The sequence below is a fragment of the Sarcophilus harrisii genome, chromosome 4, assembly GCF_902635505.1.
Source record: "Sarcophilus harrisii chromosome 4, mSarHar1.11, whole genome shotgun sequence".
In the NCBI taxonomy this organism is placed as follows: domain Eukaryota; kingdom Metazoa; phylum Chordata; class Mammalia; order Dasyuromorphia; family Dasyuridae; genus Sarcophilus; species Sarcophilus harrisii.
In genome coordinates, this window is record NC_045429.1 from 395,063,711 (window position 1) to 395,135,799 (window position 72,089).

Below are 72,089 nucleotides of genomic sequence, written 5' to 3' on the forward strand. Positions count from 1 at the left end.
ATTCTGATATCTGGAGGTCACTGAAACAAAACAACACATTCTGTGAATTCTCTATATTAATCTTCAGAAATATCAATTGTTTCTAAAATAAGCAACCAGCAAGTATTTATTAAATGCTTGTTTCGTGCCAGACTTTGGGTTAGCTTCTGGGATTACAAAAATAGCTTGCATTTCTATCCCACTTTAAAATTTGTAAAGCCCTTTGCAAATCTTTTATTTTAAAAATAATTACAAAAATATCTCAGTTCCTTTCTTCAAGGAGCTATGGTCTAATGGAGGAGACAGTGGTATATAAGTAACTATATATAGGATATAAACATTAGATAGAAAGCAATCTTAAGAGGAGAAGCACTAGTAGCTGGGAAAGATGTCCATGTGAACCACATTATGTGACAATCCTGAGCACATGAATCAAAAACTCCATTTCTGGGAAGAAATAGTTTGTTTGTTTTTTTTAAATCTCTATTGATAAAAACAAAATGATGTATCAGAACTTTTATAACAGAAATTTAAGTTTTCATATTAACGATTCCATTGATATTTTTTATTGTAATATTCTTCATTTTCTCATCTTCGTCCACTTTGTTTTTCTTTTGTGAATTGCTTTGCAGATCTCTTTTGAATAGCTAGGGATCCCATGGAGGAGATTACGTTATTCTAGATCTTGAGAAAATTAATATAGTGATATCTACAAGGAGAGCATTTGGAGAACCTTCCCAGTGAAATGGAAAATTTTCCATTTGTATAGGACCTTCTCCATGAAACAGATGAATTATGTAAGTGAATTGCTTTTTTTTTTTTTTTTAAGCCTCAATTGATGTTGATTCTTGGTGTATCACGTAACAAAACAATCTCTATGGTTACCATATCAATCTTGTTATCTTGTATGATAAGATATACATAGGAGACATTCTGTTTAAAGAGAGACTTTAAGACTGTATTTTGTTCTAAGAGCTGAATACTTTTTTTGTAATTATGAATTAGTAGATATAGAGGGAACATATATTTTCTATGCTTCTTAATCAATTTAATTGTGAAGATATAGTCTGTAAAACCCTACCTGTTTCCTTCTATTCTCTTCAGTGATATCCCCAACATATGCATTGATAATTTTCATAAAGGCTTTATAGAAATGAGAGAAAGCATGCACATGGCTTTGTAATTAGTGGTGGTTTTTTTCATTCACTTTTTTTTTTTGTTGTTATTTAAAGTTTAATTTATACCTGTTCTCCCTCCCTCCCCCTCTTTTTCTCTGTCTCTCTGTCTCTGTCTCTGTCTCTGTCTCTGTCTCTCTGTCTCTCTCTCCTCTCTCTCTCTCTCTCTCTCTCTCTCTCTCTCTCTCTCTCTCTCTCTCTTTGGAAAAGCATGACATGACAGTGGAAAGAACATTGCATCTAGAGTCAGAGACTTCTAATTTTAAATCTAGTCTCTGTCACCTATTATCTACATTACTTATTACCAAATCATGTAATCCCTCTGGTTCTCAGGTCCTTATTTGTAAAATGAAGTAATTGGAAATAGAGCCTTTCCAGTTCTAAATGAAAGTTCTAAGCATCAGGAAAAACTCCAAATATTGTTCAATTCATTTTTCTTTAAGCGACTTGTTTCTTCCATACTGTGTGATCTTTTCCCAAAAGATAGATATATATTCGTTATAGTTTGAGTATATTTCCCACCAGAAATAGAAAAATAATAAACCAATATTGATACTCAAATGGCTGCTGGTCTTGGGCCAGGCAGAAGACATCTCCTTGATAGCTGTTTTGCTTTGAGGTAATGTGGGCTAAGTTTAAGCCTACCATGTCTTCAACATCTGGAATCCAGAAACCCTCAGTACAGTGAAAGGATCACGAAGAAAAGAGAATAGTCTAACTGACATTCTCTTCCCTTCTCATTTCTCCTGGACACCCACTAGCTTCTGTTATGAACAAATAGGTGGATGGAGATAGTGGTACAGTGAATAAAGTGGATAAAGTGATGCTCGGGTCAGGAAGACCCAAGTTTAAATAAATTCTGCATCAGACTGGGTGGTCTGGGTGAGCATGTAACTTTTGTCTGCCTCAGTTTCTTCATCTGCTGTTTATTCTTCGATTTCAAAGAAAACTATTAACATCACAGGGTGATGTCTTAACTTGCTCCTTAATTGGTTTTAAATGAGACAGAACTGAGCAAAGTTGTCAGCTGCACTCTCTCTTCTTGAGTCATCCAAGTCCAATGTAGCACAAAAGTCAAGACTACTGACTATGGCCCAGGATGCATACAGGCCTCAAACCTGTCTGTGAGTTGGGGACTGAGTACTCCAAGAATGTGAACTTTTCTCTGTGGAAAACAATTTACTCCAACAGCCATGAAGGCAGCTGAAGCAGACATTGTGGAGCTCTTGGAGCTTCCTCACCAGGAAAATACAGATGGGAACATTTTTCTGCCATGATTTTTGTCAGGTAGAAAAAGATAATATTTGTTAAAAAAAACTTCAAGTATTATATCAATGCTAGTTATTATTATTATTATTATGCTTTCTGATTGAACAAAGACAGATGGTAAAGTATGCTTAAAAGAGATATGCTGGAATCTATTATGAGAGAATCTGCTGGTTATCTTCTAAGGTGACCTTTTCCCATAGTGTGACAGTCCAGTGTAACTGGCTTCTGATGGAGATTCCTCTTCTCCATAGATTTAGAACTGCTTTAGTCGTCCTTGGAGAGCAGATTGAGATATCTTTTTCAGGCTTCATCCTGAATTTGGCAATTCACAACAATAGAATGATAATTAGAGGTAGCCAAGTAACTCACTGGGCCTAAATTAAAATCTATCTTCACATAGTTATTAGCTGTTCAATGTTGGACAAGTCCTTTAATCTGTCAGCTTCAGTTTCCTCAAATGTAAAATGGGCTAATAACAGTACCTATCTTGCAATATTATTTTGAGGATCAAATGTGTTGATATTTGTAAAGCACCTATCACTTTGTCTGGCATGCAATAGGTGCTATATAAATGCTTTCCCCCTACCCTTCCTTCTTCAATGATTTATATACATATAATATGTAAACATGCATGTATATATAATGTATATGCACACATACAAACATATATTTACTAAGTTTTCTTATATATACTCTTTCATCTGATTCTCACAATAACCCTTCGAGGCTTTATCCCATTGAGGATATTGAAGCTGGGGAAACTGAGTGTGACAGAGATTAAGTGACTTGCCTAGGATTACACAGCTAGTAAATGATGGAAGTAGGAGTTGATCTGACTCTAAATCCATCATTCTACCTTGTATCCATTGTCTCATCGAACAACCTCTACATTTTAAATTCTGAGCATTTTCTTTCAGATCCCTGATTCACTCTTTGAATTCTCAGCTCCAAGCAGAAACTAGAGAATGTGAAACAAAGTTTCACATATTTTGATGTTACATATAGAAAGGCAAAAAATATATTGGTAAGTGAACTGTCCTTGCAGTCAAGAAGATCTTTTATCAAATTCTTTCTCTGATACTTGCTCTTGGGAAGCTTGTTAACCTCTTTGATCCTCAGTTCCCTTATTTATAAAATGAGCTAATAATACTATCTACCTTAAGAGTTTACTGTGAGAATGAACTTTAATGTTCTTAAAGATTAGCTATTATTACTAAACATTTCCTTTTAAGTTCCCTTGCAATTTCCTCCCACTTATATTATGAAATAAGATCATGGAATTCTAAGAAATCTCCTTTTGTTGCTGCTGAGAAGTTACCTATTGGGCACCTCATATTAAAAGTTATTTGTTGGCTTCACACCCTAGAATTTGAAGGACTGGAGGCAGTTTCAGCCTTTTCTTCTCTACAAAGCTTGGTGCACAGCAGTGTCCTTAATTAAGCAAGTTCAGGATATCTCTGAACTCCAGTTTCTCTATCTTAAAAGCAAGGGAGCTGGATTAGATAACAATAAAGCTTCTCCTAGCTGTAAAATTCTATGATCTACTTCATGATTTCTAATTGGTAGAGCCAGACCAGCAACAAATGTGGTACTCATGACAGGAAAAGCATCCCTTTCCTCTGGGAGGTTAGTTCCATTAGCCAAAATCAAGAGAATTGTAGTGAAAAAAATCTTAAATTTGGAGTTAGACAATAAACATTTTAGTAAGCCTCTACTATGTACTTAATAAGTGCACATAAACATATATTTACTATTGGGGATATAAAGAAAGACAAAAACAGTTCCTGTTCTTAAGGAGTTACATGCAAAGAACTACATACAGACAAGTTTATTTACGGGGTAAGTCGGAAATAATCAATACATTGGTTCCTAGGCTCTGACATTTACCACTTGCACAAATGGGTATCAATTTCCTATCTCCTGATCTGTTTCCTACTCAGAAAAGCAAGGGGAATTCCCGAGGCTTTATTAGTTTCTTTCCAGGCTCGACCTATAATTTCATCTGTGTGTAAGTATCCTGCAGATCAGCAGTTCAGGAATGTATCTACTTTAAGAGAAAGGTACCAGAGGCATTTGGCAAACTGATTTATCCTGGGTCCCACAGCATCTCTACATGTCACTAGAAGTTGGATAGGAGATTTGGTAGTGGTGCAGCAGATAGAGTCAGGAAGATTCATATTCCTGAGTTCAAATCTAGCCTCAGATACTTACTCCTTGTATAACCCTGCTTGTTTCAGTTTTCTCATCTGTAAAATGGGCTGAAGGAAGAAATGGCAAATCCCTTTAGTATTTTGGTCAAGAAAACCTCAAATAGGGTCACAGAGAGTTGCATAGGATGAAAGTATTTATATGGTCCTCCCGATAACCCTTCAAGGTATATGCTGTTATTATCACCTCCATTTTACAGAAGAGGAAACTGAGGCAAACAGATTAAATTATTTGTCACCCAGTGTCTGAGGCTGGTTAATAATAACGAGATTAAGAATAGCTAACACTTACGTAGTATCTAACGCGTTACAACTGTTACCTCCTTTGATTTTCACAACAACTCTGTAGGCAGGTGCGATGGCTCCTCCCTCCCTCACCTTCTTTGTAGAATTAAGGAAACTGAGACAGTTAATTGGCTTGCCCAGGGCTGGCGTCAGAGGCTGAATTTGCATTTAAGTCTAGTGCTCAGTGGCGCCCCCACAGGCAAACGTAGAACGAGGTACTCTAGGAGGCCAGGGGAGCCGAGGAACTGCTCTCGCTCTGGATGCCTTGGCACGTGGGCTGTGTGGTCCTGGGAACCGAGGGAGGGGCTAGCGCGCCCCCTGGCGGCCGCGCAGGCGCCGCGCAGACGGCGCGCGCAAGGCGAAGGGCGGAAGGGGCGGGGCATCTTCGCCGACATGAGCGAGCTGGTACGGGAGGAGCTCGCGGCTCTCGCGGCTATTTTCTGTGGGCCGGACGAATGGGAGGTGGTGCGCTGCTCAGGTGACCGACGCCCCGCTCCCCTCCGCGCCGGCGGGAGCCCGGCCCCCCGTTAGGGTTCCCCCCCCCCACCCCCGCGCGGTTCCGCGAGCGACCCTAGAAAGTCTGGAGCGGGAAGGTGAGGCCCGAGGGACGGCGTCCCCGGCCTCCGGGCCTCCGGGCCTCCGGGCCTCCGGGCCTCCGGGCCTCCGGGCCTCCGGGAGGGGGGGATGACCGACTGTTAATAACCGCTGCGGGACTTTTCCTTGGAGCTAGTGAATAAATATCCCGTAGGTTGAGCGCAGGCCTAGGGTTAGGTCGCTTTACTTCGGATGCAGCCTTCGGGGAGGTCCCTCCTCGCTGCGGAGTTTGGGGGCTTGGAGAGGAACGGAGGCACCTTTGCTCTAACTAATCTTTGCAATTCATTTACAAATTATAATCCACTTAATATTATAATTACATTTGCATTTTGTTCTGAGCAAAACAAACAAACAAACAAACAAACGCACGCTTTTGGCGCCGGCTGTCCCGGATTTTTTTTTTTTTAAATTTTTTTTATTTCGGTCACTCGATCATCCTGACGTCATCTGAAAAATGGTAACGATAATTTCTGTAGAGCCCACCGTAGGAAGGGCTGGCCTTGGAGTTCCAACAACTAGCGGCCGTGTGACCCCGGTTCCAAAGCCGTCATTGACAGAAAAGCTTCCTTCATCAGTGCGCTGCCTTGGTGCCCAGGGAGTCAGTTAGACAAAGTTACAAGTTGGCATCCTTCTCTCACCAACTCTTACCTCGCAGGGTTATTAGGAAAATCAAATAAGATAATTATATGCAAAATGCTTTGCAAATCTTAAAGAAATATAAACGCCACCTGTTAATATTTGGAATAAGAACTGAAGGGTGTTTGAGTTAAGGCATTTGTCTATTTGCATATGTATGGGATTCCTATATTCCAGTGGGATTGTTTATATATTCTTCTAGAAAACTTGGTAGGAGTTGTGTCATCAAAATAGGGGTACCTCACCATCCTGCCACTATTACTATTTATTCTCTTCACTTGTTTACTTTTTATTTCCAATACTGGTTGCTTATTCACAAATTCTCATTTGAGCGTAAGCATGACTGACATGAAATTAGTTGCAGTTTATTTGATATCATCTACTAGGGAGGATTAAAAGGTAGGGAGATTATAAATCCTCTAAAAAAAAAAAAAGAAAAAAACATCCTCCAAACCAAGTCAGCATAGGCTCTGGTTCTTTATGATTTCAGTGTGAAGATGAGTACTGAGAAGAATGTTGAAAAATATCTTGATAAATATGGCCCCAAAGTGCCACATATGTAAGCCTCTCAGAACTTCATGTCTATATATTATGGATATTTTCTTCTAGAAGCTCATTAGAAAGGCATTAGACATGGTGAACACTGAATAACATTTTAAAAAATGAAATTGACTATATCTAAACAGAAAGGAAATGGCTAGTTACCATGTAAAATTGTGAAAAGAAACAACTGGCTTTGAATAATCATACCACTGACTAGTTAAAGGGTTACAATTGGCATAAAATTAGAAGAGAAGCTTCAGATGAGAAGGCAGCATTTATGGGTGCGATAGCTTCAATCTGACCTGTTCATATGAAATGAGCTGCAATTTGGGAAATGGAAAAAAAATAAAGATACTGACTTCCATTTATCACTGTTTCTTGCAAAAGCATAACATATAAAAGCAGTGACTTCATGAGGAGGCTCAAATTGCATCATTCAACATGGATTTATTACTAAATTTTAAGCACTCTGAAAGGAAAAACTAATATAATTCTTTGCCCATAAGCACTATGTTTTATTGAGGGAGATATATACAAATATTTAAAATATATAATTAATGGGGAAAGAAATGATTCAGAAGTTTGAGGAGTAGGTTGGAGGAAAAGAGGTATTTTTAAAAGTGAGGTAGAAATACATTTCAGTAATGGGTGACATAGGGAAACCAGTTTGGATTAGAAGGAAAATAAATGATGACAAGGTTAGGAAAGTAGTCTAAATTTTAAATGCTTTGAAAGTCTAGAAGCAAGAAACTGTTAAAGAGTTTTTACATCAATGGTATCACACAAGGGTGTGAGTGGGGCAGGAAAAAGTGATGATACTATCGAGGGAATGAAACCCAAGACTACTCTTCTCTGAATGAATATATCTTATTCAAAAGAAGCAAAATAGATGAAAGGAGGTATGATAGGAAGCAGTATGCAATTACATGACGGAAAATACTTGGTGAAAGTCAATTAAAAAGCAGAAAATGCCATAGGAGTAAATTATAGACCACCAGGACAGAAAGAAGAAAGATGAGTTTGGTAAACATCACAAACACAGAGTTATGATATACAAGTGATATAGGACTTAATTTTTCTGGCATCTGTTGAAGCTCTTTCAGTCAGAAGCAGAACATCTAATAACTTATTGACTGGCTTTACCAATACTTGTATTTTCAATAGATAGAGAAGACCAACAAGGTGAAATTCTTTTCTAGATTTGATTCTCACTAGTAAGGAGGAATTAATTGCTGAGTGGGAAATAATGGGAAGCTTGAGGAGAAGAGATCATTCCTTTTTACAGTTTGTTATGGAGGAGAGAAAATCTATATAAATTAAAATGAACCCTACATTTTAAGAAAATAAATTTTCAAAGAATTCAGAGGAAAGATAGGATTCTCCCAAGTAAAATATTTCATGGAAAGTCACCCCAGGAATGATAGGAGAGATACAAGAATAAAATTCTGAAGATATAAAAGAAACAGTTATAATGAAAAGAAATGAGATATGTTTGAAGAGACCTATGTAGATACACATATACATATTTTTCAAAAGGTGAACAGAAGAGGGAAGCAAGACTGAGTATGGCAGGTGAATATGGGAGTGTGGTATGATCAGGAATGTCAAGTTTATTTCAAGCATCCTAAAGCTCAAAGTGAACAGAGGGTAATGATAGAAGCCAAGGATAACGAAGTGATTTTTAAAAATTATATTGAGAGAAAAAAGTAGATTAGAGGGAAAAAATAGGCAGTAGACTTGGAATATATAACTGTCAACAGATATGGATACTCAATGGAAATGACAAAAATGACCTACAAGGAGTTGATACCTTTTTGAGGAGAAGATGGAGAGATGAATTGGAACAATCAGATGGATTTAGACTGTATAACCAAGTTCAAAAGAATAAATAAATAATTTGGTCTTAATATATAATGGAATATTGCTACTCTGGAGACTTGTGCTTGACCTTGTCATATTTAATATTTTTATCAATGACTTGGATAAAGGCAAAGGCATAGATGGCATATGCATCAGTTTTGCAGATGACACAAAGCTAAGGGAGAGCTAATCCAGTGGATGAGACGAGGTCCAAAAGGATCATGATAGGCTACAGGAAGGGTTCTTAATATGAGGTCTATGAGTTCTTTTAAAAATATTTTGATAACTATTTCATTGTAATTGGTTTCTATTTTAATCCTATTTTTAAAATAATGTATTTGAAAACATTTTGAGAAAGAGCCCATAGGTTTCACCAGATTTCCTTATATTAGAAATATATGTATGTTTATGTATGTATATGTATGTGTACATATACATTTATATACATATACATTTATATACATGCATATGTACATCCTGTGTATGGAGATGATTAAACCCATAGGACTTGATGAGTATGTAGGGAGAGAAGAAAAGATAGCATGGGACAGAGATTTCATAATTAGGAGATGGGATGTGAATTATAGATGTGTCAGTAAAGGAGAATGAGATACAGTGGTCAGACAAGTATGAAGAAAACCAAATCAGCAAATACTTGATCTTTTCCAGGGGAGAAAAATCACAGCCTAGGGTAACATTGTTTTAGAATATAAATTCACTTGTAAACCATGGAGGAAAATAGAATGTTGTTAAAACGTAGCATTGCTTCTTAAAACAATGAAAACCAGTGCATTTGAAAAGTCTACAGAAAGCTTGGCTAAAATAATTTCCTAGTCATGTATTTGAATAGTCCACTGATAACCCATATTACTAAGACAACCTCCCTGCTCACCCCAAACTATAAGGCAATCAACTTTCTATAACTATAGTTTTATGTTATTTTCATTTTGCTTAACGCAAAGCAGGCATGTGACATGGGAATACGAGTATGCTTGCTCATATGAAGGGACACACTCACGCGCGCGCAGACAGACAGACAAGACAGACACACACACACCCCAATCTCCTGAACCAAATACTGTCTCTTCATTGGTGTCTTTCATATTGTGTCTTTTTACTTCTTCATGGGCTTCTAAAATGTTAATTAGTGGTAGTTCCCTACTGTCATAAATGATTAACTTAAATTCATAAACATTTCCATTTCATATATATTTGTTTTCTTTCAGTTTCATCTGTAAATATACTTGGGATTATCTGGTTCAATTGGCTTTCATTCCTAGCTTTTCTAAGTGTACTCATTTTCCTCTCTGATTGTTGCTCAGTAGTTTGTATAGAAATAATTATTGTAATCATTTATTAAACTCCTTCAAAATGTGTTTTTAAAAAATTTTCCCCAGTTACATGTAAATGCTTTTTAAAATTTTACATTGTACATTCATCTTTTACATATTTCCATATGAATCGTGTTGGGAGAGAAAAATGAGAACAAAATGAAAGACCCTGAGAAGGGAAAAATGGTGAAAATAGTTTATGTTGATCTACATTCAGTCTTCATAGTTTTCTCTGCATGCAGATGGCATTTTCCAGCCAAAGTTTATTGGGATTGCCCTGGATTACTGAATTGCTGAGACGAACCAAATCTATCATAATTGATCATTGCACAATCTTGCTGTTGCTGTGTAGTTTTCCTGGTTCTGCTTGCTTTACTCAGCATCAATTAATGTAAATATTTCCAGGCTTTTCTAAAATTAGCCTATTCATCATTTTTTATAGAACAATAATGTTCCATTATGTTCATATACCATAACTTATTCAGCCATTCCCCAATTGATGGGCTATTCATTTTCCAATTTATCATCACAAAAAAAGCTGCTACAAACATTTTTGTTCACGTGGGTCCTTTTCCCACTTTTGTGATTTCTTTGGGATACAGACCTAGTAGCGACACTGCTGGATCAAAGGATATGCACACTTTTATAGCTGTTTGGACATATTTCAAATTGCTCTCCAGAATGGAGAGGTGTGTACCTCAGAGTTGTTCTAATTTGCATTTCTCTAATCCATAGTGATTTAGAACATTTTTAAAATAAGATTATAGATGGTTTTAATTTCTTGATTTGAAAATTATCCATATCCTTTGACCATTTATCAATTGGGGAATGACTTATAAATTTGAATCAATTCTCTCAATATTTTAGAAATGAGGCCTTTATCAGAAACACTGGTTGTAAAAATTTTTTCCCTAGCTTTCTGCTTCTCTTCTAATATTGGCTGCATTAGTTTTGTTGTGCAAAACCTTTTAAAATCTCCTAAATTTAATTAATTAAATTTAATTATCCATTTTGCATTTCATAATATTATCTAGTTCTTTGGCTATAAATTCCTCCCTTCTCCATAAATCTGATAAACTATCTTTTGCACTTCTAATTTGTTTATAGTAATCTTCATAATATATTTCAAATGAGTTTCTGTACTAAATTAGTGTTGTCCTTGTGAGTTGTCTCTTGGTTGTAGTTGTTTCTAAGCTAGTTTGCCCTCCTTGTTTCTTTGAGGAGGGTTCAGGGAGTGATAAGATTGCTTTTTCCTCTTGCTGTAAGAGGGAGGTAGAGCAAGAGGGAGTATTCATTCAAATGCTTAACAGATTGATAGGCAGTTGTGGACTTTTAGACAAAGAAAAACTTCTTAGCCCTGGGGGGGAGGGCCTAAAAGTTAAGGCTTTTTATGGCTGCAGTCAGAAAAGTCTCTCTGTGGGTCTGCTAAACATATTATCTACATACTGGATAGTCCAAATATGTGGGGGCTTTCACAGAAGCCCTGAGCTACCTCCATGTAATTAGTGGGGTTTATATTCTTCTGGATTTGTCCCTTCAAAGCAAAAAGACGTGAGTCTTTTTGCAATGGTATACAAAAGAAAGCATCTTTAACATATAAGGTAGATTTTTGTACAAACAAAACTAATGCAGGCAAGATTAGAAGGGAAACAATAAACTGGGAAAACATTTTTACAGTCAGAGGTTCTGATAAAGGACTCATTTCCAAAATATATAGAGAATTGACTCTAATTTATAAGAAATCAAGCCATTCTCCGATTGATAAATGGTCAAAGGATATGAACAGACCATTTTCAGATGATGAAATTGAAACTATTACCACTCATATGGAAGTGTTCCAAATCACTATTGATCAGAGAAATGTAAATTAAGACAACTCTGAGATACCACTACACACCTGTCAGATTGGCTAGAATGACAAGGAAAGACAACACGGAATGTTGGAGGGGATGTGGGAAAACAGGGACACTAATACATTGTTGGTGGAATTATGAATACATCCAACCATTCTGGAGAGCGATTTGGAACTATGTTCAAAAAGTTATCAAACTGTGCACACCCTTTGATCCAACAGTGTTTCTACTGGGCTTATACCTCAAAGAGATACTAAAGAAGGGAAAGGGACCTGTATGTGCCAAAATGTTTGTGGCAGCCCTGTTTATAGTGGCTAGAAGCTGAAAAATGAATGGATGCCCATCAATTGGAGAATGGTTGAGTAAATTGTGGTATATGAATGTTATGGAATATTATTGTTCTGTAAGAAATGACCAGCAGGATGAATACAGAGAGTATTGGCGAGATTTACATGAACTGATGCTGAGTGAAATGAGCAGAACCAGGAGATGTACCTCAACGACGATACTGGATGAGCATGTATTCTGATGGAAGTGGATTTCTTTGACAAAGAGAAGATCTAGCTCAGTTTCAATTGATCAAGGATGGACAGAAGCAGCTACACCCAAAGAAAGAACACTAGGAAATGAATGTAAACTGCTTGCATTTTTGTTCTTCTTCCCGGGTTATTTATACCTTCTAAATCCAATTCTCCCTGAGCAACAAGAGAACTGTTTGGTTCTGCACCACATATATTGTATCTAAGATCTACTGTGACCTATTTAATATGTATAGGACTGCTTGCCATCTGGGGGAGGGGGCGGATGGAGGGAGGGGAAAAGTTGGAACAGAAGTGAATGCGAGGGATAATGTAAAAAATTACCCTGGCATGGGTTCTGTCAATAAAAAGTTATTAAAAAAAAAAAAAAAGATACAAGGTAGAAAACCATTGTGTCCCCTGGGATACTTGTACTGAGTTCATGGCTTCTACTGACCATTTATTCTGATTATGGAAATTTTCTATAAGAGGAAAAAAACAGGGACATAATTATAATAGAGTCAAAATAGGTCTTTCAGGCTTCAGCCTGAGAGCACATACATGACAAGATAAATCATCCTTAGCTCTGTTTGACAACATGCAGTAACAATTCCATCTCATAGCCAGACTCAGGAATAATCATGCGGGAAACGAAGAAACAACTGGGAAACTGAGTCAGAAGGATCATACTTTAAGCAGAAGTTAAGGTTGTTCTTCCAGCTCTTGGCCAGATGAGATTTTAACTATGATAGTTCAGGAAGGCATTCCTCTGAGTAACTTATGGCATTTCTGTTGAATGATGGGTTACTGACAATGATCAGACAATCAAATTAAAAACTCAAAGTATCAGTGACAGTCCCAAGAGATTTTATCTCTAATAGCAAATTCTACTAATCACACCTTAGGGCTAGATATCTTATTTTTAAAAGTTTATCACAACTTATATACATGGGAGATTTTGTTTAACATGTTTTATATGTTTAAACATCCTGGTACAAAGGATCAATCATTAAACAAGCTTATAAATTTTTAGTAAACATATCCCTTATTTAGAAACTATAAATCCTAAAGAGGCTCATTTCTTAGGGCTGATGACCTTCCTTACCGTGATAGTTTCAAAAAAACTGGCAAGCTTATAAATTAAGGGGAAGGATTGGCAGAGAACCCAGAGAAAGGGCTGAGCTTACTATTGCCCATCCCAACTATTCTTAATGTTTTCATGAGCTGTGCTGTTTGATACCTCCTCTCACTCTGTGGAGGTGAACTGATGAGACTTTCACCTTATCCCTCTTGTTTCACACGCAGTAATTACCGATTTTAGGTTTAACCTGATGACAATAATTTCAAATAACTTAGTTAACAATTTTAGAATTTTCTTAGTAGCCAAATAGTTGTAGCTGAAATTTCTATTCCCTTAAATGTTTCCCTTTTGTTTTAGGGAGAAAATAAGACAATTCTTAAAATTGAGATAGATTTTAAAATTTTAAATTTTCCCTAAATTCTGATTAAACGTTCTAGACAAACTGAATTGCCATTTGGCTATTTTCCAATTCACACAAACCATTTTTGTTTTATGCGTCAGGAAAAGGGTTAAGGTGCCAGTTTTTGCTGACAGGGCCCTTAGAAGTCTGACTCAAGATAACTTAAAAGCAGGCAGTTTGTTCCTAGAGTCTAAAGTAGTAGTAAACTGCTTTTCTGTTTTCCTAAAGTTCCCAAACAATGTTAACACTATCAATGCAAATAGATTACAATTTACATATTAGTGGCCTTTGATTAGAGCTACTTTTAAAAAACTACTTATCCCCATAGCTATCCCCATAAATCCCCATGGCTATTGCTGCTTCCCCTATTTCTATAGGTGAGGTAGTATTTGAGTTTCCCTACAGTTCTTTAGCTTTTTTTTTTTTTTTTTTTTTTTTTTTGAAATCTGATCTGAGATGAGAAAAGTTAGCAAACAGGGACTTTGCTATATTGATCTTCTTAGCGATCCCCACAACCGCGATATACTCTGGTCTCTTGGGGAATGGAGTGGAGAAAGAGAGAAGGTTCCTTAATACTTTCTGGGCTGCTTTCCCAAAGGAGCAGAAGGGGACTCCGGACAAGTTAGGAGTCAAGAAAAAATTAGCAAAAAGTTGCTATTTACTTAGCTTTTTTTTCTTTTTCTTTTTTGTCAGAATGGGGTAAATTCTTGGAATTATCTCAAATGTTTCAGGGATTTTTTTTCTTGCAATCTTAAAGTGACTAATTGCCAAACTTCTTAATCACAGCTCTCAAAACTTTGAGAATCTGTTAAGATATTATTTTAATTTTAATTAGATAACTTTATTTTGGTGAGTTGAGGTCCACAGGAAAAAGTTAGGCTTTTTCTCTTTTTAAAAAGGTGTGGGAATCAAGGATATTAAGAAATCTTTCCCAGCATTCTACTGGGATACCAGCATCCCAGCATAGAAGTTTTTTTCTTTCTGGTTGTAAAGAGAGGACCCCGAAACTCTGAAAATCCTTAAAGGAAAAAATCTCCTTCAACTCTGCCTCAGTGAGGGACCCCACCCCAAGGATAAACAGTTTTATCTTTGTTATCTGGGTGGGGTGGGCTCAGTTAATTAATTCAAATTCTAGCCCTAGCTAAGACCAGGGAAGAGCCAATTTGGGACTCCATCGACTGCCCCCTTTATCTAAATCTCTCATTATAAAAAGAGCCAAACTAAAATCCTCTCTTTGCAGAGGTTCCAAACATGCCATGCTATGGTATGCTTGGCAAGCCAAGGGCCTCTACCCACTGGAATACTCTTTCCAGTGTCATTCTCTCTTTACCCTCACCTATTTCCCTAACCATACTTTAACCTTACTTCCAATTCCCATAATAAACTTCTTTTATCAATCTAGGTTTTTGGGTCTGTAAATTCCTTTACAGGGAACTTCTGTGCCACCAGAAGGGAGTCCCCAAAACTCCCTTCCCTTGTGCCGAAACCTACCCTGAACCCCGAACCTGTCACTAGACCTCATTTAACTCCCTGACCACCAGAAACCCTACTTTCATTTGGGTTCCCCAAATCTAAACCTTATCAGTTGCATTTTAAATCTTTTCAGGTAACAAAATCTAGCTCACAGAACAAACATGATACAGACATTCTACACAGAGACAAAGACCAAATGACACAAGAGGACTGTCCCATCTTTGCTAAAAGCCATAAAATTTCTTTGCCAAAAGCCATCCTATAGCACTTCTCCTCTTTTGTCCCAGAGAAGTTGAAAAGATAGCAAAGGTTCCCTAGGAGCTTTGCTGAAAATTGCAAGAATTTCCAAATTTGGGCATCCTCAATCAAGGAAAACTTGCTAAACATGGAGCTCATGATGACCCAGAGAAGCTTTCTCCCAGCTATAGGATTGAGGGAGAAAAAGAATGGGGGGCTTACCTTGACAAGGAAGGGGAAGCCAGGCTCTCCCTGTACTGGGCTACCAAATGTTAAGGTTGGGAAGGAATCCAGAAGGTTGGGGATTGAAGACCAGTGTTGTGTGTGAGGTGTCTCAAATTGCAGGCTTGAACTCATATCCAAGTCTATGACAAAGTTTATTGTAATTGTAACACCAATTGAAGCAGAGCTAAGTTCCAAAAGAATTTAGCAAAGGACCAAGAGAAAGGAGACACACTTCTCCATTTCTCCATATCATTGATATGCTAATTTTATGGTTTAGAGGTAGAACTGAGAAGTAATCTCAGGAATTTGGTTATCACTGAGCAGCAGATCTAGGATTATACTAAGGGCAGAATTTAGAATCATTGACAGATTGTCAGAACAATGGCACTCTAAAATCAGAGGGTCATAGGATCCATAATATATCTTCCTTAAAATCAGAGGGAAGAAATATTGTTCTATTCCTAGGCCAGAAGACTTTTACAATCATTGACAGGCAGATTGCTAGAACAGAAGCACTCTAAGGTTGGTAGGACCTCCTTACTTCTCTATCCCCTAGAAGCTATATTCCTTTACAGGATCACACAATTAGGATCTGAAGGCCAGTTTGAACTCAAGGCTTTCTCACTATAGGCCTAATATGTTGTCCAACTTCACCACATTGCTGCCTAAGAAACGGTGAAAAATGAAAATTAGAGAGACAAATTAGCAGTGAAATGCTTTATAATACTTGGGAAAAGCACTAATGTTAGGTGAAATGGTTAGCATAGATAACAATTATCTAGGTTAGTCATTTGGAAAATATACATACCAGGATAGTTATCCACATGATTGCAAAAAGTAAATTTAAGTTTGGGTTCTGATGGTTTTAGAAGCTTCTTTCCCTTTATAACTGAAAAAACCAAAAATTAAATTTTTTATATTTTGGGGGAGAGAAGGCATTATGGGAGGGGGATGTTTTTTGGTACATCTGAGTGATTAATGGACTATTGAAATGCATCATTAGAGAAAGGTGATTTTCCAACAAGGAAAGAGGCGTGTTTTATGGAATCATTTTCCATGATTTTTTAGGTTAAAAGTTATGTTGACTCATTTATATAAAAGGAAGGAAAGGAAATTTTTTTCCACTTACTTAAAAAAAGACTTTTTTTCCCCTTCTTATTCCCTGTTTTTTATCCTCATTATTTAGCATTGGTAATGTGCAATTATGACTCTATCAAAATAGGGGTATGTGTATGTGGAAGAGAGCGTGGTTTATAGAGTATAATTGCCAGACCCTCAAGGTGCTTATAGTTTTGATAAATGTTCTTTCATCCCTCTCTTATCCTTTCTTTTTAATTTAGCTTTATTTCCTTATTGTCTACAGCCTATTCTCTTCCCAAATGTTTATTTTTTTTTTTTTTACCATCTGTAATTTTTTAAAACACTGATACTTTTTGTAGACTACTTAAAGACATAAGGATATTTCCATTTCACCTTTTTGTGCCTCTTAGTTATGTGTCTTGAGTAGGAAGGGTGTAGTTTTTTTAGATTGTAAGTACAAGCGTGAGAAACAGAAAAATGTAGCCTGGGTCAGAGAGAAACAAAGAAAAGAGTCTTTGACTTGGGATAAAATGTGGAAAAACAAGAGAACAGTGCTATAATAATGAGGACACTGTGGACTTTTTATCAGTTGTTAAATTGAGCGTGACTTTAAAGCCATGCCTCCTAATTAATTTAATTCAGTATTCTGGCATCAATAAGTAATTGAATTATAAAAGAACCTAGTATAACATCATAACACTTTTTGTTTCTGAAAAGTTAATTTGGAAGTGGGACATTTCCCTGAATGTAATGGTGTTTTTTAATGTAGAGAACAGGGTAGCCTTATAGCTTCCATTGTTAGTGCCCAAATTACATATGAAGGCGGAGTAGGGAGCAGAAATTGCAGCCATCATCTCCCTCTTTGATATTCTCTACTGACTAGACGCTTCAATGCACATTTCTTCCTCTTGTCGCTGGAATATGGTCAATATGAGAGAAGGATTGTAGTTTAGGTGCAGAAATAGTGAGCTATTTTGCTGTATTGAAGAAGGGTCCAGGGTTTTTGTGTATGTGTGTGTGTGTGTGTGTGTGTGTGTGTGTGAGAGAGAGACAGATAGCTTGCCACAAAATAGATTCAATATTGCAAAGAACAGTGTGGAATAGTGAAAAAATTATTGGATAGGGGAAATCTAGTAGGTTTTTTTTGTGTGTGATCATAAGCAAAGTCACATAATTTCTTATTCTCATTTTCCTCATCTGTAAAGTAGGAATTATAATTTAGTATTTAAAGTATCTGTCTCAGGCTATTTTAAAGTTTAAGTGAAATAATATATGTAAACCTTATTATAATAAAGTACTATACATCTTCAAATGCTATATAAATATCTATTATAAAAATGTAGTGATACAGAATCTTGAGTTTGAATCTAATCATTCCATGTTGATTCAGTTATTTTGTATGAACTGAGATTTGATTTTTTTTTTTAACGAAATAAGTATTTTTAAATTGGTACTGGGTTTATGTATTACTTACATTTTGTTGCTATTAAAAAGGAAATTATTGAACTTTGCTCGCCCTTTAGAATTTATTCTACTTCCCAACAGGGAAAAATTTATATTTTCCTTTTTATGGATGTTGGCTTAAAAAGAAGAACCTAACCTGTAATTTCATTGCTATAAGTCAGGAGCTTCCTCTACTAAGTCTGATTTGTACCTTGTAAATTATAGTTTTAAATTCACATACTCAACAAGTATTTATTACCTTCAAAACATTGTGTTAGGTTCTAGAGAGTTAAAGACAAAAATAGAAGAACTGCCCTTTAGGAACTTACATTCTATTGGGTGAAGCAATGAGTATATGAAAACAATAATTTTATAATGATGGGAGGGAAGACATTAGCAACTTGTGAGGATCAAAACTGGCTTCCTATAGGATGTATTTGAGTTGAACTTTAAGGAAACTAGAGAGATTCTAAGAGGCAGATGTGAAGAAGAGTGTCTTTGCCAGGCATGGGGCACATATTATGTAAAAGCACAAAGGGGAGCCAGAATAATGTGAAAATTAAGACCAGTTTACCTAGAATGAAAAGTCACAACCTATAATATAGGCTTTTCACCTAAAAGTATTATAATAGCTTTCTAATTGGTCTCCCTGCCCCTAGTCTTTTTCCTTTCCAAACTCTTCATACAGCTATAATGTGAGTGGAGAAAAGGGGAAGGATGTGAGATACAATACTAAAGTGGAATTGATAAGACTGCAGTTAATTTTATATGGAGTGTGAGGAGGAATGCATAGTAAAGTCTTGACTTTTGAAGTTGTGAACCTGAGTGACAAGAACCATGGGAGTGCTTTGCATACAAAGAAGAAATTTAGGAAGGAAAGGTTTTTTTTTTGTTTTTGTTTTTTTTGTTTTTTTTTTATTTAATAGCCTTTAATTTACAGGATATATACATGGGTAACTTTACAGCATTAACAATTGCCAAACCTCTTGTTCCAATTTTTCACCTCTTACCCCCCCACCCCCTCCCCTAGATGGCAGGATGACCAGTAGATGTTTAAATATATTAAAATATAACTTAGATACACAATAAGTATACATGACCAAAACATTATTTTGCTGTACAAAAAGAATCAGACTCTGAATTATTGTACAATTAGCTTGTGAAGGAAATCAAAGATGCAGGTGTGCATAAATATAGGGACTGGGAATTCAATGTAATGGTTTTTAGTCATCTCCCAGAGTTCTTTTTCTGGGTATAGCTAGTTCAGTTCATTACTGCTCCATTAGAAATGATTTGGTTGATCTCGTTGCTGAGGATGGCCTGATCCATCAGGACTGGTCATCATCTAGTATTGTTGTTGAAGTATATAATGATCTCCTGGTCCTGCTCATTTCACTTAGCATCAGTTCGTGTAAGTCTCTCCAGGCCTTTCTGAAATCATCCTGTTGGTCATTTCTTACAGATTTTGTTTTGTTTTTTGAAAATAATTAGTTTTGTGTTGAGTTTGAGATGTCTGTCTGGAATTGACTAGTTGATAATTGGTGATAATATGACTGGGGTTCAAGAGAAAGACTTGGACTAGATTATGTACATATATAGGGAGATATTTGTGTGAGATAAAATAGAATGAAAATCACTGCTTCCATATGTGTAAAGATGTTTCTTTCTTTCCCAGTTTATTTTTGTTAAAATCTTCCTCACACTTAGAGTGATAACTTACATGAATTTTTATGAAAATTACTTTCTAAGAATATTTTAAAATTACTATAAATAAAGGCAGTCTTTGTTTTTTGCTCAATCAGAAACATTGCCTTTTGCATCAATACATAGGGTTAATAGATTCTTTTAGCTTTAAGTGATGTGGTCAAACCTGTACTGTACTCAAAACTCATTTTATAGGAAACACATTTTTTAAAGCTACTGATTGGGCTAACCTATCAAAATTTAAAATATCAACATATATCCTGACTAGTAGGCATCATGGTGCAATTAGAAAGACCATTGGTTCTGGAGTCAAAGTATCTGGCTTATAATTCTTCCCTTTTGATATGTATTAATTGTGTGATATTGGGCAAATAACTTAATCTTACTTTACCTCATGTTTTTCATTTGTGAAATGAGGGAATTATATTAAATGGCCTCTGTGGTCCTTTCTAGCATTAGAATTATGATCCTATGATTCAAATTCTTGTTTCAGAGGTTCTTCTTGAGTTTTTTTAGTAGAATTTCTTTAACTTTTAATTTTGACAACAAATATATATATATAATAAAATAGCTTGACTTGACAAGGAACGGAACTTAAACTGTGAAGACCGTGTATTTTTAAAATCAGCAGGAGTCTGGAGTTCAGGTTAGGGGAAAATCGTCAGTCTTTATTCTCAGTGAAGAAGGATCGGAGGTGGAAGAGAATCGGAGATAGCAATGTGTGCAGCTGAGTCAAGAAGCTAGCTAGACCCGCAGCCACAAGACCAGCAGCCAGGAGAATGGACTCCAGGCCCAATCTCTCCCAGCTTCTCTTCCTGTTCCTCTCTCTGCCCCCACCCACCAAAATCGTCATTTCCTGTACAACACATCAGGACTTGCACAGAGAGTGGGCAGGGACCATTCTTTATCCAATCATGTATATTAATAGAGTATAGTCCAATTACTATTTAGCCTCATGTACTTGGGACCTCAGTGCATCCACTCAAGCAAGCCTCAGCCCATTACATTAAACTCTGCCTCAGAATGTGTAGGTAACCTTTATCTGGGTAAGTCATTTAATTTCTATGAACTGAGTAATTTCTAAAATATGAACAATCATAGCACCTACTTCACAGGGTTATTGTGAAGCTTAAAGGAGATCATTTATATAAATCAGTTTTTAATCCTTGACCTATAAAATGTTAGCTATTGTTATCTTTATGGTTTTATTTGTTTATATGCATCAGAAAAATTAGAGGCAAAGACAAACAGTGCTCTTTCCTTTTATTGTTGACTTACTGAGTAGACCAACTCTGATAGTTCCTTTCTTTACCCTTTTAAGGAGAACCTGACAGCCATCTTTCCAATTGAAACTTCCTTGTCTTCTGCTTTCATTTGTAGTAAGAATATCAATAGTGCTATGATTAGTATCTTCAGTAATATGTTTAGTTATAGAAGCCAACTTCCTTCCCTTCCCCCCCCCCCCCCCCCCCCCCCCAATTGCCTTCCATTAGGCTTAAAATTAAGTTAGAGCATATATCCTGATTTCCAGAAATCTCTTACCTCTTTAATCCTAAATTGCTCTATTTTTCCATAGGTGTTCCACATTTTTATGTCCTAGCATGGGCATTATAGAAGCTAGCTTATTAATACATGGGAATCTTAGGTGCTTGTCCTTTGCTGTACAGCTTTTCCCCTTGTTTTAGGAACCTTATTATATCCAGTTTTGGTACTTAAGAATGTCTGGAGTCCAGTAGACATTCTGAATTTGATTGTCCTGTGTTTATAAAGTTCCTGTTTTCCTTTTAGTTGATGTTAAAAAATATCTACAAGATTGAGACTTTTGAGCTAATTTTTCGAACTGTCTCTCAACTGGCAAGTTGTCTAATAAAAACTTTGAGCAGTCTGAACTGTCAGCCAGAGATTGATCTTTATTCCAAGACATAGTACTATGAGTTAATTTATTGTTCTCAAATGGTCTAAAATCTGTCATTCTTAGAATTTTCTGTCTCTTCTTGTTACTTATCTATAGGGGTGGAAGGTGGCTTCAAAGAATTGAGGTATATTTAATTATGAGTTGCCATGGCCAACAATTTACCAGTTGGTAGCTAACTTGCTGGTATTTACTAAGCCTGGTGCTAAGCTTTCAAATTGTAATTTGCATTGTGAAATCAGATAAGAAAATGTATCTATTCAGAAACTTCTTTGAATCCATGGTAATTACTTTTCTTACTGTAGGAGAATAACACTTTAAATATACTTTAGAAATTGTGAATTTTATTTTATTTTTTTGCCAAATAAGTATATTTTCAAAATGAGAGGAGAAATACACCTTTATATAATGCAAATAGAGCAAAAGTGCCTGGATGAGAAAGAGATTTGGAATTAGGTAAGAATGACAGTAAGATTAAATAGTGAACTTCTTTCACTAATATTTTTATGACATTGGTGACTTTTGTAGGCATTCTACTCATCCACTTTAAAAATCTCTGGGTTTCTATTTGTAATTCTTAGCACTAGTAATTATAGCCTTGTATCTTTTCACAGCCTTAGTTTCTGACTCTAATCCTCTATTTCAAGCCCCAGACTTGACTCTTTAGCCCTAATATTGTCTGCTCAGTTTGGTGTTTGAGGGCTAAGAAAAGTGAAGTTTCTGGAAATGGGAAACCACAATACATATAGAGAGGAGAAGTGCTAAAATACTTGGGCAACAAAATGGGTTCTTGAACCTTGGAGGTATGTGAGGATTTAAAATACTTAAATTCTGGTTCTTAGATATAGATGTATATGCTTATTGGTTGACAGTAGTAAGATTTTTTTAATATGTGCAAAATGATCATAGTGACAAATTACATTACATAGTACTTTTTACATAAATTTCATATAATCTAATTTTTTTCTCATAACTGTCTGAGGTTAGAAAGAATAGTTATTTCCATTTGACAGATGATGAAATTAAGGCACAGGAGTTGAGGGATTAGCTTAGGCTATTCAGCTGAGATAAGGCATATCTTGGGACTAAAAGCTAGGTTTTATTTCTAGCCCAAGGCTTTTCCTTTAAATATCAACACAAAGTAAAATTGGAATTGATGAGCAGAGAATAGAAGCTTCGCCATGGAAAAGATAGAAAATATTTATTAAAAACATAGTTATGTTCACAATCAAAAACTTTGGTTCACCTTAATATCATTTGATATTGTTCTAGAAGTGCTAGATATAGCAGTAAGATAAGGGAAAAAATTAAAGTTTTAAAAATTATCAAAGAGGTGACAGAATTGTGCTATTTTGCAGATAATATGATAGTTCAATTGGAAAACTCTACAGAGTCAGCAAAGACTAATTTAAGAATATTACTAATTTCTAAAAGAATTAGGATATAAAATAAATCCATAAAAATTATCAGCCTTTCTATAGTGTACTAACAAAACTAATAGGAATTAATAGGAAGAGTTTCATTTGAAATAGAAAAAAACATAAATTAGCTAGGTATAACTATCCACTCAAGACTCACATTGTAACAATTGCAAAATGCTCTTTACAAAAATGAAAGAATACAAATATTTGGAAAGAGATTATACATGGATAGGTTTTGATGATTTAAAATTGATGACATAATCTAAATTAAAGTACTGTACAGATTTAATTCTTTACTAATTAATGTACCAAGACTTACCTTATATAATTAGATAAAATAATAACAATTTATTTGGAAGAAGAAAAGCTACATAATCTCTAGGGAATTTTTTTTTTTAAAGGAGTAAAGAAAGTATAGCATCTTCATATCTCAACAGGAATGTAAAGTAGCAAAAAAAAAAAGGTATGTAAAGTGGTAATCATTAAAACTTTAATTCTGAAAGCAGACTGTGTAACAGATTAGGCAAATAAGATTCAGAAACAGTTGAACAGGATAGTTTAATGTTTGTTAAATCAAAGAATAAAAATTACTGGAGAAAAGTCTCCTTGTTTAACAGAAATTGTTGAGAAAATTGAAAAGTATTTTGGCAGAAATTAAGTTTAGGTCAGCAGATTACACCATACTTTCTTCAGTGATCTCAGTGATTTGGAAATTCCTTCCAGGTATGCAACTCATCCTTGCAGTCTATCTTGCATGATTATTGTAATGTCCTGCTGTAGATTCATCATAGAAGATATCCAATGTGCTGGAAGTCTTTTTCATTTTCTCCTGAAATAATGAGAGTACCAGCAGAATACTAGCTGTTTTTCTGTCCATCTATCTGCCATCCCTTGACACATGACTGATTCATTTTTTTTCCCCTTCATTTTAATAATTCTTTGATGACATAAGAAGCCTCATTAGTTATATATTAGAGATTGCTCAATCTCATCATACGCTTTCCATTTTCCTCATAAGGAAAATTTTTCTTAATAGTATTTTATTTTTCCAAATACATATAAAGTTTTCAACATTAATTTTTGAAAAACCTTGTATTCCAAATTTTTCTCTTTCCTTTTATTATCTTTTCTCTCCCAAGACAGCAAGCAATCTATGATGTAGGTTAAATATGTGCAATCCTTTTAAACATTTTCATATTTTCATGCTGTGTAAGAAAAATCAGATCAAAAGCAAAAAAATGAGAAAGAAAAAAAGCAAACAGAAAAAGAGGTGAAAATACTATGCTTTGATTGACATTCAGTCTCCATAATTCTCTTTCTGGATGTGAATGGCATTTTCTATCCCAGTTCTATTGGAATTTCCTTGAATCACTGCATTGTTGAGAAGAGCCAAGTCCATCATAGTTGATCATCACATAATCTTGGTATTGTGGACAGTATTCTCTTGGTTCTGCTTACTTCACTCAGCATCAGTTCATGTGAGTCTTTTTAGGCTTTTCCGAAATCAGTCTGCCAATCATTTCTTATAGAACCGTAATATTGGGATTCATTTTTAATTCTTTTGAGGGAAGGGAAGAAGAGAAGAAAGAAACATTTATTAAGTCAAACACTGTACTAATTGATTTACAAATATTATCTTATTTGATCCTCACAAATGTTATTTTGTGGATAGAGGTAGATGTTATTATATTCATTTTACAGTTAAAGAAACTGAGGCAGATAGGTTAAGTGACTTGCCCACGGTTATGCAGCTAGTATCAGAGACAGAATTTGAATTTAGATCTTGCTGAGAACAAATATTTTGCACTGTGCTGCCTAGCTGTTAGTGGCTAACACCTAGCTAATAGTTGTATTCCTCATTTTGCTGCTATTCAGCAACAATGGTAGAATGTTAGTATTAGAAAGATGAACCTGAAGTTTGGGATTCATTAAAAAAGTTTTTCATTTTCTTAAAGGCAATACAGATCTCCTCTTTTTGTTCAACCTGTCCATATGTATTGTGTGCCATATCTTAGGGCTTCTTAAAGTTTTTCCATTCTCAACCTCTATTTGCCTGAGAAATTTTAATGGGATCTCTTCTTGAATCTGAGCTGAGGCATTTCTGACAGTATTTGTGCATATGCATGGCAAAGTGTGCCTCTTGCATGTTCATAACCAAGACTCCAGTGAAGTTGCTCAATGCAACATGGGCAAGCACTATCAAAAACATCTTGGACTCAATATGTGTTTGATTTTGGATTAATTTTTGGTCATTACATTGAGAAACCTTTTACTTTTGCCAAATTTTTCACAATCCCCACATTCAGGGTTGCAATCCACGGTTTAAGAAGTTTTGATATATCTTATTCTTTAATAAGTTTTAGATGAATATTTGACCTATATATAAAGGGTCACTATAATTATGGGAAGGAAAGGAATAATAATAATAACAACAATAAATTACAACACAATAAATCTAATGGACTTTATATAGCTCTTTTAAGATTTGCAAAATACTTTACATATATTATCTTATTTGATCCTCATAACAACCCTGGGGTAAGTGCTGTTATTATCTCCATTTTATAGATGAGGAAATTGAGACTAAGGGTTTAGGGTTGCATAACTAGTAAGTGTTTAACGTGGGAGTTGAACAAGGTTTTCCCAACTCCCAAGTCCAGCATTATTACCTATAAAAAAAGAAAGTGCTATTTGTGAAGTTGATTTTTGTTTTGTATCCAAGTAACATTTTTCATTTATCCCTATTGAATTTCATCTTGTTAGATTTAATCCAATGCTGATTGGCCCTGAAATTCTTTATTTGTCATGGATTTGTTGGTCTTGTGGTGAAGCCTATGGGCCCTTTCTCAAAATATGTTTTAAAATACCTAATTTTAAAAAAAATCCCAAAACATTGTTTCAGAGGAAATCAATTATATTGAATACAGCAAAAAAATAAAAAATAATAATAATTCAGGTTAATACCTGAACTGGATCTCATGTTAAGAACTCTTGCTCTAGCCCTTCACTTCTTCAAGACCCTACCAACTAGGAATTTCTAGAGTTCTCTTTAATTGTTTTGGCTACAGGAAAATCACAGGATCAGTCAACCAAAAATATTACAGATTCAGACCCAGAAAAGATTTTAGAGATCATATCATCTCACTAATTAATATTATAAATAATAAAATAATATTATATAATATACATATATAATATATCTATAATATTTATATATAATATGTATAATATTATAAAATGTTATAAAAGAAGATACTGAAATCAAGAGATTTGAATCCATACAAATGGAATGTTGGGATTCAAATTTAAGTCCTTCAAATCCAAATTCAATGCTCTTTTCTTGACAAAATGCTAATCCTGGCCCTCTAAATATATGTGAGCTCACTTATGGTAATAAAATTCTAGTTTTTTACAATTATTTTAAAATTACCCTAGGTTTTACTTTTTAAAAAATGTTATTTTATAGATTTTTCATTGTTAAAATGTATTCTCTTAACATTTTATCTTTTGCTGCATGACTTAGTTTATTCTCAGTCACGTGATAGGAAGTCAAATTCTGTCAAGAAAATGGACTTCTCTAACTATTGAGAACCATATATAATACTTTAAATGAGTACATAAAGATGTAAATTAAAACACTTCTAAGAATTCATCTCATATCTAGCAAAAAGAAAATATAACAAAAGATAAGGAGAGCCACTTTTGGAAAGCTCATAGAAAGACACACTAATACATAATTGGTGAAATTGTGACCTGGTCCAGACATTCTAAAATGTAATTTAAAATCATCCTAAGAAAGTGACTTAAAATGTCCATAAAATGTATCATGTAGCAATGTATCAAATGTAGCAAGATATCAAATGTATTAAATTTATGTACCATTTTTTTATTATAGTTTTTTATTTACAAGATATATGCATGGGTAATTTTTCATCTTTGACCCTTGCAAAACCTTCTGTTCCAACTTTTCCTCTCCTTCCCCCCCATCCTCTCCCCCAGATGGCAGGTAGACCAATACATATTAAATATGTTAAAGTATATGTTAAATATAATATATGTATACATGTCCATACAGTTATTTTGATGCACAAGAAGAATTGAACTTTGAGATAAGGTAAAATTAACTTGAGAAGGAAATCAAAAATGCAAGCGGACAAAAACAGAGGCATTAGAAATGCTATGTAGTGGTTCACACTCATTTTTAAGAGTTCTTTTGCTGGGTGTAACTGGTTCTATTCATTATTGAACAAATGGAATGATTTGGTTCATCTCATTGTTGAAGAGAGCCATGTTCATCAAAATTGATCATCATATAGTATTGTTGTTGAAGTATATAATGATCTCCTGGTCCTGCTCATTTCACTCAGCATCAGTTCATGTAAGTCTCTCCAGGCCTTTCTGAAATCATACTGCTGGTCATTTCTTATGGAACAATAATATTCCATAATATTCATATACCACAATTTATTCAGCCATTCTCCAATTGATGGGCATCCATTCAATTTCCAGTTTCTAGCCACTACAAAAAAGGACTATGGCAGCATTTTTTTTTTTTTTTTTGTAGTAACAAGTATAATATATGATTATTAACTGGGGGATAGTTAAATATTTTTGGTATATGGATATATTGGAATATTGTTATTGTACAATCAGCAATGATGAGCATACTATATCCAGAGTATCATGAGAAAACAAACTAAAAATAAGCAGAAAGAGGAAAAGTATAAACAATGGCTGCCTCAACATAAATAGAAATAATGATAAAACAATCAGAACTGAATATTATAAAATTAGAATGATTTTTGGAACTTAAAAAGATGTGAAAGTATCTTTTCACCTTTGAAGAAATGGGCTTGACATGTAATTTTAGACTTAGCCAACATATTGGTTATTTTTGCTGAACTATTTTTTTTCTCATTTTTTATTTTTTGGGTTTTTATTTTAAGGGTTTAACTTTTTATTATTATTATTATAGCTTCTTATTGACAAAACATATGCATGGGTGATTTTTCAACATTGACCCTTGCAAAAACTTCTGTTCCAACTTTTCCCCTCCTTTCCTCCACCCCCTCCCCTAGATGGCAGTTAGTCCCATACATGTAAAATATGTTAAAGCATATGTTAAATACAATATATGTATACATATTTATACAGTTATCTTGCTGCACAAGAAAAATCGGATTTAGAAAAAAGGTAAAAATAACCTGAGAAGAAAAACAAAAATGCAAGCAAACAATAACAGAAAGAGTGGAAATTCTATGTTGTGATCCACACTCATTTCCCACTGTTCTTTCGCTGGGTGTAGCTGGTACTGGTCATTACTGATCAATTGGAACTGATTTAGATCCTCTCATTGTTGAAGATAGCCACTTTCATCAGAATTGATCCTCATATAATATTGTTGTTGAAGTGTATAATGATTTCCTGGTTCTGCTCATTTCACTTAGCATCAAATCATTTAAGTCTGCAAGCCTCTCTGTATTCATCCTGCTGGTCATTTCTTACAGAACAATAATATTCTATAACATTCACATACGACAATTTACTCAGCCGTTCTCCAATTGATGGGCATCCATTCAATTTCCAGTTTCTAGCCACTACAAAAAAGACTGCCACACACATTTTTGCACATACAGGTAAGGGTTTAATTTCTGGGGGGGAGGGGCAGAGAAGAGAAAGATTAGGAAGTGAATGTGATAACAACAACAATAATAAATGGAATTTATATTTGCAAAGCATCTTAAATATACTGTCTCACTTTATATGATAAACCTGGAAAGTCAGGTAGTATTATCCTTGTTTTTTAGATAAGAAGTCTTGAGTCAGGCAAGTTAAATGACTTACAAATGACCCAGAGTCACATAGGTATAAGTATCTGAGACTAGATTTGAACTCAAGTCTCAAGTCTAGATAAAGGACTTAATCTGTTGTGCCAACCTAGATACCTGGAGACTTGAGAAGTTAAGTGACCTGCCCAGAGTCACATATTCAATATGTGTTGAAGTAGGAATTGAACTTCATTTTTTTAATGCCAAGATGATAATCCTCAAAATAGTGTTCTACAAGAAACTGAAGGCAGCTAGGTGGTGCAGTAGATAAAATGTTGGGCCTGGAGTCAAGGGGACATGCATTCAAATCCAGCCTCTAACTCTTACTACTTGTTTGACTCTAGGCAAGTCATTTAATCTCAGTTTGCTTATCTATAGCATGATTTAGAGAAGGAAACAGCAGACTATTTTGTGTTTTTGCTAAAAACAAAAACAAAAACAAAATCAAAAAACCCAAATGGATTTTTGAAGACTGAAGACAAGACTGAAATGATTGAATAGCAACATCTGGTAACTGTAGCCCCAAAGACTACCTGGGGTAATTTCATTTGGCTCCAAACATCTTCGACGTATTCCTTTTCCTTTCATAAATAATGACAGTTCTTATACTTTCTAAAAACTTTTATAATCAAAGTAGGTTCCTTATGGTATTAAGTACTAAAGATGGTTACTTGAAGTGGAAACTTAAAAACTACTGCAAACAACATAAAATTATTGGAATGGAAGAGAACAAAAAGCATTTAATTCATTCCTTATCTCTGAGGCAAATGACTTAAAAACAATTTTTTTTGAAAGATATTTTACAATTTCCTTCAATAAGTAATGCTTGTGTCTATAATTACATGTTGGTGTATTAAATAATTCTACCTTGGATTTTAATGATATTTTTATCCAAAAAAGTACTTTAACTTACGGTAGTATGCTTAAATATTGTGTAAATATATCTTTCATTTCATTGGGAGAAAGTCTTGATAGGAAAAATATGTTTTGCAGGGTTGAAGTATTAGCTGGGGTGGGGAGGACAAACCTATTTTTTAAAAACTTGTTTCTCATGTCTGTCTTTGTTATGTTTTGGTTCAAGTCAAGAAATTACAAAGACAGTGCTTCAACCTTTCTTGGGAATTTGGATCCATAAAGGTACTGTCTTGATAGGTATGGTATTAGGTAGATACATTTGTCTCCATTAGCTTAGAATCTGCTCTTTGAATTATTGTTTAGATGACAATCAAAACCTGTATTTCCACTTGTATTTAACAAATTGTGTATCACTATTTTTAGATTGTAGTCATTTGTGTAATGGGCTGAAAGCTTGAATCTTTGCACTGTGGTCCCAAGCACCTGAGGCTAAATAGTAATTGGATGATACTCTGTTAATATATGCTTGGAGAAAGAATGGCCCCGCCCACTCTCTGTGCAAGTTTTGATGTGTTGTATAGGAAATGACGTAGAGACGATTTTGGTGGGTGGAGGGAGAGAGGCAGAGAGACTGCTGGTCGGGTTCTTGTTGCGACTGATCTCACTTCCTATCGCCATCTCCCCTTCACCTCCACAAAGAATAAAGATCCAGGATTTTCCCTTAACCTGAATTCTTGACTCTGGCTGATTTTAAAATACGCGGTCATCACACATTTGGCACATTTTTTCCATAGAATTCTTAATAGTAATATTTGAAGAAGTCAGTATTCATCACAAATTTTCTCTTATTAATGTAAGGAAACGATTTTAATATCACATATCTTAAAATGGAATTATAATTATTTTAAATTGGCCTTGTAGTAGTCTTTCTTAGAGAGTCCTAAAGTGACTGAAAATGATTTTCAAGTATGAAAATGAGAGGCATTTGTCTTCCTATCATGTGAAAAAGAAATGAAACATGTGCATACAGAGAAAGAGTTTGAAATAGGTACCAACTTGAACTTCAAAGAAATTCATTTGTATACCCAGTTCTGTTGTATTTTGCTTTTCTGATCTGTTTACTTCTGCCCCTTGTAAAATGAATCAGTCTGACATTTTATCAACTTTTTTGAAAAGTGAGGTGAAATGAGGTAGAACACATCAAAGAGGTGAAGCAGAGCAGATCTGAAAGAAAACAGATTCTTTAATACTTGGTATCTGCTTTTTTCCTTATTCTTAAAGTGCGAAGATCGTGTATTTTAAGATCAGCACGAGACAGGAATTCAGGTTAGGGGAAAATCGTCAGTCTTTATTCTCAGTGAAGAAGGATCGGAGGTGGAAGAGAATCGGCGATAGCAATGTGTGCAGTTGAGTCAAGAAACTAGCTCGACCAGCAGCCACACAACCAGCAGCTCGGAATCTCGAACCCAGCCCAATCTCTCCCCGCTTGTCTTCCTCCCTCTCTCTCTTCCTTCACCCACCAAAATCGTCATTTCCTATACAACACATCAGGACTTGCACTGAGAGTGGGCAGGGACCATTCTTTATCCAATCATGTATATTAATAGAGTATGGCCCAATTACTATCTAGCCTCATGTACTTGGGACCTCAGTGCATCGGCTCAAACCTCAGCCCATTACATTAAAGAACTTTGGGTTTGGTTGATATCCACTAATTTTTTCATGATATTAACATACTGGTATATTGACTTGGATTTGTTTAAAGAAAAAAGGTTTTTTGGGAGCATTGATGTATATACTTAATCATATTTTCTTTGATTATTTTTTTCTATTTCAGTATTCATCAGTCTATTTGTTTCCTGATATGATGCCACTTTATTTCCTTAACTTGTATATATAATGTGCAGTTTCTTTGACCAATTTTTGTTATTGGTAGTTAGTATTTTCACCCAAGTTCAAGAAGAAAAGCTTATAAGAATTAGTACCTTCTAATTTTTTGTCAGACTGAGGTAGACAGTATAATTGACTGTTAAGTGCTTGTTGGAAATAATTTGTAAATAAAACCTTTCTTACCAGTCAGTAATACCTCATAACTTGGAAGTTGATACACTGTATTATGGTAAAACATTTTGAAATAAGCTTTCCCTTACTCTTAATTCCAGTGCTATCCTTCTGTTAATTACATCCTATTTATCTTGTATATAGCTTGTTATGTATATATTTCTTTGCATGTTGTCTTACCCTTTAGATTGTAAGTTTCTTGAGGTCAAGGTCTGTCTCCAGTACTCAGCACACAGTGCCTGATGTGCTTGTTAAATATTTATTGATTGACTACACTCTTAAGTTATTAATGTTCTTTCTAAACTAAATTATGCACAATTGATTATTTTGGATCTCTTTCAGAAACAGATGGAGTTTCATTCAGAATTAACACAAATGGACAAGGATTTTTGGATGAAAATATACCATTAAGACTATCATTTCATTTACCAGCTACTTACCCATCTTGTCTACCAGGAATCTCAGTTAACTCTGAGCACCTTACCAGGGCACAATGTATAGTTATAAAAGAGAAGCTACTTGAACAAGCAAAAAATCTTTTGTCTGAGCCGATGATACATGAGCTTGTTCTCTGGATTCAACAACACCTCAAGCACATCATCGGGCAGCCAGAAACAATTGTTAGCTCTGAAGATTGTACTTTGTCAAAAAGTATAATGGATGATGGAACATGGATCACCCTTTTGCATTTAGATCACATGAGAGCAAAGACTAAGTATATCAAAACTGTGGAGAAGTGGACTTCAAATTTAAGACTTGCTGGAAGACTGATGTTTTGTGGCAAAATAATACTCATTCTTCTTCAAGGAGACAGAAATAGTATCAAGGTGCCAAAATTGAATATTGAATGAAAATTTTGTTATTTTGTTAATTAAAAATGGGTGGATAAAAGAATATTTCATAGCACTTAATGAGGATGGCCAAATTATTAGAGATATATCTGTAGCCTATATTACTGTTGTTATAAGCATTTATTTTCTTTGAAAGTCTTTGTCTACTAGTTACACAACAAACTTATGAAGGCTTGAAGATTTTTTGTTTTTATTTATGCTATTTGAAATTAGTGGCTGGTGAAATATATGAGATGAAAATATTACAAGAGATGAAGATGCATATATGTATGTATTTTTGTATGTATATACCTTGTTCCTATGTCTTACAGTGTTGGAGAGAATTTAAGTTTTGTCTCAATATTTGATTTTCATTCAAGGATTATTGCTAAAATGTTAGTCTAGGTAGTTAATTTTGTGGTCAGTGACACCTGAAAAGACTTTTTAATAGAAATAGCATTCACATCAATGAAATAATATATCTTGAAGTAATAAGATATTAATTTTAATATGTTATAAAGATGCATATGTATGTTTATATATAGCTCCTCATAGATAGGTTCAGGAAAACATAGGAAAGTATGTTCAAGATAAGCAATAGTTTTTTTCTCACCTCTTCCAATTAAAAAGAAACAGTGTGACATTTTTTTGATGTCTGTACTGACTGGAAAGAGTGGTCTGTGTCTTATAATTGATACTTAGTTTGAGAGGTAGAATTGCTCTTAGTTCTTTACCTCCCACCATATATTTTTCTTTCTAGTTGACTTTTCCCAGCTAGAGGAGAAAAATTGTTATTAAAATTCAACAGTTTTTAACAGTTATAGTATATTAATCAGTTTTGTTCTTCTAAATAAATCAAAGTAACATTTTTTAAAAATTACTTTTACTTTGTCTTATTTCAGACACTGATTACACTGATAAAATTTTATTTTCAGAGTTGACTTTTTAACCTTTCTGTATATTAGAATTCTGCAAAAATATATTTATTTTTAGATTTTCAAAAAAGATTCTATATTAATTTGAAGTCAGATCCTACCAATTTGAAGAGAAGATAGTATGCTTAGTAGATAGAAAGCTACCCTTATACTTAGAAGACCTGCATTAGAGTGACTCTTGGACTGTAAGTTCCTGAGCAATTGCCATTAGTACTGGAAGTAGAAATTTGCTCAATAAGAATCACAGTTTGGGACAAAAATTTTTTGAATATGTTCTAAACCAATATTCATTGAGTCCATGGATATGGCATAGAAATACCTGATTTTTCTTGTCATCTGTATGCAAAATCAGACATAACTGATGGTCTAGAAAATGAATATTTTTATACAGGAAATAAGCCTTGTGTGTTTATGACTTTTAAAACTAAATCTCCAGCATGGTAAGATAAGTATTTAATGCCCTAATTTATCATTTAGGAATACCTGATTCTTCAGAAAACCTCCAAAGTTGATGTGGACTCAAGCGGAAAGAAATGCAAAGAGAAAATGATTAGTGTACTCTTTGAAACAAAAGTACAGATGGAACACAAAAGGTATAATTTAGTACTGTTGTAAAAAGCAACTGAATTGATAATTACATTCTGACAAATCTAGGCATATTCATGAGTTTCTCTTGTATAATGTAGGTTCCTGGCATTTGAAGTCAAAGAGTATTCATCGTTGGATGAGTTACTAAAGGAATTTGAAGCAGCAGGACTTAAGGAGCTGTTCTCTGAATTTGTACTTCCATTGGTAAAATGAAATAAAAAACACAGAAGTCTTTTAATAAAACAGGAATTGTATGGATTAGTTTCTGTGAACAATTATGTTTCAACACTTTTGGGAAGCAATTTTAATTTTTTTTGGAATAAGACATGCAAACTTCTCAACTCGAGGAAAAAATTTACATTCATTAAAAAGTTAGATTAAAATAAGCAAATATTTATTAAGTACCCATGTTCAAGTCAATGTGGTAAGCTCTGGGAATAGAAAGGCAAAGAGATGTGGTTTTGACTGTATCTTAATGCTTACTAAGAAAGTCTGAGTTTCATTACTGACACATTTTTGAAAGCCACATGTGAAAAAATAGTAAATTCTACTATTTCTCCAGGCTATACATTTCTCTTTTCATTCACACATCATTCTCTTAACTATAACCTGACTGAATTTGAAGAAGTACTTGTTTTTATATGAATTTTTTTCTGGAAATCTTTATCACTTTTCTTTAAAATAAATTATATATAAAATTACTTACTTTGTACTTTTTGCACTACTATCTTATGTACAGAGATTTTTCCTCCCAAGAAATATAAATTGAAAGAACTTAAGAGATCTAATTCAACTTTTATCTGAACAAAAATATCCCCTCTATAATGAGCATATATGACAAATTAATGAAGAAATAGAAAATATTTCTTAATTTCCTACTATGTGATGGGCACTGTACTGGGGATACCCTGTCCTTAGCAAACTTACATTTTAATAGGAATAGATAGCACATATAAGAAAGTGGGGGCTAGTGAAGGGAATTTTGGTCTGGGAAATCACAGGAATTGTCAGTGGAGCAGCCTATTACAGTCTTTCTAGAAACAATCACAGTATTGATCTGATTACTAATCTCATTGTAATATCTGGAAAGAAGGCAGATAGAAGAATACTCAGATTCCTTGGTTTTTTGATTGTAGATAGCTAAGTGGGATATGAAATATATTCTGTTATTGACTACAGAGAGTTTGCATGCACTCATTAATTAGAATGCCCAAATACCAAATACCTTTGAAGTTGGGAAGACCTGACTTCAAATGCAGTCCGAGACACTAGTTATGTGATTCTGAGCAAGTCATTTAACCTTATGTGCTTCAGTTTCCTCATCTGTGAAATGAGTTGGCAAAGGAAAATTTGTCAAATTGGGATCACAAAAAGTTGGACATGATTGAACAACAATAATTTGATACCAGATCTAAATTTGCCTCTGTAACATCTGTTCCTACATCCTACTTTTGCTTCTGGGTCTCAGTAGAATAAGTCCATTTCCTTTTATATATGGCATCCCTTCATATATTTGAACATTCTTTTATTCTCTTAAGTCTTCTCCAGTCTAAGTATTTTTTAAATTAATTTAGTTTTAGTTTATTTATTTATTCAGTCTAAATATTTTTGTATTTAGTTCTGTGATCTTAATATTTCAAGTTGAAAATTTAAAAATATTTTATATTGATTGCCTTTTTGATCTTGTTTAAATCAGTAGTCTACAAAATACCAATGCTTTAAAAAATTATCATAGATGGCATTAAGGTTGCATATAAGCCATTTTTCAGTTCTTTTTTGGGGGTCTCCATACAACATGGCACTTTGTTAATAAGAAAATAAGAATTGTCAGTTTTAATTAAAACGCTCAGATGAAAATATATTGTATAGTTTTATAAGTTTCATAAAATAACCTTGCTTTGTTGGACAAAGGAAATTGAAAGTGATATAAATATTAGTTTTTTTTTTCTTCTGAAGTCTATTAAAGCACAATGTCCTTAAGACACATTTATATTCCACAGGGGAAATAAACTATATCATAAAGCATTTATTAAATTTAAAAATCCTGTAAACTTTATATGATTACAGCAGACCTGTAAGTAGGCAAATATACACAGGAGGGGATACCTATCGTCTACATGAGACTTTTGGGGCTATGAAGCCAAGAGGCAGAGTGGTGGAGGAGGCCATCTAGTTCCTTTTGTCAGGGAAGAAAGACAAAGAGACTACACAGTATATTCTGATGGATAAAATAATTCTGATTTTCTGTTAACATCCAGCTTAGGAGGGAAAGGGGATGATAACAGAATTTTGGAGTTGAATGGGGCTTCAAAAGGCATATTTACAAGTCACTCCTGAAAAGGAAACTTACATTATAAAATGTAACCAACAAATATTTATCTAAAGCAAGAATTCTTAACTTATGAGGTCTGTGAACTTGTTTCCTTAATATTTTGGTAAATGTTATATTTTAATACAATTGGTTTCCTTTGTAATACAGGGAATTTTAAATGTGTAAAAAGAACTTTTGAGAAAGGATTTGTAGGCTTTACCAGATTGCCAAAGGGGTCCATGATACAAAAGATTAAGAACTCCTGATAACTTTTATTTGAAGACCTCAAGTGAAGAGAGAAATCACTACATTGCAAGGCAGCCTTTTCTATTTTTGAGTGACTCTTGATTATTAGTTCATCTTTTACATTTTTTTCAACATCCACTCATTGCACCTATTCTGCCCTCTGGTGCTAGGCAAACAAAGTGTAATATTATTTCTATTTAATAGTACTTCAGATGCTTGAAAACAGCTATTATATATCCTTTAAGTTTTTATACATGTTTTCACTCATATTCTTCTTAAAATGTGCTACTTAAAATGGACCATAGCACTACAGATGTGATGTGACCAGGGTACAACATGTTAGGACCATAATCTCCTTATTCTTGGAAAATATGTTTTTTTACAAAAAATTAGTTTTAATTGATAATCTTTTCTTTTAGATTTCTCTTTATATTCCTTCTCATTCATACTCCTAGGAGAGCAATTCCTTATAACAAGGGATTTATTTTTGAAATAGAAAAAAGTCTAGTAAATCTAGTCAACACACTGAAAAAAAAATGACATTATACTCATTGTTTCACATTTGTGGACCCCAAGTTTTGCAAGGGTACAGAGGAAGGTATCATCTTATATTTTTTATTGGGAATCAAGCTTGTGTTTCATAATATCACAACATGAAGTTTTGAGTTTTTTGATTTACATTGTTTTAGTCCATATGCATATTGTTTTCCTGGCTCTGTTTATTTCACTCTGCATTAATTCATGTGAGTCTTTCTCTGCCTTTCTATATTCCACATATTTGTTATTTCTTATAGCACAGTACTATCTATTAGAATCATTTGACATAATTTAACCATTTACCAATAATGGGCATCTGTCTTGTCTCTTGTTCTTTTTTTGGGGGAGGCATGGAAAGTGCTACTTTAAATATTTTGCTCTCTATATAGTCTTTCTATTAATGACAAACTTTTAATATATGACCCAGTGTAATGTTTGGGTCAAAGAGTCTGGATTTTAGTGACTTTATTTGGTTAATTCCAAGTTACTTTCCAAAATGGTTAAAAATTATGTCTGTCTTAATGTAGTTTAAGACTGAATTAGCTTTCATGGTTGTCATCTCATACTGAGCTTTTAGTCCACTAAATCTTTGAGTCCTTTAAATCTTTCAAAGATTTTTTTCAGATGAATAGTTTTATAGCTATATTCCTAATCAACTAAGATAATATGGATTTTTGAACCCAAATTTAAGACTTCATATTTATTTCTATTTAATTTTGTTTTTGAATTCTTAGTCATGTGTAGTATTAGCTTTTCTTCCTATTTTTGGGTCATTTGCATGTTTTAAAGCTTTCCATTTATATCTTTACCCAAATCATTGACAGAAATGTGAACACAGGGTCAAGCACATGTTTCTAGGGCATTTTTACTGGATATCTTCCCAGTTGACATGGAACCATTAATGTTATTGTTTGAATGTATTCTTCAGTTAAATCTGATCTGCATAGTGAGGTTCTGTAGAAATCCCTCTATTTTCCAGTTTAGCAGAAGGAAAGAAGGAAAAATTACTATTATGTGGTAGGCATTATGTTTAGTGCTAAGGATACCCAGATAAGCAAACAGGACAGTCTTTGCCCTCTTTAAGGCTACATGCTAATATGGGAAGACAACATAGTACAAAGGGGAAGAAGTGATGTAATGCGCAGAGTGCATAGTTTGGAAGTGCTTGGGAAGAGGCAAGGTAAGATAAAGAGAGAAGTGAATATTCTTTAAAGGAATGAAAGATGTGCTTTAAAGGGAGAAGAGAGTGGAAAAAAGAATCTTAGTATATGATGGGGTTGGAAAGTAGAAGAATATAACAGAAAAAAGAGAAGAAGTATTGACTCTTTGGAGCTATGCAATGGGTATGGAAGCTCTCCTCAGAAATGCTGGGTTGACAAAGAGCAATCAAACTATGCGTACTCCTTTGATTTAGCCATACATTGACTAGATCTGTATCAAAAATAGAAAAAGGACTTACATATACAAAAATATTTATAGCAGCTCTTTTTGTGATGGCAAAAAAGTTGGAAATTAAAGAAATACTTATTAATTGGGAAATGACTCAACAAGTTATGGTATATGAATGTAATGGAATATTATAAGAAATGATGAGCCGGTGGATTTTGGAAAAACCTGGAAAAACTTTTATGAATTGATGCTGAGTAAAGTGAACAGAACCAGGAGAACGTCTAGCAACAACATTATGAGATAATCAACTATGATTGACTTAGCTCTTCTCAACATGCAATGATTCAAGACAATTTCAGAAAATTCATAATGGAGAATGCTATCCACATCCAGAAAAAAACCTATAGCGTCTGAATGCAGAACATGGATTTCCCCTTTTCCTTTGATTTTTCTCTCACAACATGACTAATACGGAAATATATTTACATAATTGTATATGTATATTCTCTATCAGATTGCTTGCTCCCTTAAGAAGTGAAGCTAGTAAGGAGGGAGGGAGAAAAAATTTGAATCTCAAAATTTTATAAAATATGAAGGTTGAAAACTATATTTACATGTAATTGGTGTAAAGGTTCAAAAGCCTCAGGGAGAAAGGAATACATCTCAAGGCATGTAGGAAGATCTGAGGGAGGAGAGGTACAGAGGCACAGACCAGTTCATGTAGAGGTAGGGCATAGTCCCAGGAAGCAGTGTCTGACCCCAGGTACCATGTCTCCTTCCTTAATGCTCTCAAAGCCTAGCGCACCTCCCTCCTTCTCAGGCCAATCCTGTTATGACCTGCCCGTTCTGGCTCCTAGAGGACCTCCCCTTCCTCCGGATCCTCAAGGGAGTATAAATATATGCTATCTAAGAATAAAGTTCTCTTTTGCTTCACCCCTACCTCCTGGTGGTCTGTCTCTGTGGGATCCGGGTTGGTGCCCAAAGACGGCTAAATGTGGCCTAGCCATGCCGTTGATGGGACGGGCATTAAGAGTAGCTCAAAGGGGAGCTACCAGGTTAGAGTAGTCCATAGGGGCGTAACAATTGGAAAAAAAATAAAATACTACTTACCAAAAAAAAAAATGCTGAGTTGAGGTGATAACTTGTTTTGTTCTACAGATTCTTGATGATGAAGATCCAGTTGTGTTACCAGAAGAGATTTCACTGGATAGAGGAAGAAGAAATGGTGTTTGTGGTTGTTGGCTATTTAAAGAAATGATATACAAAGTGGCAACATGTCATTTCAACAATACATTGTCTACTTTTGGTGGCCATCCTTGATGTGGGAACTTCCTAACAGTGGTTTATCATTTATGATAATTTACTTCAGGACCAAAAATATTTCCTGAAAGAATCAAAAAAACTATTCCTAGAAATTACAAAGTCCAGGTTAGAAAACTAAAGATTTTTCGTTCTTAAGTACTCAATACTATCAACTGAGGGTAGGAACTCCTTGATAAACATAGTCTAGTTTTAAAACAGAATTGTGAAAAGGAAGAAAAATTGTACTTGTTCTGATTGTTCCCAGAGGATCTCTGATAGGAATAATTTGTGGATATTGCAAAGGGCAGATTTAGTCTTTATGCAAAGATAACTATAAACATCAGCTGTTTACATAGCTAATGCAGAAATTTGTTTTATATGTCTATATTTGTAATAGGTTTTGTTTTTCTTAAAGTCTTCTCAATGGATGGGGGAAGGGGAAGATGGAGGGAATTTGAAATCAAAAACAATATTGAATTAATAAAAATTAAAAGTAATTGTAACCTTTAGAAGAGGAAATAAAAAAGATTAGCTGTCCAAAAATAGAATGGACTATTTTCGAGATGATAGGCTTTCCCTTTCCAAAAGTCTTCAGATAAGAAGTTATATGATTACTTGGAAAGTATGGTAAGAAAGGTATTTTTGCTCATATTTGAAGAGATTAGACTAGTTGGTTTTGAAAGTTCCTTCCTTCTGAGATTTTGTGATTCTGTGAAATAAGACTAGAAAGCAGAGTAGACTCAAATTGTGAAGGATCTGTCTAAAAAAGTATTTGATTCCTTCTAGTTCTACTGTTTTTTGATTCACAAGTTGAGCCCCTGTATGGAACAATTTGCTTTATGGTTTCTGTTTTAGCATTTAATCAGGACCTCTCAGGTCTATTTTTTTGGTCATGACCAGAGTGGTGTTGAATTAGACTAAAAACAAAACAAAACAAAACTACTTTAGTTTAGTAATTTCTGTTTGAGCTGAGCTTTGATTTTAGTGTGTACATTTCTCCTGGGAACTATTCTTTGGTCCAAATTACTTCCTGACTACTACTACTCAAGAGCTTTAGAGCCAGATAAATAGATGAATGAATGTTTTTCCCTTGATTGTTTGCATAATAGGTTAAACTACTAAAATTACATAAAATAAAATATTTTAAATGATTTCTCTTAATAGAGTATACAATTTAACCAGAATTAAATAATTTCAGATGTAATTTTTGTATATTTGCACCCTCAATCTATTGTTTTCTCTTTTGTTTCTTTGGTGAACCTTGCCATTGTAGATTCAAGTTTTTCTATCCTGTTAATTATTTTTGTGGTGTAAAACATAAATTCTATTCTCTTAATTTTCATTTCTCTCTTATACCACTCAGGAATAACTCATTTCCTTTTTTTGAGGGGGGGAGCAATATTTATTCATAGATGTCTGAACTTATTTGTTAGATTTGAAGGCCATATTTCTATTGAATTATCAGTTTATACTCAAGGCCTTTGAGTTTTCTGCTTCCTTAAAAGTATTTCTTCCTTTGTACTTTTATTCTCCCTCATCCCCATTTTCCTTATTACTCACTTTCTGATTCCTTCTTTGATTGTGAGGTCCTTGGGAACTGTATTTTAAAGTATCTGAATATCCTCCCACACTGATCTAAAAGCCCAGATCTGTATGCCAACTTGACCTTTGGGTGGTCAGAAGGGGTAGAATGCTTCACAGAGCTCTTGAGAAACCTTAAGTTTTGTGGTGTTTTGCCCAGTCACCCATGTACACAGATGGGATCCTGTCCTGGATAGCTGAACAGCCCCACTCTCTGTTCCTCCGTGCTGGTACTTATAGGCTTTCCCTGCCAACTTTCCCCCAATTTTCCTTCCTACCTTTTGCTTCTGAAAGACTGTGAGCAAGGTGGCAGTTGAGACACAAAAAACTTTCTTATCCAGGAGCTAGAGACTCTATGGCAATGGAAAGAGAAAGAAGATGAGGATAAGGGTAAGTTTTGATGTAAGCTTCTGTCATATCCTTTTTTGCCAAGTAGCATGGGAGACAAGAAGGGATGTTGAATGCATTTTAGTTCTAAGATTTCCAATTATTTTTTTTTAAAGTGTCTTGGATTTTGAATGTCCTAGACTATGGAAAAAGGGTGAAGTTACTTTTATCTTTGGCTCATAATTTCTATTTTGGAAAGGTTTTCTATCAGAGGGGATTGGAGATCAGAGAAAATGTCTGCTCACATGATCTGGAATTCTCTAGATGGAGGTTCTTAACTTTTTTGTGTGTCATAGATTCCTTTGGGAGTTTGGATAATTACCAATTCTCAGAAAGATAATGTTTTAAAATGCTAAAATAAAATACAGAGAATTATAAAGGAAAATAATTATTGAATATATATATTTCATGGTATTTTATTTTTCCACATACATGCAAAGATAGTTTTCAACATTCATCTTTGTGTTCCAATTTTTTTTTCTCTTTCTTCCTCCCCAAGATAGCAAGCAATCCAATATAAGTTAAACATTTACAATTCTTCTCAACATATTCTCATATTTGTAATGTGCAAAAAAAAAAATCAGATCAAAAGAAAAAAAAAAACAAGCAAATAACAACAGCAAAGGTGAAAATATTATGCTTTGATCCATATTCAGTTTCCATGGTTCAGGACCTCTTCAGTTATGGCCTTTAGTAGTGTTAATTTCTCAGGCAGACATTTTATAGAATAATTCATATCATTTTGGAGATTACTTAAAAGACATGTTAGGTGCACAAACAAATGTCCAATTTGGCGTAGATATTTGCATTAGCTATATTTATATTTAGTGGTTCTGGTTATTCTCCTATTCTCATTTTTTCCTTTTACAATCTATATTCATTCAGGAAACATTTGTTGAGTATCTTTTATGGACATGGTATTATTCTAGGCACAGTCCAGAATGTGCATGTGTATAAAACAAATTTCTTCTCTGACAGTTTATAATCTAGTAAGAGATATTTTGAATTTAAAACATAAATCATTATGAACTAGGTCTTAGTTACCTAAAAGACTTTTTGCTAGTCTGAAACTGGTAATTACTAAGAAAGTCCGTATTGTTGGGTAATGGAAATAAGATTTGATTCAGTTCAACGTATTATTGGGTATTGTAGTGAAAACAATGACAGACTTGAGTCAGAAAGATGGGTTAAAATCTTGTTTCTGATGTTAATAGCTGTGTGAGATAGGGTAAGCCCCTTAAACCTCTTAGCCTGTTTTCTCCTACAATAATAATATCTGTAGTAACTACCTTCATGATTGTATCTAATGTAAAAGTACCTTTTGAAAATCATAGTGATCCATACAAATGTTTTCACGTAAAGAGGATTGTCAATGCAGATACTCCCCACATTAATACAGCTTATTATTCCTTGCATGTACTTAAAGCTTTTCCAAAAATTTGTGAATTGTTTAACTTTATGGACAATGCCTGAAAGAAACCAAGATAACTGCCATATTCATGCAATAACAACATTGATAGGTTATGCAAAATAGCCAGATTATTGTGCTAAAAGCAAATTAAGCATAGTTAACAAATTATGCAACATGATTCATGGTGCTAATTAGAATGTATAAAAAGCAAAAGAAAAAAAGCATGAAACAATGAATATATGCATCATTGAATATATATATATATATATATATATATATATATATATATATGTAATTTTATGCAAAGCATACATGATCTGAGTAGGAATTGGTATTGTCAGCTGGTTATACATTTGCTTGTTTATCCAGTTTTACCTTAGATGTCAGAAGTTAACATGGTCACCATTTAAATAGTTCTTTGGTTTTTTGTGATCTATTGATCACTATTTCTTTACCAATGCTAGTTGATGATATTGGTTGATCATAATATGCATCAAGAACGTAATCCCTACTTTTCTAAGCCTGAGCTTCTAGAGGGGCCAGGCTATCTCTTATTGTTAATAGTACCATCTTCATTTGTAGGTAAAATTTTCATTTGAAATGACTGTTTTTGATCCACTGCCTAGATCAGACAGACTTATAAGTAACAAGAGGTCTCTGGTTTAGAGTCTGCTGAGAGCAATGTCTGTCAGTTTTAGTTTGCTTTGTAGGGGACAACAATTAACCTATTAGTAATAAATGCTCGCAGTAGCCTATATTTGTAAGTTTTCCCATCTCCGACTCTTGTAAATAGGCAAGTTGCCCATTCTCTCCACTATGGAGTGGTTTTCCATTGATCTGCTATTTTGTGCATCCACTGACTACTAGTATTTCTCAGCCATCTGTTACCTTGTTGAAAGTTTTGCCAACAAATTTGTGCCATTATATTTTTTATTTCTTTCAGTGTTCTTATGGACTGAAATTGTAGATAGATAGTAAACTTCCTTTAGCTTCTCATCCTAGAGATTTATGTATTTTTGCTTTCTCTCAATCTTGAAAGACTCCTAACACAAAGCAATAGATAGATATGGCTTGTACCCAAAAATTAGTAAATAGGGTTTTAAGCCAGGGGCATCATTTCTGGTAGAGTTGTATGTTTCTACCAGAAAAGTGAGATGCTAGCTCTGCTGAAGTTTTTGTTCTAGTCTCAGTCTTCCCACTATATTCATCAATGTATAGCTACAATGTTCAGATAATAGGTCTTCTTTAGGGTGGAAAGGCATTTTTCTAAACTTCTTAATGCTAGCCAAAATGCATGATGAAACACACTACCTATTTCCAGATAGTAAACTCGGAGTACAGATTGACGCATAGTTTCTTTTCTTCTTCCTTCTTTCTTTCCTTCCTTTTTTTGGTCATACAAAAGTGTGAATTTGTTTGTGTGACATATATTTGTTATAGGTTTTGTTTTTCTTGCCTTTTCAGTATAGGGACAGAGGAGGAAAGGAAAAAAAGAAAGAATTTGAAATGGAAAATAAACAAAATTGAATAAAAAATACCAATCAAAGCTAACATTTCTTTAAGCAGGGGACTTTTTAAGCTTTGCCTGAATCCAAATGGGTCCTTGGCGGGAAGTCCATATACTGAAAAATTTCATTATATTTTAGCATTTGTGAAAGCTTTCTGGTTTTTACTTAGGTTTTCATGTACATATCTTGTGAAGTGCTCAGTTACCACTAATATGTTACTTTCGGTATTTCCTTCAAGAAGTAAAAAGTAAATGCAGTTAAGTTTCACAGTTTTATTGGTGATAACATTCTCCAAATATGCAGTGTGAATTGGTAGTGATTTTTGTACATTTTTTGCTGACCCTGTGGCTATCTAGAGTAGTAATGTTTCTTACAGTTCTATGGTTATTACTTGACCCATTTTTCCAACCAGTCATTATATAGTTTCATGACCATAGAACGATATGCCCCAGCCAGTAATAACTGCTTTTGGTTATTATGTGGGATCAGTAACAATCTAGTATAATATTTCTGATCATAGCTCCAGCTTCTGCCACTGTGTTGATAACAATATGCCTTTGAGGGAATGGCATTTGAGCCTTCTGCTATTATTCCCTTGCTTCTAATCAGTTATTAGTCCTTCAGCAGCATTAGCCATCTATTCTTTTTATTATCATGCACAGATCACAGGTAAATAGCACTGGCTTAATGGAGTGAGGTTCACGTGTACTATTGGCACACTATTTTGTGGAACTTTTCAGCTGTACCTCTGTTTTCCTATTCTTCTGCTGTTTGTTACATATTACTTAAACTCTTTCAGGTATCAATGTAGTTTCAATGTCACATGGCCTTCTGGATAGAGCATCTGTAACCATATCTTTTTCAGATGGTAGTGGATGTTGAATTTATAGTTGGACAGTGCTATCACCTATTTCTGGTAGACAGCACTCAAGAAGACTGGTCAGAATAGGCCAGTGTATTTTTGTCAGTCCAGACTTGAATATCATTACATTCAAAAAGTCTTTCAGTTTCTCAATGACCATTCATTTTAGTGTGAAAAACTCTACTAGTTTGGATGAATGATTCTTTATCTATGATAGGAGCTAAGATTGGTAGTTCCTTTCTTAGATTAATTCTATACTCCTCCCAATCGAAGTAGAATACTTCGAATTTATGCATACATTGTAAGTATGTCTAGAATTTCACTTTATTCTTTCCATTCCTCCCAGGCACTCAAAAACAAACCTTTAAGATTTTTCCTTAATCAGCAGATCCTGCTATTATCAAAATCCTACCAATTCTGTAACAGCTCTATTGCACATCTTGCCCAGTTTTCTAAATGTTTTCCTCAGAACAACTAGATTTATTTTCTGAAAATGGTTTATCTTTGCTGTCTTTAGCAATGTGTACAGTTTTCAGTCTAAAGGGATAGGAAACTTCTCAGTGCCCTTTAGAGGATCTAGCCACCAACTGACATATTGATGAGGTAACTCCATGCACCATGATGGAACTATATTTTGTTCTTCCCTCCCAAAGACATATTGCTATTTGAGTTGGGAAAGCTTTCCTCCCTGCCAACTCCCTCTCCCCATGAATAGTAAAGAAACATTATTAAAGAATAAGTCTGTTAGAAAAGGTCCTTCTGTGTCCTTCTGTAACCTGTATAGGTGAAACCCCAAACCTATTTTCAAACCCAAATTTTACTTGTTATGCTGCCATCACTTCCATTCATTAATGCTGTGTGTGGGGGACCTTCTTCCCTTCAAATGGAAGACTAAACCAATTTTCAAGATTGTACCTATCTGATTCAAAGCAAAAAAGTAACAAATAGCATGCTTAGTCTGTACTTAATCAATATTAGTTTTTTCTCTGAGGGTGGATAGTATGCTTCATCATACATTGTTTAGGATTAATTTGGATCATTGTATTGCTGAAAATAGCTAAGTCATTCACAATTCTTCATTGAACAATATTGCTGTTACACTTTTACATTTTTGTCCCCAATTCCTTTGATATCCTTGGGCTTTTTTTGCTCTTCCAGATGAATTTTGTTTATATTTTTTCTAGCTGTATAATTTTTGGTAGTTTGATTGGTATGGTACCATTTAAATAATTAATTTAGGTAGGTTTTCATTTTTATTATATTGGCTCAGCCTAGTCATGAACAATTGGTATTTTTCCAATTATTTAGATCTGATTTTATTTATGTGAAAAGTGTTTTATAGTCAGGTTCATATAATTCCTGGATTTGTTTTGGCAGGTAGACTCCCAAGTATTTCATATTGTCTATAGCTAATTTAAATGGAACTTCTCTATTTTTTGCTGCTGGATGTTGTTGTAATATATCCAAATGCTGATGATTTATGTGGGTTTATTTTGTATCCTAGAACTTTACTAAAGTTAATAATTTCAAGCAGTTTTTTAATTGATTCTCTAAATTTTCTGAGTATAACAGCTGATCATCTGAGAGAGTGATAGTTTTGTTTTCTCATTGCCTATTCTAATTCCTTTAATTTCTTTTCCTTTTTTGCTGTATCTAACATTTCTTGCACAATGTTAAATAATAGAAGTGAAAATGGACATCCTTGCTTCATCCCTGTTTGTATTGGCAAAACTTGTTAGTCCATTACATATAATGCTTGCTGATGGTTTTAAATAAATATTACTTATCATTTTAAAGTAAGCTCTACTTATTCCTATAATTGCTAATGTTTTGTTTTCTTTTTATTAGGAATGGGTACTATATTTTGTCAAGACTTTTTTCTACATCTGTTGAGATAATCATATGATTTCTGTTGGTTTTGTTTTTGACATGGTCAATTATATTGATAGCTTTCCTAATATTGAACCACTTCTGCATTCTCAGTATAAATTCCACTTGGTTATAGTGTATGATTCTTGTGATATACTTCTTTAATTTCTTTGCTAGTATTTTATTTAGAAATTTTGCATCAATATTCATTACATCTATAATTTTCTTTCTCTGTTTTGTCTTTTCCTGGTTTGGGGATCAGCACCATATTTATGTAGTAAAAGGAATTTGGTAGGATTCCTTCACCTGTTTTCCCAAATAGTTTGTATAGTATTGAGATTAATTGTTCTTTAAATTAAATGTTTGGTAGAATTCACTTGTGAATTCATCTGGTCATGGAGATATTTTCTTAGAAAGTTCATTGATGGGTTTTTCAAATTTTTTTTTCTCTGAATTTAGGTTATTAAAATTTTTTATTTCTTTTGTTAATTTGGGTAATTTATATTTTTGTAGATGTTCATCCATTTCATTTCGATTGTCAATTTTTTTTAATTCCTCAATATTAATTTCTTCTTTATTGGTGTGAATTTGCCTCTTTCATTTTAGATACTGGTAATTTGATTCTCTACTTTTTAAAAATTAAATCAACTATTTTATCCATTTATCTGTTAACCAGTTTATTTTATTCTTTTTTATTTATAAAGTCAGCTTCTAGTTTTATTTATTAGTTCAGTGTTTTTTGCTTTCAATTTTGTTAATGTTTTTTGATTTGCAGGATTTCCAATTTGGTATTTAACTGGGGATTTTTAATTTGTTCATTTTCTAGTTTTTTAAATTGCATATCCAATTCACTGACCTGCTTTTTCTCTATTTTATTGTAAGAAATTTTCCTTTAAGTACCACTTTCATTGCATCCCATAAATTTTGTTATGTTGCCTAATTGTTGTTATTTTCTTTAATTAAATTATCCATTTTTTCTGTGATTTGTTTTTTGATCCACTTTTTAAAGATTAGATTATTTACATTTCAAGAAAACCTACATAATAAATCCTATACATTGTTTTCAGAATTACTCAGCTTTTTTTGGCTTCCTTCTTGGTTTTCTTTTGTTCTCTGTATATTTTACTTTTTTCCCTTCCCTCCCCTACACTTCTCTAAAGAAGGCTACAGTTAAATGCAGATACAAACAAATACAGATATACACATATATGTATATATACACATGTAATGGGCCATAATTCTGGAGAAATGTACTTGAAATAGGGATTCTTATAAGATGTTAACTCAGTGGAATTGCTAAGACAATGGCTACATAGTTTAAGCATGTGAGTTCTCTAGTTCAGTATGACTGATTTAATCTTACAACAAATAATGGTTCCCTAGTGATATAATGATAGGTTTATACTCAGTATACTGTAAATGATGTAATTATAATAGAGCAGCATATAAACTAGGACAAACTCGGCCAGAGACAGACTCGGAGAAGACAGAGAACTGGAGGCTGGAGCTCAAGTTCTTGGACTGAGGGGGACTTCAAGACAGAGACCGGAGTGGTGGCTCTCCTGCTTCCTCCACTGCAACCAAGATCCATTCCTGAGGAGGGCCTCCAGAAAGCTAGCCCGGGCCCCAGGCAAAGAATCAGACTGTAAAGGAGACAATAAAGACTTTTGGACTTTATCACCTAGCTATTCTAGTGATTACTCAGCTGAAACGAAGACTGGTCCAAAGACCTCCAGGAAGCTAACCAGAACATTACATACACATATACATATATACATACACATAGATAGCTATAAACTTAGCTAAATACACATATGTACTTATAAACATATATGTAAGATTGTACTATGCTTATTTTTATCTCACAGTCTCACACAGCTATGAAGTGTTAAGTATCTGAGATCAAATTTGAACTCAGATCCTCCTGACTTCAGGGCTGGTGCTCTGTTCACTGCATCACCTAGCTGCCTCTGCCTAATAGTCTTCTTATGAGAACACATTTGTTCTCATAAGAAGAACAATGCAGAGAAGAGAATGCATTTATTTTTTTCTGTTATCTTTTCTTCTTTCACACCTATCCTATGTATACCTTAAAAATCTTAATTGTTTTCCTGTGTATCCACATTAGTCTTCTTTGACACCTTCCTTTTTGTCTTTATTGGGGATAAGTTCTTGCATTAGAACTCTTCATCCCTTTTGGGCTGACTTCTTAAGAATTTTATTACTTAAGATTCTACTATTATTTTTCTGACTGTTTTAAAAGGCTTAGCAAAGTTCAAAATCTATTCTCCCCAAATTCTAGATACATGTCAGACTTTGTGGCTTTTCTTTCATTCTTTATCACAAAATTTAAGATGAAGTGATAACTTTGCACTCAAGGTTTCCTTCATAAGAATTCCATAAGCCAATCCCTCCCTCTTCTTAAAAATTGATAATGGTAGTAGCAATGATAATGATAACAGCTGATATTTTTATAATGCTTTAAAGTTTGCAAAATACTTTACAGAAATCTCATTTGCTTTTTATAACAATCACAGGAGGCAGGTACAATGGGAAAGTCAATCAATAATCAAAAGTTTCTTTTTGGTGAACTGATGGAAAGAAAAAGGAAGCGGGGAGGCAGGAATGAAATGAATTGTAGTTAAAGTTTTTTTGATATAGTAGTTTGGGAGAGGCAGTGATATCCAGATGTGCTTTTAAAAACGTTTGTGATGCCAAAATAGTCCATGGGAGAAAATTTTTATTGCTAAACATCCTCTACTCTAGATTAATGACAATGTATGATATGGCTCATTATCTGGAGTGAATTGGAACAACACTCAGGAGCTTAAGATAAGAAATTGTTTTCTTTAACTGCCTTCTTTTTTATTTTTAAATTGTTTTTTTAAATCCATAAAAATAGATTTTCTTTTTCCTAGTTCTTGGGGGGGAAAAAAGGCAAAACAACATTCTTGTGACAAATGTGACAAATTAGTAATCAGACAAAATTCCAACACTGTCATGTCCAAAAACATGTCTCCATTTGTATCTTGAGTCCATCAATTCTGTCATGAGGAAATTAGGACATTTCTTTCTCTGAAATTGTGGTTGGTCATTGCATTGATTAGAGTTCTTAAGTCTTTGAAAGTTGTTTTTACATTATTGTTGTTACATTATTGATGTTCTAATATAAATTGTTCTTCTGCTTCTTCTTAATTTACTTTGCATTAATTCATAAAAGTCTTTCCAGGTTTTTTTACAACCATCTTCTTTATGATTTCATACAGAATAGTAGAATTCTACCATATTCATATACCATAATTTGTTCAATCATTGCCCAATCAACAGGTATTTCCTTAGTTTCCAAGTCTTTGTCAATACCAAAAGAACTTCCATGAATATCTTGATATATGTGAATCCTTCTCCTTTAAAACAACAACTCTTTGGGACATAGACTTAGTAATTGTATTGCCAGATCAAAGTATATGAATAAGTAACTTTTGAAGTGCAGTTCCAGATTGTGTTCCGGGATAACTGGACAAATTCACAGCTCTACCAGCAGTGTCTTATGTTTCCATTTTCCCACAGCCTCTTCAACATTTGTTTTCTTTGTTTCTTCCTTTAAAAAAATCAACTTTGCCGATCTGTTGAATATAAGGCAGAACCTCAGAGCTGTTTTAATTTGCATTTTGCTAATTATTAGGGACTTGGAAATTTTTTTCATTTGACTATTCATAATGTGAATTTCTTATTCTGAAAACTCTTTTTTCATATCCTTTGACTATTTGTCAATTGTCTACTGAGACTAATGTAACAACTGTCCTTTGACCAGAGGTACATGCTATGCTGATATGTATTCCAATACATATTCCAATACTAAATGATACTTTCTTAGATTTCCCTTAAATTTTTAGGAAAGTAGAAGTCAATATGCCTTGAATTATCTTTAAGTACATTGTAGATAGATATAAAAAGCAATTAGATATACAGGAGATAGAGTACTGAGTATGGAGTTTGGAAGATCTGAGTTCAAATTTGGCCTTGGATATTTATTTACTAGTTGCGTGACTGGTATCACTCAACTTTGCCTCAATTTCCTCATCTCAAAATGAGTTGGAGAAGAAAATGGCAAACTACTCCAGTATTTCTATTTTAAAAAACCCTGAATGGACTCATGAAGAGTTGGACAACGACTGAAATCTCAGTAAGTGTATGTGTGTATGTACCTTTTATATCTATTTATATTTTAAAAATGTATAGGTGTTAAGTTAATAACCAGTGATAGTAGACCAAATTAGACATTTTTCTAGTGCTAATGTATTTAGAATTGAAATAATAATGACAATGACAATTAGATTTTATATTATTTTGGGATTTACAGAGAACATTCTTCATAAGTGCTCTTGAAAGGAAGGAGAAGAAAAAATTTTATGTCTCTTGATGGCCAGCTACATGTCATAAAGTAATTTACCAAGAATTACAGAGATTGAGGTCTGTTCAAGTTTGTCTTAGTCACTTAAGAGCTTGTGAAATCCTAAGCAAAAAACCCAGTTCCCTTAAGCCCTACTTTATCATTTTTAAAATGAAGGGGTTGAATGAAGTCAGTGGCCTCTGTGATCCCTTGTAGTTCTAACTCTAAAATCTTTGGTTTTCATAAGATTCATTGCCTGATTTGTATCAATGTAGTCAGTCCATAAAAATGTTTATTTCCTAGAAAACCAAGAAAAAGGTATATTATAATAGTTTATATTAGGCCTTTAAAGTTTTAAAAGCATTTTTATCACAAATGCCTATGTTTGGTAGTAGAAGGATTATTCCTCCTTTTACATAGGAAGGAACTGAGGCTCAAAGTGATTAAGAGCCTTATTCAGAATCAGTAGTTATCCAGGACAGGAACAAGTATTCAAACTAAGGTCTTATTGGTATCAGGTCCAGTGCTCTTTTCACTGTATTAGGGTGGTTTTCTCATTGCTTTTGAGGAAAATCAGAATATATTTGAATGTATAAATTTTGAATTAACACCTTATTTAGTATTATCAAGGGAATGATAAGGAAAGTTTCCATGTAACTAAAGGTCAGTCCTTTGGTCAATAAAACATATAAACTTTTTGATGAAGATATTTCTAAAATGCTTTAGCTATTTCCCTAAAATAATAATTTTTTTTCCCTCAGGGGTTGGTCACCTAGTTTCAGACTTCTTAAACTTTTTCCAATTGTGATCCTTTTTTTGTCCAAGAAATTCTTAACATGACTTCTGAATATAAAAGTGTATAAAATAGGTATACAAATCAAATTTTTACTGATAATCATAATTTCATGAACCCCATATTCAGTTGTGAGACTCCTTTTGGGGTGTGAACCACAGTTTAAGAAACTTGGACCTATAACCTGCCATCTGGGGGAAGGGGTGGGGGGAAGGAGGGGAAAAGTTGTAACAAAAGGTTTTCCAATTGTCAATGCTGAAAAATTACCCATGCATATATCTTGCAAATAAAAAGCTATAATAATAATTAAAAAAGAAAGAAACAAAGAAAGATACCCATAAACTATTGAGAAATGGTTAGTGTCCTGGAAACAGCAGAATTTTGTTGATCTTTAGCATTTATTTTTATCTCCCTCCTTTCCCTTAGTAATTAGGGTACACCGTTCAAAATATTCTGTGTAAATTGAATAGTTTTTCTGTTTTCATTTGTACAGTATTGCCAAGCAAGAAACTTAGGAGAAAAACCAGTGCTAATGTTTACTAGATTTTTTTTTTTAAACAAACTAAATTTTATTGAGCCTCACATTATTATTATTATTTTTACAAAGACTACCCAATAAACATAATGAACCTAGGTTCCTCTAAAAAAAAAAAAAAAAAAAAAAAAAAAGAAGAAGAAGAAGCTGGGACCTAGGTAATATAGTCTTTTTTTTTGATGACATTGTGAACCACAGTTTAAGAAGCTGGGACCTAGGTAATATTTGATAACATAGGACTAATTAATAAACATTTATTAAGCACCTACCAAGTGGCAAGCACAGTACTAAGTGTTGAGAATACAAAATCAGAGAAGAAAAGATATCTTCTGCCCTCAGGGATCTTACAACCTAGCTGAGAAAGACAATCACAAAAGGAAGCTAAAGAGGGGGGATTTATCAGCGGCTACTTGGTGTGGGAGCATGTTTGTGGAGTTGAAATCAAAAACCATCATTATGAACAGCAGTTGTCATACAATATGATAAAAAGAGAAGACCTCCACATTTATTGAGGTGAGGAAATCTTTACTTAGCCAACTTCATTTATTGATTCCCATGGTATAATGAATTCACCGTACAACTAAAGTCCACTTTCTTCTTCCAACAGCAAGCTATAGAGTTGGCCTTCTGATTTCTAATTAGTACTATTTCTCCATTCTAAACTTAGGTTTCAGTTGTTCAGTTCAGACTGCAGAATAGGACTTCTTCCTTCTTCATTGTTTTCATCTGGTTGATCTACTTAACCAATGATGTCCTCCAAAGTTCTGTCGTAGTTCCTCTCCCCCTTTTAGTGATCTTATGAGCTTCCATAACTTCGATTACCATCTCTCTGAAAACCATTAAAAATCTATATTTCCATTTCTAGTCTCTCTCTCCTGAAGTCCTGTCTTACATAGCCAACTGCCTTTTGGACATCCTGAACTGGAAGTTTCGTGGGCATCTCAAAACAGAACTCATTTTTTTTTTCTCTCCATACTCTTTGCTCTTCTGGACTTTAAATTAGTGTTGAGGACGTAACCATCCACACTTACAATCTTAATTTTATTCTCTTCTTTTTTCTTCAGCTTAATCTACATATCCTTTCTGTTGCCAAGTCTTGTTGTTTGTACCTTTATCTAAGCTCTCCCTTCTCTTCAGTTAGTCATCACCTTGGTGTAAAACTCTACTACTTTATTCCTAGATTATTGCAGTAGCCTTCTTGTTAATCTCCATGTCTTAAATCTATTCTTACCCTAAGCCATTCTTCACTCAGTGGCCAAAGTAATTCTTCTGAAGGACAGGTCTGACCATGTCACCACACTTTTTCATAAATTCCAGTGACTTTTTTTTTTATTAAGGATCAAATATAAAAGTCCTTTAATTGCCTTTCATAACATTACCATTTCTAGTTTTCTTACACTTTATATGCCCCAATCCCTATGCATAGACTTTGCAATTAAATAACACCTGCCCTCTTGCTTTTCTTTGTATATGATACCTTCTCTTCCTACTTTTTGCCTTTTTAATGGCCTCCCCAATGTCTAGAATATTTTCTTCACTCAACTCTATAAGTAGGATTCCTTGACTTTCTTCTAAACTAAGGTTGGGTTATTTGCATATTGTCTCCCCCATGAGAATATTAATGATTTGAGGGTGTGAACAGTAGTTTTTCTTTGTATCCCTATTTCAGTGCCAGATAGAATAAGCATTTAATAAAGGTTTATTAAATGACTGATTACAATTTTTTTTAAATTCTAGATATTTTTTGTTTTTGTATCAACTTAATTTCTGAACATATCTGTCTTTTATCCCCCACACCTGAAAAAATCCGTTGTAACAAAAAATTTTTAAAAAGAAAGGAAGAGGGTGGAAATAGAAAAACCAGCCAAGAAGTCAGCTGAGTGTCTGACAGTAAACCTGTGGTTTCTACACCTCTGCCCAGGCCCTTACTTCTCTGCAAAGAAGACAAGAAAGTAAGCATCATTTTCTCATTTGTTCTTCAGACTCTTCTTCAGCATTCAGAGTTATAATATAATACATACTATATAGTACATAATATAATAATACTATATAAACATGATAATAATATAGTATAATTGAGTTATGATTATAAATAGAGTTCAATTTGGTTTATTGTTGTTGTTGCTTTTCTTTCCATTTCTATGACTACTGTTATAGTCAATTGTGTTGATTATTTTCCTTTTTCTGCTTATTGTGCTCTCTCAGTTCATATATATCTTCTCATGCTTTTCCAAATTTTTCATATTTATTGTTCCTTACTGTGCTATTGCATTCTTACTGTAGGCTTACATTTATATATCATTTTCTAGTTATTCTCCATTCTATAGGCATCTAGTTTTTTGTTTATCACACATTTATAAAAGTTTCATAAAAGATTCTCTTTCTAAAAAGTTACACAAAAACCTTTTGGATGGTGACAAAAGTTATGTTATTCTAGGTGGCAAAAATAACAAAGGAGAAATTAAAAAAATTATAAAGGCTTTATAAATTGCTATTAATTCTAGTGTCAGCTGAAAGGAACTGGATGGTATTCTTTCTTAATTTCATTTTTATTTCAATCTTATCCCTTTTTTTTTGCTAGTCCATTTGTGCTTGTAGTGGATACTAAATCAGTTCTAACTCTTTAGCTGAGATATTTGACTTGGCAAGGCTGCCAAATATCTTAGTCTTTCTATATTATAGCTTCCATAACTGTTAGCTCTGGTTGTGACAGGCTAAGGTATATAAGCAAACTTTCCCTTTCCAGCCCAGTTAAATCCCATGTTTGGGCTTCTTTTGGCCTGTCAGGAACTTAATCAACCTCGGAAATCCACTATTCTTTCCACTAATGCTATGATTAAGAATTATGCTACCTTGGCTTCCTGTGAAATATTGGACTATAAGTATTATTTATGGGTCTCTCAGATATGTCTTTAAGGTGATAATGCTAAATCTCAGAATAATCAATATGTCAAAAGTACTGTCCTGTCTATAAAATTAACCCCCTATAACTTGGGGATAGGAAGAAAAATATTCTTGTATTAATGTAGATAATGTGTCCAGGAAAAGCATGGAAAGGTCTTAAATTATTCTTACATCTCCTTAAGGAGTTAAAATTATATAGGCAAGCTTGATTCATTTTTGAGATTAACTTCTTGTTAAGATTAACATAGAGAAAGTCTTGGTTCTGCCATTGATGAGATCTCTACTTGCTTTAATCTGACCATATAATTTAGAAACTTTTGCCTCAGCCTAGAGTTTTCCTTAAAGGTTTAACTTGTATCTATGTTTCCATGAAAAGGGAAAAAAAGGATTACTAAATTTTCTTCACAATTCATTAATAACAGAACAAGATTTATGTAATCTGACATAGAATACAAAGTGATTCACGTAGAGCCTCCAAATAGTCTAAATACCTATCTTTCTCTTCTTCAGTTCTGTTTCTGTTTAATTTCTTGACTTGGACAGTATTGGTTCTTAGCTGTTATAGCTTTTACTTATCATGAAAAATATTCTTTGAGAGTTTAAATCCTCCCTAGATTTCTAGTTATTTTTGTACAAAACATCTGATCTTTAGATAATTAAATGTCATTGTATATGATCATATCTGGATTTCATAATTCATACATCCTGCCTAAGGAGAATAAGTGTCTCTAATTCTAAAGACTCAGGTAACACTGAAGGAGCAGAACCCATATGTGTTGGTCAATAACTTGTCACCTTCTATAAAGTCTCCCAAGAAAAAACAGGCTCTACATATTGTTCTGACATATTTATGTGGTTAAAAAATATTCTCTTGAATTCTGAATGTAGTCTTGAATTTACGTTATATTATTTATATATTTATGTAATCTTGAACCAAATGTATTACTTTTTTCTATAGAATTCCTGACAGTCATTCATCCAGACTGTACCTGAATACCTTCACTTGTAGAAATATCACAAGCTTATGAGATAGCTTACTGCATTGTTGGACAGCTCTGGGTATAATGAGCTGAAATCTGCTTTCCTGAAACTTTTCACCTCTTAGTATCTTCTATAATGTCATAGAATAAACCTGCATTCTCTTTTATGTGATGACTATTCAAATAATGTCAAATAAGAATAGTGATATTTTTTAAACATCTGTAGTTACTTTGATTATTTCTCATATAACATAATTTACAGACTTTCTATAACCCTAGTCATGCTTCCCTTTAAAATATGGCTTCCAAAGCTAGATACAATATAACTGGAGTGTGGGATAACTTTAACTTTCCCCTTGTTTTGGTTTGGAAAATTTTATCTCATGGAAGGCTTGACAGCAGGTATTCCAGATTAACTTATCTTGAATTTTTTCAGCTCCCCAATATTTGGTAGTCTTTTAAAAACAAAACATTAAATCATGTGATTTTCTTTGCTGACTGAGTGAATATAAACTTAGGGATCAGCAGTTACCTAAAGGATCAACTTGATAAGAGAAAATCTTTTCTCCTAGTCATTATGGGAAGAGACCAGACTATTTCTAAGTTGTTGATGAAGCCTTAAATAATGTAATAATTTTTCTAACATGTGCTTTTTCCTGGGACATATGGTAGATGTCATTTTTATCCACAAATACTTCTTTAATGAAGCAATAGTAGAATCTCTTATTAACAAGACTTTTTTTAGATGGCAGCACTTTTTATATTGTATGTACTTTTCAATCTGGATCCTAAAAAGATTTTTAAAGTGTGCTCTAAATCATTTCCACTTTTAATAATTTTTGCATAAAAATGCCAATGCAGTTTTGTATTTGGGTCAATAATACTGCTTTCAGTTATAATCCAGAGGTTATTAGGAAAATAAAATGGGTAGGCTATGAAAGAGAGGCTTGAAATGGTACAGTGTAGAGACCTTTGTCTTTAATCAGCAATAAACAAACATAGTACTAGATGAAGGGCCCCTACAGAATTGGATGTATCTTATTCAAAGGGAATGTAAAGCCAAAAGCTGGTTTGAACAATGAAGACTGGAAAAATTTTTAAGCTGCCTTTTGTAAGAACATGTTCCTCAGCTTTTGTCCAAGTTAAAATATAAAGATATTGTACCAAGTTATTGCAACTGTTATAAAAAGGATCAAATGCTTTATAGATATGGGGAGAAAAGCAAATGTAAAAATCATAAAATAAGGTCATCTTAGCACCCTTCACTGGCGAGATTTCCACTCAGTAGGAAAAAAAATTAAATCTAGGCAAGTTTTCTTGAGAATAGCCTATGTTGTTTGGAATGGATGAAAAAGAACCAGATTTTTGTAGGCAGAAGTTTATTTATTAATTGGAGGTAATTTAATTTAAATTTGATTTTTCTTTTCCTTTATCAAAAGGCAATATGAACTCAAACGTGGTTGTTTTATAAGATTTTATTCTGGGATTAGAATTTAAACCTTTCCCTGGTGATCATACGTATCCTTTCTTTTGTAATATGCTATCTTTAACAAGAATCTGTAACAAAGATAATCAATAAAAGGACCACCTATAATTCCAGAGGCTGATAACAAAACATATTATCTACTTCTTGAGAGAGAGGTGGTACACTTAGGATCCTTCTTCAGTGAATTATGACAAGCAGGTTAAGTAATTTGCCCAGAGTTACTCAACTAAGTGTCTGAGGCCAGATTTTTAACTCAAGTCTTCTTGACTCAAGACCTAGCACTTTAACCAGTGAACCATAGACCTGCCATATATTATATATACATGTATATGGGTGTATACCCACTCATATGCATTCATACATTTGTATATAGTCAACAAGGGAATTTGTTTTACCTGAGTGCATATTTTCTACAAAGAGCTTGTTTTTCTTATCTTCCCTTCTCTCCCACAATGGAGTGGGAGTTGGTAGGTGAGAGGAAGAGAAAATAGAGTTATATTAATTAATACTTTTTTTTGAATACAGAAGTAGTGGGGGGGAATATTACAAATGTATAATGTTAACATGCATTTTCAGATGAGAATACTGTATGGTTTTCATCTGTATGATGAAATTCTTGTAAATGTAATGGAATGTAAAAACAAAACATATCAACAAAACTTAAAAAAAAATACATTATCTTTTAAAAATGCTTTTACATAGTATCCTGAAAGATAAGTATTTTTAGAATAATTTTGTGTTTATCTTTTGCATTATGTAAAATCAGTTATTGTGAGCAAATTATTGGATATATTTAATTTGTAGCAACTATAGTAATAGTTGTAGAATTAAAAATATAAACATCTTAACAGCCTATAGTTATTGTTTTGGATAATTATATGTGCAAGTTTTAATATCCATATTAGTTGATATTGACTAAATCATATAGTATTCTGTTCTAGTAAATACCCAGCCTACACAACTGTACAACTGACTCTTCTGAAATGGAAGGGAAAAAATCCTTACCTAGAATATAAAAATATTTTGCACATTAACTTAGGGAATCTTTGAACTTCAAGAAAAAAAAAATCCCTTAATGCTTTGGGTATGGAACAATTATGTATTGAAGGACTTTAATTTTATGCTAATCATACAGCAAATTTTATGTTTTCCTTTGTTTTGTTTGCATTTCTTAAAGATAATTTAATGCAAATAATCTGTTCATATATTGCATTAGAGCATTTCAGATGGTGGCACTATAGTTAAGATTTTATCAGTACTTCTATTATAAATCTCTATTACTCGTAGTTTATAATTTAATTGCAGAAACTTGCTGCTGGCTGAAATGAGATACTTAGAATTTCAGGCTAGAAGCAATGTTTTTCTTTTAAAAATTTCCTTTACTTTCCATGTAATTACATATTAGTGCAAGTATAGGGAGGAACTGATTCAGCCAAGTACTGATTCTGAAAAATGTTAAGTGCCTCATTGTCAGTAAAGTAAACCCTGCTTAAAACAACTGATGGGTAATCAATGTACTATTGGTACAGTTTAACCATATCAAAAGTGATAAAACTAAAATTGCCTTCTTTTTATTATACAAAACAAACAACAAACAAACCAAACTCCCTTCCCCCCCTACATATAAGGACCAGAAAGGAAACTATCCGAGGAATAATAGAAAATGTTACAACTTATAATTGACAATATCAGTATCATTTTATGGGATCAATTGTTTGTAAAACCATTTCTTAAAACATTATTTAGTTTAAACTAGAACTTAGTCTTGCTTTTGTAGAATTTGGATTCTCATTTCTGTCACACAAAGTTTGACAAATTAGGGCAAAAGGGGAAAAAGGTGAAGATATGCATCTTCTGTGATTCTTTACCTTCTCTGACATATAAATCATGCCTCTAAGTTTATGCTTCAGTTACCATGACAGGCTACAGGGTTAATTAGTATGCACAGGAGTCTTAATGTCTTTTCATAGTAGAGTTCAGAAGATCAATTTTAAGACATGTGGTGGTTTTGCTATCAGATTTCCAACCAGAACCTTGTAGTGGAGAAAGGTTAACCTGTCAGGGGACAAGGCGTGTCTAATCAACCATATTCAATTTGGTTTTTATCAAACTTAGAAAAAAAAAAGAAACAGATGGGGGAGAACAAGATGTTCCATTTCATTCAACCACATTGACCTTCTTCCATTTAATCCCAACTTGTTATACTGAACATACGACCGTGACTAAGTGTATGAGTGTGACTTTTCACCCAGGTGGTAACAAATTTATTTCCTTATAAAACTGTCTAACCCAAAATGTAAGGATGACTTTGGGAGGGTTCAACTTGACTCTTTCCTTTACTACTTTCAAGTTCTAAGTGAGATATTGAAAAAAAAAAAAAAACAATTGTGAAAACTCAAAGTAGGAAAGAAGTAGGAAGTAGGAAAATTTTCTTTTCATATAAGCAAATAATATATGATAGATATTTATTACATAAAGAAAAAAGTTCCAAAGACTCAAAGCACTTATGAAAACATTTGCTTTATATCCAAGTTTAAAAAACACATGTATTACAGATATTTAAAAAAACTTCAAATGAAAATTTATTATGTTGCATGATTGATTGCTTTTGGAATGCAGAAGAAATTGTTGAGAAGCCCTAAACTTTTAAAATTTGAGAAATAAATTCTAAGAATATTGTATTTATCTATATCCATATATACACCCATATACATATGTATAATGGGTATATATATACATACACATATATATTTTATATATATATATATATTTATAATGCTGAAGACTTCCAGGTACTTATGAATATTAAAAAAAAAACTTAATTCACAGGAATTCCTTTAAGGTGAAAACTATTAAGTCTGTTTTACAGATATGGACATTTAGGACTGGAGTGACTAAATAAAAAATTGAAGTCTATATGGTAATTCATTGATTGAGGAGTGGGAAGAGTCATAAATCTTCCTATTTCTAAATAGGTTGGGGTTTGAATGCTAGATGTGTGACCAGAAAAAAATTATGTAATCATTCTTAGTCTCAATTTCCCCAACTGTTAAATGTCTATAATAGAGCTTTTAGTACCTTCCTTATGAGTTGGGATAAAAGTACTTTGTGAATGGTTTTGTTGTTCAATTATTTCAGTCATTTCCAACTCCTTGTGACCCCCCCCTTTTTTTTTTTTTTGGCAAAGATAGAGGAGTGGTTTGTCATTTCCTTCTCTAGCTCTTTTTATAAATGAGGAAACGAGGCAAACAGGGTTGAAGGACTTATCCAGAGTTATAGTAATAAGTTGATATGAATCTAAAGTTGGATTTGAACTCAGGAAGATGACTCTTCCTGATTCCAAGCCCAGTGTTCTATCCACTGTACCTCTCAGCTATAAATTTTAATGTACTATGTAAATGAGAACAATTTTTATCTAAATATATCAAGAGAGAAACAGCAAGAAATGAGGGTATAGGATTGGTCTTGGAATCAAATCAGGAAGGCCTCAGTTAATTCTTGCCTCTGATATAAGCTGGTTATGTTTCTCTGGGCAAATCTCATTACCTTATTTAATAAGGGCATCTGAGGAATTTTCCACTTGGTTATTCTCCTGAGTTTTATGATCTCCAGAAACTCATCATTTTGCAAGTTGAATTCAACTCTTGAACTTATACATCCTCAGATAATTTCCCATCCTTAGAGGATTTTATTATGCTCCTAACTTGGAATAATCTCCCTTTTCAGCTTCTTTTTGTCTTGTCTCCTACTGTTAGATTCTATCTACTTGAAGGCAAAGACAATATTATACTTTTTTTTTGGTATTCTCAGTGCTTAGCAAAGTTCCTGGCACATTAATAAGGTGCTTAGTAAATCTTGGCATTGATATTGATACAGTATCTAATGATTGTTGTGTATCTGAAAAATATCTAGTAAGAGAAGGTAATCAACAATGTCATATAACTTGTAGAGATGTTAAGAAGGATGAATTCTGAGAGAATACCATTACATTTGGCAATTAGGAGTTCAATGGACCCAGCTCCCAGCAAACTCTGTTTCCCCCCATCCCTTTCCCAGGAAGAACCAGAATCAACAAAACTGGGCCTGACTGGCCTGCATGTTGCTCTGTCATCTCATCCTAGCCAAATAACATAAAACTTTAAAAGAATAATAGATGCATCCAGAGAGAGGACTATGGAAACTGAATGTAGATCACAGCATACTATATTCACCTTTTGTTGCTGTTATTTGCTTGTTTTTTTTTTCTTTCTCATGTTTTCCCTTTTGATTTGATTTTTCTTGCATTGCATGGTAAATGTGGAAATATATTTTGAAGAATTGTACATGTTTAACTTATATTGGATTACTTGCTATCTAGGGGGAGGGAAGAGGAAGAACAATTTGGAACACAAGATTTTGCAAGGGTGAATGTGAAAACTATCGTTTCACATATAAAAAAATAAAAGAGTAACAGAAATTACCCAACTGTCTGTCAGCTTATGTATAGTTGAATCAGCACATTGCTGTGGGACTCAGTCACAATTAGCCCAATGGGAGGTCCTGCAGGTTCAGAATGACTAACTCTTTGATTTGGAACCTCTGCCCTGGTCATTCCACTCCTGACTTGTGTGCTGAGCAAAGGTTGGAACTGGGTCATTGCTCTGTTTTTGAGCTGACAGCCTCACTGTTACATTTCTGGAACTTGTTCCTTCCTCAGTATTCATTTAGTGCACTCCACTCACAAACAACTGCTTCTCCCTCCTCTGGATTTGTGACCAGCAACTGAGTAATGGAAAGGAAACAGAGTTGGCAGATGGCACCTAATTCTCCACACAGTGCAAGTTAAAGAGTTCTCCTGGGATCTCTTTCTGCCCTGATACTTTGTTTTGAGCTTCCATTCTTTCTGGCTAGAATACTCCCTCCACATACCTCTCCCGGCTAGCCCTTTTCATAGCGACACAAATCTCTCCATTTCCTTAAGTTGCCTTCAACCAGAAAAATGATTGTGTGACTTTTTATTGAATTTTCTAATCAGATTTTGGTTCTTGAATTTTGTAGATTTTGGGGGAGAAGGTATGCTGGGATAGCTAAACAAAAATGCTTCATCTCTTCCATTTTAACTTTGTCCCTTTATTCTTTGTGAAGAAGGTTAAAAGTAGGGGAGAACTATAAGAGGATATGATGGAAGAAAATATACAAATAATAATCATAATTGCAAATATAACTGAAATAAACTCACCATTAAACAAAGGAGGATAACAGAATAGAAAAGAAAGTAGCATTTGAAATAAAAATATTTTTTATAAGAGGCTCACCTGAAATATAAGATTCAACAGAGTTAATGTAAGGGGCTAGAGGAGAATCTATTATACTCCAGGCTAATTTCAAAAAGCAAAAGAAGCAATCATGCTTTTGGATCAGGTAACAGTAAAAATGAGATAAGCCTAAGTATGTTATGCTTAAGAATACCATAGATAATGACAGTGTCAATATTCAATATGCTTAGTATGTATTAATCTATGTACCAGGATATATGTAATATACATCAAAAATAATATTAACATACATGCCAAATGGCACCTAAGAAAAGTTAACTGAATTATGAGAGAAATAATGGAAGTATAATAGGGGATTTCAACATGTTCATTTCAGAGTTGGACAAATATAATGACAAAAAGAAGGGTTATTAATAGAACTTTAGAAAAATAGGTATGATAGACTTTTGGCAATTACAGAATAGGAATGGAAAGGGGTGTGTGTGTATATATATGTATATGTATGTATGTGTGTGTGTGTGTGTGTGTATATATATATATATATATATATACATACACTTTACAGCTCTGCAGAGGAATTTTATGAAAATTGATCCTGTTCCAGGCATAAAAACCTCATATATGAAAATAGAAAAGAGAAATATTAAACATATCTTTTACTATCCTTTTACTATGATGATGAATAAAAGACATTTGAAGAAAAAATTAAAACTTAAAATGGAAATTAAATAATTTAATTCTAAGGAATTAATGGGTAAAAAAGTTATAGAAGCAAAAAAAAAAAAAAAAAAAAAGAAAATCACAACAATGAGACATCCTTAAAATTTGAAATGCATTTTAAATAGGCTTTAGGTGGAAATCTACATCTTTAATGCTTTCATTAACAAAAAAGAGAGAAGAAACAGATACATTTATTGGACATTCAAATTAAAAATTAGAAAACCAAGAAATTTAAAAACTAGTTAAATACCAAAATAGAAATTCTGAAGATAAAGTAATTTGCTTGATAAATAAAACTAGCATCTGATTTTTCTGGGAAAACTAAAAAAAATTGATAAATGATTGGCAAATCTGATAGAAAAGAGAAAAACCACTATGCCAATAGAAAAATGAAAAAAAGACAAAATGCAACAAATGAAGATGAAATAAAGGAAATCACATGTACTAATTTGCCAGATTAATTGGCAAAACTGGTTATAAATGAAATAAATGAATATTTACAACCCCTCCCACTATCCAGGTTAACAAAAAACAAAGAAACAAAAAAAAAAAAACCCTCAAAAATTCAAATACCCTAATCTCTAAAAAAGATATTGAACAAGTCTTAAAGGACATCCCAAAGAAAAAGACCCCAGGACTAGATATTTTTACAAGTAAATTTTATTAAATATTTAAAAAACCATTATAATCTAATGATTGAAAATATGATCAGAGAATGGTATTTCAGAATTCTTGAGCATAGAAGTATAAACTAGGTGATGGAAAGAGCTATGGTATAATCATCCTTATGTGTAGTTGAGGTGGAATTAAAAGAGCATGTCATAGGGATTGAGTAGTTTGAGAAACTGGGAAATCTGAGTATTTGAAGGAACATGTATATGCATATATATAATATATGTATGTGTATTTATATATTACTACTTTCTAAGGCAATATACTTAAATGTTAAGCAATATTAATTCTTAGGAATATCTTCGTTATTTAGAATTAAAATATTCTTATAACTTCTATACCCTGAGTTTCATCTTCTCTTAGAAAAAATTTTGATTGACAAGCATTTATTAAGCACATAATATAAGCCAAGCACTATGTTAGTTTCTGGGGATATGAACCAAAAATGGAACCATCTCTGCTATATAAAGTGGTTTATAGTCTGTTGGGGATAGACTACATGTACATATGTAAATATATACAAAGAAAATATATGGTAATTTTTTAGGAAGGGGAAGCATTAGCAGCTGGGGAATCAAAAAAATTCTCATGAAAGAGGTACCATCTGAGCTGAGTTTTGAAGGAAGCTTTAAGTTCACACACAACACACTTTGTATTGTGAATAAACACAATTTTAATTTGATTCTTCTGGGTTTATGGTCCTCATAGGATTTTTGAGAATGAAGTAATATAATGTATGTAAATTACTTTGCAAATCTTAAAGAACTTTATAAATGACAATAATTTTTATTATTGTTAACAGTGCCTTACAACAGTTAGTTCATTTTAGACCCAGAGGGAAATGTAATAACCTCTAAACTCCATTTAGTTTCTTTTCTTCAGTTTTAGGAATTTTTTTTAGATGAAAAATTCTGAGTTTAGTGACATTTGCTCTAAGTCTCCAGGTAAGAAAATTCCTAACATTAGGTAGAAAATGGATTCTCTATCTAACTTTAGCATTTATTATTTCTGGTTAATCCAAATCTCTTTGTGGTTGAGACAAAATTCAGTTTACTCGAAAAATTTGGGTAACAAAATAGCAGATTAAATTATAGTGTGTGTGGATAGACAAACATTGGAAGAGGAAGTTGGGAAGAGCAAATATTTCTTGGGTCTTCTCTCTTTGACTCCTTCATTCTTGGATGCAGATGAAACCAATGACATTTCTTGATATCTCTCTTCTCTGTTACAGATTAGTTCTGTGTGTTCCTCAAAGGTGTGCTAACAAAGCCATGCTTGCTTTGGGCTTCTTAAATGCAAACCTTTAGAATCAATCTCTTCTGGCTCTGGGATAAATTCCTTTTTGGTTGGAAATAACCAACCAATTACTGGTCCTATTCACTCTGTTTTGATTGATTTAATAAAAAAAAATTCTATCTTTAGTCAGAGTTACAATGTTAGAGTTAAAATAGTGATTGGGTGGGGTTCATCCCTATCCTCTATTATGATAAACTTCTTTAACTTAAATAAAAAGAAACTAGAGGTGATGATAGAATTTGGGCAGACTTGATTTTTAGGCGAGGTAGGTTTGGTCATGAGAAAGTGTAATACATGAATATATGCACCTATGCATACACTTATGTACAATATATGTGACTAAAAATCAGATTTGTGCAAATGAACTTCCATCATATTTTTCAGCAGTTTAATCACAGACATGCAACAAGGTTTTAGGTTCATTGTTTCTCCATTATACTGTTTTTATGTTTATTTTTTTTTCACTCAAATCAGTAGTTTTAATTTCTGACAAGTTGATTTCCAATATTTAAAAGAGTTCATGTTAAATTGAATGTAGTGCTGGAACACTTTTAGTTATGGCAAAGTGCCTTTCCATTAAATGGATCTGTGGGGAAAAAAAAAGATTTATCATGGTTAATGAATTCAGGGATTTCAGTTGCTGAAAGTAGTCTCATGATGCATAATATACATAGCATTACTCACCCATAACATCGTCGGCTTGCCGCATAAGAACTGCTAAATACATTTTGAGTATAATAAAAACTTGGCTTATTGAAAAGAGCATGATGCTTGCCACCTTCTCATTTCTGCATCCACTGCTATTGACTAGGGGTGGTGAATCTGAATAAAATCTATGAATTGCATTGGCCTTAAAGATTACTTGCTAAACCAGTGTTATCACAGGTAATATCAACAATATATGTATGAAGCCCTGAAATTCAGATTGTATTTTCTTGTGTGTGATTGCCTTCAGAACTCTGGTGGTGAATTTTATGAACCACATTATCAGCTTCATAGTTTTGTACAGGTCTTGAGTCAAAAGGAAAAGGAGAAAAAAATCTTCTGTAGTGATGTGAATTAAGCAATTCTGATTTTCTGAAAATCTCTATCACATTAACGTTTATGTATTAAGAAAACATATTAACAAAAGGATTCTTATTACATTTCTTTTGAAAGAACATGTATTTATTGCATCCAGGTGCTCTAATAAATAGACTGTTAGACTTGGTATCAAGAAAGACCTGAGTACAGATCTTTTCTAGTTATATGACCCTGGGAAGGTCACTCTCAGCCTTAATTTCCTCATTTGTAAAAAGAGAATAATAATAACATCTACTCTACCGGGTTGTTGTGATCTTTTAGGGAGATAATATACTTAAAGTGCTATATCAGTTCTGGCTCTAATAACAGTAATATATTTTGTAATATAAAAATATGAATATTTAAAATATTGAACACTGCAAGTAAAATGTGAAAAGTTTTAAATTACTTCATTTGAACATCATTTCAAGAGGCAATTTAGGAACATATTATTTCAAATATGTGCTATTCCACCATCTTTTAATAGTGCTATCTAACGTTATATTTTTGAGACCATCAGTTAATGCTAAATTCCTTTTGAGGGTATCAGGAGGTATTTTAATTAAGTTTTCAAAATTGCTTTTGGATCATCTTTAAAAGTCTTTACTGCTTTATTTCTATTAACAAATTAGTAATTAAAATTTAAAAGAAATAATCACAGTAGGTCATATTTTTATTAACTCGAGGTAGATAATGAACCTGCCCTATATAAAGAGTGAGCTAAATCTGCTGAGAGACCAGGAATGGTGTGTTTTAATTAAGGTAATCCTTATTTGCATCTAACAAACTGCATTGCTACTTAGAAATTTAAGACCTTAGTGATGCATATTAGTACATTACCTCAACAAATCTAATAGAGATTTAATACTTGTATTTGAAGTAGCAATCTGTCATAAATTAGGAGCATTTGCATAGTAAATTTCAAGGATGTTATTCTTTGCAGTTTTATATAATTAAGGAACACATTAAACATTAAAATTTCATAATTTTTGTAGTGCTAGGGAAGCATGCTTTGTTATTAAACTAAGCCTCATTTTTATCTTCACATAACCCTATGGAAAAGTACAGGTTTAATAAAGATATAATTAATGTAAAGTCACTGAGTTTTTTTCTTAAATTTTGATGGCTTATGCATTAAAAAAATTGTTTTGGCATTCACAATGAAATGGAAGAAATCCACTCGATTGTGTAAAGTGCACTTTTTCATAAGAAAAAGATAGGTAGACCCTGAGAAACACTACTATATGCTTATAAGCTACAATAGCTATAAAATTCCTCTAAATAGAAGGAGGGGCAGAAAGATTCTTTATTAGTCTAATGTTTTACGGTATTAATATATACCTGAAGGCGGTTATTCTAAAGAAATAAAAGACTTCATTTAATTAAGAATGACAACTTTCCCCTCAAGGTACCGTTTATTTTGATGTTTAACAAGATACATTTAACTTTGTTACTCTATTGGTCCAAAGAGAATTATTTTAGAAAATACAGCTTTAGATAACACACAACAGCCAAGCTCACCTGTGGTCACTTAAAATTTAATTAAAGTGATTCCTCTGCCACTTAGAAAATCTCACTGTAAGGTGACCTAGGATGTGAATAGGTAGGTAAAGGAAGGGAGAGTATATTTTTTATTCCTTCCCAAACTTTATCTATCTATCTATCTATCTATCTATGTATCTATCTATCTATCTATTTCCAAAACTACTTGGATATGAGAATACTTTTCCTAATCCAAGCCTAGAAAAAGGAAAAGAATTATGATTTTCCTTCTGAACACCTTAGCATAGTAAAGTGAGTTGTCAGCTGCTAGAACACGAAGGTTCAGATCTCTTTTGATTTGGGTTGTCTCTTGCATGAGAGATTAGGAATGTTTTGCTTGACTCAGGAGGACAGAACTAGAAATAATTGGTGAAAGTTTTAAAAAAAGGAAAGTCTTGAAGCAATGAAAAAAACAACTTTTCAATCATCGATCATCAGAGCTATCCAAACAAAGGATCAAGAGGGAGCAGATTCCTTTTCTTCAAGTGAAAGATGGATGACTAATTATTACATGTGTGGGAGAGGAAATCCTTTTTCAATTATATGTTTGACTAGAATTCAGGGGTTCCTGTCTTCTTTTTTTTGTATTAGATAGACCCATTTGGAAATCTGATGAAATGTATGGATTCTTCAGAATAATTTTTAAAAATTAAAAAAAGTTGCAGTTAGGTGGGACAGTGGATAGAGTGCTGGCCTGGAATCCAGGAGGAGCTAAGTTCAAATCCTTCTTCAGACACTTACTAATTGTTTGACCTTGGACAAGTGACTTAAACTCAATTGCCTCCAAAAACTGAAACAAAAAAAAAAAAATAAGAAAAAAGGAAATTCTAAATTCCAGTTAGAGGTTAATAAAAGATGAAAAATTTCCCCATCTATGTCCTCATGCCTGCTGAAATTTATCTAAGGGAACTATACTACCTGTCCTTGATTTAGACTTCAGATTAACAAATTTCTATTATAGAGCTTGTCTATCAGTATGCAAATTAGGGGCAGGTAGCATACATGGACAATGAATTGGGGCAGGAAAGCAGGCAGGATTGCTTTTAGGAAACTGAAAATCTCCTTTAAGAGATGATGCAAAGAAGTCACTGGAGACACACAGGGACCTTCCAGTTAACCAGGAGTGGTAGGAAGGTCAAAAGTTGTTCCTCTTATAATCGACCAGCCTAAACAGAATGAACAGACTATGGCTATGATTGAGGAACATAGAGTTAGAACTAGAAGGGACTTTAGGAAGCCACTGTGTCCAATCACCTTCAAACTTTTTAAATAGGGGGCCAGTTCACCGTCCCTCAGACTGTTGGAGGGCCAGACTATAGTAAAAACAAAAACTTTGTTTTGTGAGCCTTTAAATAAAGAAACTTTATAGCCCTGGGCTATACCAGCAACCTCAGCTGCCGCATCTGGCCCACGGGCTGTAGTTTGAGGACCCCATGAGTTACTTGAGGCTGAAATTGTTTACCCAGGGCCACAGAGCTGTTAAGTATTTAAAACAGAATTTGAATTTAGGTCTTCCTGATTATATGCCCAAAAGTCTGTTTACTGTGCCACCCAGATAGAAGAGGAGATTCTAGAATTACAATCAGTGTTATAGGATGCTTATTTTAAATGGCATGGCATAATTGGCCATGTAATAAAACAAGAATTGGCTCAGTATCCATTATGTACAAGGGACTCGGGATATAAATACAAATGTGGGAAGTCCTTGCTCTCAAGCAGCCTGCATTTTCTTAGGGAGGCAACATATAAAGGGGAAATGTCCATGGAATGAAGTTTTGATCTGCTAAGTTACAATATTATTAATTTGGTTATTGTTAACAAGAGGTGGAGATGGTAGGGAGGGATGCAAAAATGTTAATATGCTAAGAAAGGCCCTATTTTCTTGTGGAGGACTGGATGGGATTGTTGTAGTTGTTTTTCAGTCCTGACTCTTCATGACTTTGTATTTTTTGGCAAAGTTTACTGGAGTGCTTTGCCACTCCCGTTTCTCACTTTACAGATGAGGAATCGAGGCAAACTGGGTTAAGTGACTTATCCAGGGCCACACTTAGCTTGTCTAAGTGTCTGAGGCCATATTTTAATTCTGAAAATCAGTCTGACTCTAGACCCAGACTACCGTGCCATTTAGCTGCCCCCCAGTTGGGATAGCAAATAAGAAACCAGTGGATTTGTGCCTCTTGATTCATGCTCATTCTGGGAACATCTGTTCGTTGTTTGGAAAGGCAGGAAGACTCCAGAATGAATTAAATTGTTATGCCTCTACTCACTAGTCAAGGAGTTCACATTTAGAGCACCAACAGCTATACTAATAATTACAGGTAGTCTAAAAAGTATACAACTTTTAGTATCCTCTTCCCTTTTTTCAACTGCTCTGATATTATCATACTAGAAGAAGGGAGCTACAAATTACAAAAGAACCATCATGTTTTCCTTTATTTCACGTGTCAGCGTGGCCTTCCTGCTAGCCTTTCCATTCCTAGCTAGGCTGTTCCTACTTAAGCACAAACAGTTCCAAAGCCTTTCTAACATATTAGGTAGTAGAAGTATGACTGAAAAACATGTCTTCTGAAAAAAATGTGGAGCTTTCAGTCAACTAGAAGCTCAATATAAGTCAACTCCTTCCCCCCTCCTTCTCCCCCTTCCCCCCTCCTTCTCCCCCTTCCCCCCTCCTTCTCCCCCTTCCTCCTCTTTCTCCTTCTCTTCCTTCTTCTTCCTCCCCCTCCTTTTA

At 33.7% G+C, this 72,089-nt stretch overlaps 1 protein-coding gene across 2 annotated transcripts; it reads left to right on the forward strand.

Moving 5' to 3' along the window:
* The first annotated feature begins 5,271 nt into the window (after window positions 1-5,271).
* On the forward strand, window positions 5,272-35,596 carry RWDD3 (RWD domain containing 3). Of its 2 annotated transcripts, none has more exons than XM_031967118.1 (4): window positions 5,272-5,393; window positions 32,319-32,797; window positions 34,213-34,328; window positions 34,422-35,596. In XM_031967118.1, the coding sequence occupies exons 1-4, from the start codon at window positions 5,309-5,311 to the stop codon at window positions 34,534-34,536; spliced, it is 795 nt and encodes a 264-aa protein (XP_031822978.1). In that variant the 5' UTR covers window positions 5,272-5,308; the 3' UTR covers window positions 34,537-35,596. The 2 variants fall into 2 exon arrangements, with proteins under 2 accessions (XP_031822978.1, XP_031822977.1); XM_031967117.1 differs by having other exon boundaries at window positions 32,313-32,797; window positions 34,422-35,594.
* Window positions 35,597-72,089: the final 36,493 nt, after the last annotated feature.

Bases quoted from the DNA above. Each gene is read 5' to 3' on its own strand.
- RWDD3 (XM_031967117.1), top strand. From the start codon at position 5,309: ATGAGCGAGCTGGTACGGGAGGAGCTCGCGGCTCTCGCGGCTATTTTC. The intron at 5,394-32,312 runs GTGACCGACGCC...GATCTCTTTCAG, and splicing joins GGAGGTGGTGCGCTGCTCAG to AAACAGATGGAGTTTCATTC. The intron at 32,798-34,212 runs GTGCCAAAATTG...TTTATCATTTAG, and splicing joins GAGACAGAAATAGTATCAAG to GAATACCTGATTCTTCAGAA.